At 37.9% G+C, this 72,089-nt stretch overlaps 3 protein-coding genes across 3 annotated transcripts in view; 2 read left to right on the top strand and 1 right to left on the bottom strand.

Annotated features, from left to right (window-relative positions):
• Positions 1-1,542, bottom strand: part of LOC139728879 (pappalysin-1-like) — a 19,905-nt gene extending 18,363 nt beyond the window's left edge. Inside the window, exon 1 of the mRNA XM_071639814.1 lies at positions 1,137-1,542. Coding sequence (XP_071495915.1) covers positions 1,137-1,542 — 406 coding nt within the window. The remainder of the gene's footprint in view (positions 1-1,136) is intronic.
• Positions 1,543-14,224: 12,682 nt separating this feature from the next.
• Positions 14,225-29,438, top strand: LOC139728878 (guanine nucleotide-binding protein-like 1). Its single transcript, XM_071639813.1, has 11 exons — positions 14,225-14,400; positions 14,961-15,114; positions 16,202-16,289; positions 16,745-16,942; positions 17,400-17,676; positions 19,671-19,757; positions 20,386-20,538; positions 26,342-26,520; positions 27,310-27,481; positions 28,413-28,553; positions 29,146-29,438. The coding sequence occupies exons 1-11, from the start codon at positions 14,289-14,291 to the stop codon at positions 29,436-29,438; spliced, it is 1,854 nt and encodes a 617-aa protein (XP_071495914.1). The 5' UTR covers positions 14,225-14,288.
• A 10,352-nt stretch (positions 29,439-39,790) lies between these two features.
• Positions 39,791-62,945, top strand: LOC139728869 (alpha-tubulin N-acetyltransferase 1-like). Its single transcript, XM_071639805.1, has 10 exons — positions 39,791-39,946; positions 41,725-41,788; positions 44,012-44,103; positions 49,209-49,380; positions 52,073-52,174; positions 54,372-54,480; positions 55,314-55,497; positions 60,543-60,682; positions 60,996-61,212; positions 61,936-62,945. The coding sequence occupies exons 1-10, from the start codon at positions 39,855-39,857 to the stop codon at positions 62,237-62,239; spliced, it is 1,476 nt and encodes a 491-aa protein (XP_071495906.1). The 5' UTR covers positions 39,791-39,854; the 3' UTR covers positions 62,240-62,945.
• Positions 62,946-72,089: the final 9,144 nt, after the last annotated feature.

The raw sequence follows: 72,089 nt of genomic DNA, 5'->3' as shown, positions 1-72,089 counted from the left end.
TGTCGTTGTCGGTGAATTTCATGAGTGGACATGGGATAGCAAGTTTCTGTAGAGAAATACGATTCCCCTTACGAAAACAGAACGAAAAAGGGAAATATTTCATGCAGATTGCCTTAGAAGTAGACATTTATTATTCACAGCAATTTGTGACTTGGAGGAATTAGAGCACACGGATGAGGAGATGATCGGAAGAAGATGACGAAAAGAATTTCAGGGAGCAGGATATCAGAAGAAGGTATAAAGAAGAAAAGGATGAGAATAAAAAGAGGAAGAGGAAAACAAGTAACAGAAAAAGAACGAAAAGCAAAAGGACACAGTCTTCCCGTTACACCTGTAACCCTGACAACATCACTGCAGATAGTTTTAAAGAGTCCTAAATACGTACGACGCGTAAGTCTTAGGTCTTGTTCGCTCTTTGGGTTTCAGTGTCGATCGAGGCACTAAAGCTTCTTGTCAAGAATTACAACTGATCAATGGGGACAAAGTAAATCGACATCGCTTTTCATGCTTCAGTGTATGCCAATAAAGGAGCAAATTAGGAAACCCTTCTGTGACGTCAGCAAAATAAGATGGTTGCCAGGTTTGAAAGAACTTCTTACTCGGGAACTAAACTAAATCTGGTGAGAGAAAAGCGCCAAATCAGCTCAAAACATGCGAAGCTGGAAAATGTTTTGAAAATTAATGTATCTCACTTTGAGTGATATAATTATGTCATTCAGCGTGGTTGTGTCAATATATATGATATCAAATATATTTAAATCTTTACCCTCTATCTTTCTTTTAGACATCAGCTTTGTCGCTCCATTTTCGTCTGGAATTGAGCGACCGTTGATATTTCGTTTTGTACATTAATAAATTTCTGACATTTGTCATTACATTCATCCAAAAAGCGTAATGCGAACTATTACCACAAATTTATTAAAAATTACGTGGCTTGGATTCAACAGAGCAAAGAACTTGAGACTGAATTAAGAGATTATTACTGATATATATTTTTTGGCTCTTTTCATACGCTTTGTCAATGAATTTATTTTTGTCTCAGAATAGAATTACTGTTGAATGTTTTTAGGATGTTTATTGTTTATGAAGTTGCTTTTGTTTCTTGCCAGAGGAAGTCAGACCAGGAAGGTTCTTACCTGCTATGACGGCCGGACTGGACTGTCCACCTTCAGGCTTTACCCATAGTTCTAGAGTGAAATTCTGTCGTGGAAACTGAAAGCCATCTTCGTGCATCCTCTTGTAAAGCAAGGAGTCCGACCTGCCTCTGAAATACACCGCCTTCTGGGGACCATTGCTGAGGTCGGTGGTATCCAGGCCGTGGGCGTGGCGCGGAAAACGAGCATGGTCCTTTCCCTGAAATCTATCGGTATCGTGACATTGATTCGATATATCCCGGCGTCCTCCTCCGTCCAGCTCTCTTACAAATCGCCGGAGCGGCTCGTCACCAGCGAGCTGGGCATCCTCAAAGGGGAGTTCAAGACTTCCGTAAGACGGTGGATATAGGGCAAGGCCAAGTAATATCGATATACACAATTGCAACATGATCGCGCAGGGCTGTAGACGAGGTCGTCTGCTTGTCGTGGATGCTGCCGGATTGTGATCGACCTCCTTCGCTGGGCGTAGAAACGCCAACACTCTGATAATCAGTGACAAATCTGCGGTTTCGAGGACCAAATGTAAAGTGACAAAGCCCTTGTCATCGTACAAAAGCGATTTGTTAGCTGTCGGATTCGACCTTACGAGCCTTCTGTACAGTTCCCTGTAACACGGTTACGGCGAATGAACCGCTTCGTGAGAGCCCTGTGGGTTTTGTTTTTGCCTATCCCTTGAGTCCGTAACGAGCGAGTGAGCAAGGGTATCAAATTAAGCGGTGGATTAAGACAGCTATGTGGAGATTCCAGGGTTAAATGCGTGAATGTATTCAGTAATAACGACAAAATCCAAGGTTTAGATTGGTGAGTTGATACAGGGCATGCACTACAGAACTAAGTCAATAACTCTCTATATATCGTGGAGAAATCCAAAATTAATTTTGCTGTTGTGGTCTCAGTTATTGCAAAATTTGAGAATTAAAACTACGACCTCGAGAAGAGAAGTTGAAAATCGTGACTTCCTCAGTGGATGAATACCTGACTAAAACTCCTTTGCAGTGTCCAACTTAAAAGATTGTTTTTTAAGACGACAAGCAAACTTAAAAGACTGTTTTTTAAGACGACAAGCAATTGGTCAATTGCTCCGTCAAAATGCAGTATAATGGTAACAAAAAACGAATTTTAATCTGTAGTTATGGGTGCGCAGGGGAAATTTTTAGAGCAGCTTTTATTCTTCTTCGCTCCTCTTTTATGCATGATAATCTCTAGACTGTAACAGTCTGTAATCCGGCACTAAACTCTAGAGAGTTGAACGCCCTGCTACAGCTCTCTATATACGGTGCTCAAATACACAGTGAGCGCTTTTAGCATCTTAATAATAATAATGATAATAACAATAATCACAACAATAATGATAAGGTCTTATTTATTCAGGGTAGCCTCTTCAGTGTTGCCACTGCTCTACCAGAGGGCCCTGTTATTGTACCCTATAGTAGCGTTGCCAGGTACCTATTTATACACCTGGGTCAAGAGAGACACGGTGGATAAAAACACCTTGTCCAAGGACGTAAGCACTGGGCGGGAATTGAACTCTGATCCTCTGATTAGGAGTCGAGAGTCTTATCCACTATGCCACAGCGCCCCTCAGAGAATAAGAGATGGTACTGAATATCAATAACTACCCAGTATTCGGTCTGGACCGAATCATACTTCATTTAGAATGTCATTGGCATAATGATTTGCCTGTTTGTCACTTGATTTGTTTGTTTGTTTGTTTGTTTGTGTGTGTGTGTGTGTGTGTGTGTGTGTGATAGGGCTTTTATAAAAGATTTCATTCTTGAGTTGTGTAATGTTCTTTTTTGTCTATCATTATCTTACAAGTAGAATATGATTTTATGTTTACGTATTCAAGTGGAATATGGCTCATATATTATGTCAATGTTATTCAAGTGGAATGTAACGCATATATCATAAACAGAATATTGTTCAGTTGGTTTGACTCTTTTTGGTCTGCAATCATTGTCGATGGTTGCGCGAGAGACTACTGCAGTAAATACTGCAAAATTATAATCTTGTTGTCTTAAACTGCATGTATCAAATATTTTTGTTTCTTTGTACCCAGAACGAATCGTTTATTCATGTACGACTTGAATGGAATAGATGAATATCATGAAAAAATTATATGTATATATATGCATGACATTGTATTCAGATACAAACCCACGCACAAAATGTATCGCATACATCAAAATACAAATTATCGAGCTGCAAACACATTCATTTATATACGTTTGTATAGTAAAAATGTAAGGGAAAAGAATAAAAAACATGATGAAATACAAAATGTCATAGTCTGTGTCATTTCTCTTTCATTTTGGTGATGAATGTGTGTGTGTATGTGTGTGTGTGTGTGTGTGTGTGTGTGTGTGTGTGTGTGTGTGTTCATGATGTATACATTAGTGTACACGTACTGACTGTTTCTTAGCCCAGACGACCGCGTGTAAATGGTTGCATTATGGTTCTCCCTGATATACTCAGTAGTCCAGTAGCATACTTCGGTTCACCCTTTTACGTCACTGCTGATTAATGCATCGTAATCATAAACTAAACATCCATCTAGCTTTTTTTATTAGCTTAATAACAAAACTTTAATATCACTTTGCATACTGCTCATGGTAATGGAATGCGTGGCAATGTATGGGCAGTGAACAAGAATCTGGAGCCCTATTCATGAATTTCCCCTGTAGACATTGCTTGAAAGGATCTTTACAAAGGTAGGCACGCACCAACAATGTGACACATTCTTCGCCAATTGCAATGATAAACATTCTCGGACTACGAATACATGAATGGATGTCGTATAACTCGCTTGTGTATGTTCCTTTGCTCCCAGCTGCATGAGTTTGCGTGCATGCATACTGGGACCATGTGTGTATATCATGATCTGTGTGTATATGTCTTCCAAACTATTGTCATATCTACAACTTCTGCTAGAACGGCGTTCCCTCCCCCCTTTTCCCCAAGATCCAACAAGTGATATTTTAACACGGTCTAGTTGTTCAAATACTATCATCACCATCATGGTCACCCTTTAAAATTTTTTCTTCAACACAAGGCAGTCAAAGTGATAATAATGATAAAAATAAAAGATATGCTCGCCACCTTTAAAAGGGTCTATAGTGCAGTCTACATCTCAAACTAGACTATTCTGTCTGTTTGATTTAAAGAGGTTGCTTTGGTTACCATGAATAACGCGGAACGAACGAGTAATTTTTCGTTTAAATCATCAACTAGTCGGGGGGAGAAGGAAGAAAAAGAAAAGGGACTGAAAAGAGGAAAGCCGCAAATCGTCTGTTGGGGTTCTTGCTCTAACCGCCAGACGTACACGTAGAGGTGTTTGTCTGAATGAATTCGATTTGATCTTGGAGGGGTGACAATATCATAGAGAAAATTGTCCTCCAGTTTTTTTCTGTCCCTTATACATATTGATAAAGTCACCGATGCTCTTGTTGACCTGTATTACTGTAACATTTTGAAGCCACGGTGTTTCTGCCGTAGGCCTATACTTGGTTATAAAATCTATTCATACTATTTCCGAGAAGTCAGCTTGACTTATTTCGCGTTACTTTATGGCCTAATTCAACTTTATCAATAGTAAGCAGCCTTTTCAGCACGCATTTATGTGCATCGTATATGTGTGTTTTTAAATAGTCTGGAAGAATCCCTTCATTCACAAAATCCTTTCTTCGGGTGGCGCCTTTCAGGTGAAAGGGGACACTATTCCCGGCTACGACATTCCTACCGGGCGCGTGGGAAATATGAGAAATTGCGTCACTGCTGAATGGTCCTGCCTGTGCTGATATTTACCTCGCTCCGGATGGGTAAGCCCGCCGCTGAGGAGCTTCCGCCGTCGTAGGCTTCGCATTTATAATCTCAGTGTACACACACACACTGAATGCGGAGGTGTGGGGTAATTATGGCTTGTTCAGAGTGCGTGGGATTTCCTTCAACATTGAAACCATCTTCCGAAACCCACGCACCGGTATACAACGCTAAAAAGAGACCAACACCATTCATAAGTATGTGGTGACAATATGGGTAAACTTGCTCTCCGTCCTGCGGTCAACCAGTCGCCCAATATTACTCTAGCGTTTGAAAATCATTGTTAATCTTTAGACATCAAAGTGCAACCAAAATTCCACCTCATGTTATATTGTGATTCCATTTTTCTGAAATGATATCAAATCACGTATCACCGTGAAATCGTTATTGTATTTGCTCCAGGAAAGTAAAAATGACATGCTTTCTGCAGCGCCCTCAATATTTTCCTTGCTTATAACCTCGTCAATGTAACAGTCATATCGTATCGTATGATTTTATTATCATATCATATCATATCATATCATATCATATCATATCATATCGTATCGTATCGTATCGTGTCGTGTCGTATCGTATCGTATCGTATCGTATCGTATCGTATCGTAAAAAGATTCTGATAAATGAATATGATAATGGCATGATATGGTATGGTATGGTATGATATTATCATACCATACCATACCATATCATGCCATTATCATATTCATTTATCAGAATCTTATCAAATAAAGTCATAATATCCTATCCTATCCTATCCTATCCTATCCTGTCCCATCCTTATATCATCACATCAAAACATCATATATGCAGGATATTTAATACATTATTATATTACATACATTGTCATATTAGATAGATGCCGCCGGTATTCAGCTACATGTATCCTTTTTGTGTTAGGGTTTGGAAGTCACGGATATAAAACCCAGCCGCGTCACAACATAGTTAGATAAGAAAACGCGAATATTCCATTCACTTTTTCGGGCTTCTTTTTTTTTTCTGTAACAACCGTTACAGATTTGACCTTTGGAAAGGGAAATGACCCTATCAGACCATTAGAGACAACCCTGAAAAGAGAACGAAGCCGCACAAACGTGGACAAAGACCAAAAGAGCAATGGGTCTTTCTATGCCATCGCTTTTGTTTCCGTTCCTATACTCGGGTCAGCGTCCTTAAAAGTTGTAGGAGATGTGAAGTGTCCAAATATTTGCACCACTTCAATAAAGGCCTTGTTTCATCCACTTCCTTTGTGGATTTTCAATGATATCGTATTTAACGTGTGAGACGCAACGCTACATGTCTAGAAATTTGCCAGTGTATACTTAACACTTTTAGAGGGTGTCTGGAATGCTGTTCTAAATATTCCTTCGTATAAACCTTTGCACTCACTGATGGGGTAAAGGAGAAAGAAAAGGAAATGAAAAACGGGAGCCAGGGGATGTGGCGAGAGAAAAAGCTTGTATAGAGCTAGAGGATTTCTGGAACACAAAAGAATTCCAAGCCATCACTGTTGTGAACAAGACAAAAGATGAACAAAAATTCACAGATAGATCAGAAAGAGAGAGACTGAAAGAGACAGCCAACTAACAGAGAGATAGATAGAGCTGATGTCTCAGATTGATATATACAGATAACATATACGGACGCACTCAGAAAACGAACAGATTGACGAATATACAAACAAGTACAATGAATATTACAACACTGGAAATGGGAAATTTATGAGCAGAAATCAAGAAATTTGGAAAACGACTATATGCAGCAGGTATTCAGACAGGAAGATAGATAGATAGACTGATAAATGAAGAGAAAGTATAGGAGTTTGGTATCTTGATAAAATGTTGAGACATAATATCGAGAGAGAGAGAGAGAGAGCAAACTTTTCGCGTCGTCAAAACAGAGTACACACACACTTCAATGATCCAGGTAAATCGTCTTTGAGCTTATCGGTCTTTTCTTGTTAGATTGGTTATGCAATCATTAGAGAGAATGAGGAATTTAAAGGAGAGACGTTTCATTCGCAAGCCTTTCAAATTTCAAAGATCATCTCCCCAAGATCATCTGCATAATCCCGTCTATAGTGCGTTATGCAATCGTATAGACAGAAAATGTAGAAATTAAGGGAAAGAAACTCTTTTGCGAACCTTCCTATTTTCGGAGAAAAGGGGTCAATAAAGGCATAAATGGATTGCGAACCATCTTTTCGTGCAGAATGTATTTCTCAGAAACTAGCGTAATATTGTCTTCATTCAGAAGGTAGGCGTTATTGTCACTCAGTCAAAATAAAGGACGCTTTGTATACATGTACTTTAAACATGGATATCATTCACAAAGTATTTCCTGCCGTTCTATCTGTCTGTGTATCTCTTTTTATTTTCTTTCTCTCGCCCACGCGTACCCCAAGATTTCCCTCTCTCTCTCTCTCTCTCTCTCTCCCTATCTCATCAACGTATACTCTCTCTCTCTCTCTCTCTAACTATCTCCTATGTCTGCCTGCATGTTTTTCTGTCTGTCTGTCTTCTCTCTCAATGCTATAGTTATTTCCATTCTATTTTTTAATGGATAATGATAATGATAATGATAATGATAATAACGATGATAATAATAATAATGATGATAATAATAATGATAATAATGATAGTAATATGACATATTTATATAGCGCTTAATACATTCATGTTTCGAATCGCTTTACAATTATCAAAAACAAACAACCAAACATATCATCAACTACGAATACAATTACAAATAATCAACTATAGATAATCATCAGTTCTATTCTAGAAATAATTGGGTTTTAAGTTTCTTTAAGTTTCTTAAGTTTCTTTTTGAAAATTCATTTTCCAGGTTTTTCTTAACAGTGCATCATATACATGATGATATCATTAATTGCTCTCTGTATCATGTTTCTGTTATAAGTTCTTTCTATGATATGTAAATAAGCATGTTTGTTTATCATATCAAAATCACAAGTGAAATTATCCTATCATTTGACATTAGTACATGAGTACATTAATCGTATAAGACTAATATATGATATTACGTTCTACTCTAATTTTATGGATCATCACACTAGCTCGTTATATTGCACTACAATGTGGTTGTATAAAATCTCTACCCTTACAATGGATTTTACTCTATCCCTTGATAATAATTACATGACCATTGATAACATTATACATCGGGTGACATATTGATTATCAAGTCCTCATTGATAATGACTCAAGTATAGATTGTCTGGGATTGTTTTTCTGCCCTCCCCCCCCCAAAAAAAAAAAAAATAAATAAAAAATAAAAATAAATAAAAAATAAATAAAAAATAAAAAATAAAAAATCTTGTTCTTAATTGTTTCTCATGAGACTTACATTTGCTACTACAAATGTATTTTGGTTACTACCCATCATGTTTTATTTTCGATATCTTGTGCGGAAACTTTCAGGATTATTTCACAATGGTACGTCATAGATAATTATGCAGATTTCGACTGCGTAATTGCACGTGACGCATCGCGTGCGCCTCCAGGCATCTAACGAACGCAGACACGGGCTTGGGCAAGGTGCGCGTTTGTCGGGCTACTAATCTTGATCTACACTACCGTTCTGTGACGGTAACAGCGATGGAAGCGTCCGACTGTTTGACACAATTTTGAGATCATAAATCCGTCCATCGCTAAAGCTTTACAGGCGATATAAAAGAAAAGAGGATGTTGTAATTACATCCTGATCCTGCGGTTTTTCCCAAAAAAAAGTAGAATAAAGAATAAAAGAAATCCATAAGTAGAACTATGGCAAGGAATTTGGGTCATCGCCGATGACACAAAATCGCGAAGAATATTGGTCATGCAAAAACTAGTTCACCAAAAGGCAGATTTAGAATTTTGAAGGCAAAAATTCCCAACTTGCACGCCACACCAAAACTCCAGGATTGTGATGATATTCGTCACGTAATTATGTTCTCGGACGTACGACCTCAAAACAGCTGTTATACTTCAAAATTTCGGATCAAAACCAAATTAAATGAAAACGTCCTACTTTTAAAAAATAGATTCTTGTTTAAGGAAAGTGTCTATCATTTCCTCGATAGAAAACGGAAGAACTAAATCAAAAATCCACAAAAGCTACAATATAGGCCTAACTGATAATTTATTATCATTATCATTGCACTGTATATCGTCAAATTTGATCTGACATCGATGCCCTGTTTTATAAAGAGTTATGATTAATTATATAGTTGATTTCTATGATAAGTCTATGACAGCCTGTGTAGTAAGGAAATTAATAATCGATTTTATCTTTTGATTTGATTTGAAATACTATCTATCAAATCACTGTCCAAATTTCAATAGTCTAGGGTAAGAATGGAAATTTAAATGCACAATTGCATTTTATATTTTGCACCTATTTCTAAACTGAATAAACATCTAATAATCATCATGTTTTGATGTCAAAATGCCATGATGTCCCCCTGCTATTGACCGATTTAATATCCATTACAGACTACAAGATTATACTTTAAAGGCAGACTGAAATATTTTGGTTTAAGATCACATTTTTCATGAAGATTAACAGGAACGAAACGTTTAGTGAGATTAGTTGCTTTCAGGATCACCGCATCACCGCGTGCAATAAAATTGTACGGTATAGGTTTAAAGGGGAAGGCTAGTAACTGATCAGTGGGAATCAGTGGAAATGCTGGGAGATGATTGTTCCAATCCTTATGGGATTCATTCAAAAGTTCATTGTATATCTATTGTTGTGTGAAAATGATTTGCTTCAGAACGGTCTCATATTCAAGTAATGTGCAGATTAATGCTCCGTCACTGACCAGGGACGCTAACCTGAAAGCATTAAACTGCACATTACTTGAATATGAGACCATTCTGAAGCAAATCATTTTCACACAACAATAGATATACAATGAACTCTTGAATGAATCCCATAAGGATTGGAACAATCATCTCCCAGCATTTCCACTGATTCCCACTGATCAGTTACTAGCCTTCCCCTTTAAGGGTGATGAAAATTAGGTTCGTAGTACTTTATTTCTTTAATCATTTTTTTTATTTATCTGGATAATAAAGCAATAATATCCCATCTAAGTTACATCACCCGACACGTATCGGATGACGTCCGTTATTCCAAAAGTTCCTCAATCAGAAATCGAAATAAGATTCGTAATACTATAACTTCCGAAGGTTCATTAGTATACGTATTTCTTCTTCTTATTTTTCTTCTTTCTTTTTCTTTTTCTTTTTCTTCTTCTTCTTCTTTCTTCTTCTTTTTCTTCTTCTTCATTTTGGGATTAACGAACTTTCGAAATAACGAATATTACTTCATTTTGGAATTGGCGAACCCTCGGAAACTAATGTTTGGACCAGTTGAACCCTGTTTCATATTCGAATTAACGATTCACGTCAATGATAGGTATACAAAGAATTTGTGTGTTTCGAAATAACGAAGTTTCGGAATGACGAACCTATTTGATTTTTGGATTTTAGCGAGCCTTCGGAATGACGTACATCGTCCGATTCGGGCGGTATAATTTTGCAATCTAAGAGGAGATTACCGCTCTAAAACTACCATCCAAAGAATTCCAAGGTTGACGGTTATTTCGCTTTGAAAGTCAAGTCAAATTGTGTGTGTCTGATGCGTGTGTGTATTTATGTATCAGGTAAATGGGAAAGTTGTTTCCGAGATCATTATTAAAGCACACAGTGAGATATTATTAAGCAGGTTATATTGAATGACTGTTAAGTCATGAGATTTGACTGGTATAAACAGCTCTGATATTCAAGATAGTTGTGAAAGTTACGTCGCTGTTCAATTTTGAATTTTCCGATGCTTCATTTTAATTGCGAACAATGTGCAAAACCATTCTGCTTGCAAAGACTAGTACCCCTTTTTATGAATGTGTTGATTGCTTAGTTCAACCAAATACCTCAACGGATTTGAGTCGAACTATGCCTCAAGACATACACCATTTGTTCCTCCATCATGCGTTTCGTCTTAGTTCCAGCTCGAATAACTTCACGCGTTAAACATCCTCGACCTCGTGTTTCAACACGGTCTAATACGTAATGGGCAACCTGCATTATAACTCCTCCCTGATAACTAATCCCGAAAAGTGTATACTACGGTTACATTTTATTCTTGCTCACTAGTATACACTCAACACTACACTGCACTTCTTTACATAACATTAGTAAGCTACTCTATCAAGCACTGTTTTCCCTTATGGTACACCACCTTTTACACTAATTATATTATACACCGTAGAACCTATACACTAATCACTCACGACATGCAAGACATAATAAAGGCTTTCAACCGGAGTCACGGGTTTCAGCGGCGGATCCAGAGCGGGGCGCACCGTCCGGGCGCGCGCCCCCTCTTTATTATTATTATATTTTTAAAACAAAACAAAAGAAATGCAAAGAAAATTCGGGGGCGAGCGCCTCCCCTTTACGGAATTCCTGGATTCGCCCCTGGGTTTGGTTGCTTGCGTTTGATTTTACCAACCATCAGTTGCGATGAGTCGTAAACGTATCCACAACAGACCTTACAACTGTCCTCACGGAAGAACGGATGACCGGGTCTGGAATTTCTGTTACACAAGAGATTATTCGTTGTTGTTTTTTCTTTTATTGCAGCAAAGGCGCAGCGATGAGATTCCTCTATACTATCCGATAGCTTTAAAACGGAATGTTCCCAGACATTATGTATAATATGCAGTGAATGTAGAAAATAATTTCCTTAATGTCATTGTTCTATGGTGACATTATTGTAGATAAGCCTCTAGGCTCTGTCGATTTCTAGAATGAAGTCCATGAACTCATGAAATGATTGTACAATTTTCTTTATACTTTTGCTGATGTGTTAGTTTTTTTGTTTTTTTTTTGCATTTCTTGAGTCGGAACTATAGGCTTGCGTCAATAACTACAACAGACATGACAGAAGAAAAGAAGAAAATGAAGAAAAATGAAAACTGACTGGATGTTCATCAAACTATCTATGATATTCAAGGAGCCTATAAAGGTGATGACAGGAATCAAAATTACAACCATCTTAACATAAAGAGAGACAGCCCTGACTTGTTCAGTTTGAATTTAAGAAAGAAGAGTGAATTGAATTGAGCAAAATTGTGAAAATGGTTCATAATCTGCATGGGGTAAAGTATATTGAGCGATATCAAATGTCAAAGTTTGATGTATGCAGCAGTTATTATGCAAACTAGACGGGCTGATGATGTCATTGTTACACCACCTTCACATTATTTCGTTTGTACGTGGACAATATCGTAAAATTACATTTTGTCGATAATCACGATAATTTTGTAAATATCAACACATCTCCTGGAAAGCAAATCATCACTTTTCTAGAATATTTAGAGGGATGACAAATACACTTTCACGTTGTTCATGTAAAATAACTGAAGTTTAAAAAATCTGTGTGTCAAGCAAGTCAAGGCAAACGAGACAAACTTAATGCGCTGACGTCATCACCTCAATTTGCATAACAGATTATAGTGCTTGCGACCGATGTCACTGCACGTTTCCTTGAATTTTGCCAACCTTTACAATTTTAGATACCATAATTCGTCTGATTTAAGTGCAGTTTGAAATGCTCCTTAGTTTGATTTTACTCTAGTAGCAAAATCTAATAGAAAATACATAGCGGATTAATAAAAGTTAGTCTGAAAAGACAGAGTAAAATTTTATGTGCACAAAATAGAGAAAACTCGTGTAAATCGGGTAAAAACAAGAGAAGTTAGGAAATTGTGAAGATTTGCTGAATTATGTTAAACAGTTCTTAAACAGTGTAAGAAATATGAATATGCAAATGAGTTAGCTAATAATGGCATCACCTCACAATATTCCACTGAACATGACAAAAATAACTTTGACTTGGATGAAAATCTAATTCCCCTGCTTTTGATAGTAAAAATAATCAACGTTATTAATGGCTGAATAAACTTCAAGATAATAATCAGTCAGATGTATAGATAGGATTTGAGACAGGGGCATAACTGCGTTAAAAAAGCAAACGAAAATGTCCAGAGTCTATGCGCAAACTAAATGACAAGTTGTGAGGTGATGACGTCATCAACTAGGCCTAATAACATTTTGTTTTAGAACTTTACAGTCCTGTGAAAATTAGCAAAACTTCACAATTAAACTGAATTCCATAACTTTTACTTGATTGTATAATGAGATTTCACAGTCAGTGCTTGGAATAATCTTTCTTTTCAGACTAACTTATATCTGTATACAACTGGAATTTCCCTTTTGTTATGATTCTAATTATATGATAGGACAATATTGCAATCATCCACTAGGCTCGAACAAGATTGGGGGAAAAACAAAACAAAACCTATAAATACCTTAAAAACGATCCTTTTGGTACAGAGCAAAACCAGTTCGCCCAGATTTGATTGCTGGTATTCTTTATAATATTATTCAAATAAGGCTTAGTGTATAATTCTCATTTTTTTTCTTTTTTTTTAACACAAAATAATTGAGATATGAGTGTATTGCTTGTAGTCGCCTATATCTTGTTATCTATTATAGCCCTTTATTCATGATAACAATCAGTGATTGCCAAACTCCTATTCTTGAAAGAGAGAAAAAATACTCTTTTTTATTTTTTTTTATTTTTAGGAGGGCATAATCTGCTTCGGACATTACAACTGTAATATCCCACAGTAAAACATCTGCAAGTCATTTTAAGTTATAAAGTATTACGTTTGATTTTGATGAAAACTGCAACCTTGTATAGTACATGTATATCAAAGTGAAGTGTTAGTGATTGCATGGACATTTAATTCCTGTAGGCCTATTCAATACTTAATATTACCATCATCATAATTTGCATTGATGCAAGCTATATACACACCCGGGGGACTACTCGACTGAATCTAAAAGCAGAGATTTAGTAGCAAAACCAGACGTTTCCTGCCCCCACATTCTTGTTAGATAGAATGAAAAATTGTTAACACTGAATAAATCCGGATTATTAACATTTTGACACAACTCTTTTACACGTTTCTAACAAAAGGCACTTAAAGCCGTTAACACGGGTGGTTATCTTCTTATTAGTACTGTATATTATTGTATGACTATGTACCGCCAATCTTATGTAGTTGCACTCCCGAATGTGATATCCTGCGGTCGTGGGCATGTAAACACACCCATCAAAATTCATCCTTCCCGTGGTGTTTTACTATATTTTCGAAGTTTTGTTAGCATTAGATCTCCTAGTCGTCTGCCTCTAATCATTGTAGATTATTCACACGAAAAACAGGGTAGGTATTAATCCATAATGCCTCGTAAAAAGCCTTTTAGTGGTAAGCAGAAGAAGAAACAGCTGCAAGAGAAGAGGGATCGCAAGCGGGTCGATGGCCATCACCGACCGGGTCACGGACCCCATGCAGGTAAGAGCGGCTCTCGCTGGTTGGTCCATGTTGTCTACGTGCGATAGCGATACATGACACATGATCTCATTGATGAAAGTCTACTCTAGACTCTAGACAGTCTAATCCAAGGGCATCCTAAGGGACAGAGGTTTTTAGACAACGCTTAAATTTTTTGATCGATTAAGAGATATCTTTTCCGAAAGAAAACATGAATTTGTCTCAGTAAAATTGATGAAATCATTCGTACCCAGGCCAGGCCCAGCTAACACAGTTTCATCACCTGTTTTTTGTGTAATAAAACAAAGTTAAATTCTGTGTTCCATGTGCTCATTGTGCTAAACTCTCAGCTCCCTCTGACCCAAGAAAGGAGTAGACTGTTGTCATAAATTAATTGCTTGCCTATAAATTTCTACAATACAATGTAAAATGATACACTGGTTTTATGATTAAATCTTTTGATACTTTTTTTTTTGGGTGGGAAGATAAGTGCTAAATGCCAGTGCTATATGCAATATTTATGATAAGTTCTAAGAGCAGGATTGGTATTAACATGCTGTTCTGTCTTTAATCATATGCAGCAATGTCCCACAGATCACGGCAGCAATCCCAAGAACTCCTGAGTAGTGAAGACATGAACTCTACATCGGAGGGAGAGATGCCAGAGGTCAATGCCCTCAACCAGCAACCCACCAACCCTGCCAAAGTTCATGACAAGCAGTACGACCCTAACAGGTCAGCTGGGCATTATCCATACCTTAATTTACAGAAAACTTGTATAGTGACACAAACAACATCGTTTGAGTTAATTTGATTTGAATTTGTTTCTGGTTTGTGTTCACATAGAGAAGGAAACAAATACAACTAAATTACAATTATTGTTTCAGTGCAATGAAATTTTGTTTTTGGGTGAAGTTGTAAATGATGAAGCCTACTTAACATAATGAAGTTGGCTCATTGTTGCTGGTAAGATTGCCTTTTTGAAGTGTCAGTGTGTGCAATTGCTGGCATCAAAGACCATTCCCTGCATATGTATCCCAGACGACCAGACTTGTACTGTTTAAGCTGTTATGATGTCAATTGATTTTAGTTGGAAAGCATCCAAGCAATGTCTTTTATGTGAGGACTGCAATGTCAAGTGAAAAATATATCAAAGGATTCAAACAACCCCTCAAGCCATGGCTGAATTTACGAAGTCTGCAGAAAATCAAAAATATTGTAAATTTTCTAAAATCTACCCATGTGAGAGAATAATGGCTCTGGTAATCTTGCAGTAAGTGCCACCAACTAATAGGTATTGGATATAAACAAATTTGAGCAGTTAAAGACTTTTAAACTTTGCAACTGAAGCAATGGTATTCATCTCAGTTCATGTATGAACAACAAAGAGCTAAAATGAAAGAATAATTTTTGTACTTACCCCTAATAATCTTGAGAAACATTTACAGTGATTTGTAGGAATCATCATAGAAAGATACAACAAAGAACCAACAGAAATTTGGTGTCTGGGACTGAATGTTTTTTGAAAATATCAAATCTATAATCAATAAAAGACCCAAAGATCACAAAATTACATCTACAATGATTCCATAATATGCATACAGGTATGTGTCCCACAGTGTACTTTACTATGATCTCTAACTGGCACTAGATAATATGATTACATTTTTATCTACATGTAATGCCAAATGTTACCTGATGCTCTCACACCCAACTTTGCTCTGTTACCTGATCTGTGCATACATCCAACTTGGCACTGTTACCATTTAAGTGTGACCACCATTTCCTGAGTCTGCTTGCCAATTGTCTCTTCCTCTCTCAGGTTCCAGCTTCATTTTCAAAAGGAGTCAAAGGTTGAGTTGGCTCAGCGTAAGAAGCAGGCCATGATGCCGTATGAACCTTTGCCAGAGGTGGGTGATGGGACTAGGGCTTTTACCTCCAGTCATGTGTGCGCATATCAGTAATTTTTACTTCCAGAAACCACCTATGGCAAATCAAAGGCCTCACATTACATGAAAATTTCTCTGCGCTTCTCAGAAAGCTCATGGAGTGCTATGCAGGAAAACAACACTTATCACCTCAAAAATGCTACTTAAGTTTGAATTATGTATGTCATGACTATTATTTTGTAATTCACGGTACAGAGGATATTGATAGAGTAGCTGCACAATATAAATGTCCTTTATTATTTTTGTTATTATCATTAAACTACATGAAAAATGACAACTACGCTCCATTTATTCATTCTTCGGAACTAGTTTTGTCAGAGGTCAAGAACAAAGTCAGATATTATACTCTATCAAAAGTTACACTAAAGCCATATCTCTCTGTCTTCTTCCACCACACGGCCATTCTGTCTCTTCAGACTGCTCTGGAAGTGGACCTAGATGACATCTACCAGCCAGGGTCAGTCCTAGACATGCCAAAGAGACCACCGTGGGACTACAACCTCAGCAAGGAGAAACTGGAGCAGCGAGAAGAGCAAGGATTCCGCAGCTACCTCCAGAATATATATGAGAAGTTCCCCTCTAGACAACTCAGCTACTTTGAAATCAACCTCGAGGTAAAGGCAGTGACGAAGGTTCCCTGTTACCCAGTCTTCCTCGTCCATGTCAGGATGTTGTCCTGGTGTCGTAGGATTTGACACCCTGGGGATTTTATCATTAAATTCTGAGCTCTTGTATGGTTCATGGTATCATGCTGGGCTGGATGGCATAATTTGCCAGTTTGTTTTCTGCCACTGCTAGTAGAAAGGAGTGCAATCTGTAGATTACCATTTATCTGTGCTAGGCAAAAGAAATTCTCAACAGCTTTGTGAACTTGATCTTCTGCATGTCTTGTATGAGTTACTTCAACTCATAAGTGATATCTCCTCACTCTTTATGTGTTTCTATATAAATATTCAATTTTAACCCCAGATTACCTATTCTTGTCACTCTGTTATTCAAAAGCCTAATTGTTTGATACAAATCGTTCTTGTACATGATGAACATGTTTTGCAATCTTCCTGTCTCATGCAGACGTGGAGACAACTCTGGCGAGTTCTGGAGATGTCGGACATCGTTCTTCTCATTGCTGACATCCGACACCCCGCCCTGCATTTTCCCCCAGCTCTGTATGACTACGTCACCAGGGATCTCAAGAAACAGCTGATCCTGGTGCTGAACAAAATTGACCTGGCCCCGCCCTCACTGGTGGTGGCTTGGAGGTCGTACTTCAAGGAGAAGTTTCCTCAGCTCCTGGTCATCTGCTTCACCTCCTTCCCAAAGGAGCTAGAAACCAGTGATAGTGTCTCAGGTAATTACCTGTATCTGCAAACTTAAGTCCTCCTTCCATGCACAACATTAGTGTATAATGCTATTCAAAATATGACAGCAATTGTATGGTCCAGCCCTTTGACTACATTACAATATTTTACTTTATATACCTCATTTAATGAAATCCTCGATTGTGATTGGGTGAAATTGGGGGGGGGGGGGAGGGGGGAGGGGGGGATGAATTTAACAATTTCCTTAAGTCCTGTAGTACCCAAACCACCACATAGTACTAAATCACCCTCTGTTGGTTTGTACCAGTACACATCATATGTATGTATGCATGTCCAATGCAATGGCAATGCAAACATTTTGGGCAGCGCAGATGTGTGAATTGACTAGCACGATCACGATCAACCAAATTAAAATTCTATTTGATTCTATTATATGTAAACAATATGAACTGCTTTTACTTAGGGCATGGTTGATATTATTGCCCCTCGGGATCTCAACTCCGCACTATAACCCTCGGAGCAAGTACCTTGAGTCATAGCATGGAGTCGAGATCCCTCAGGGCAATAATATATCAACAATGCCCCGAAAAGCAGTCCATATATTATGTATACCACAATGGAGATGCCCAACGTGATATATCTGAATTGGGCAAGCCTTCCCATCGCATGGTATCCCAATGATACCGGGTCTTTACAGGCAAAGTTGACTACAGACTTTACCTTTCCTTAAGGCCACTGCACACTACACGATCAGACTGGTCTTAACCCTAAAAAGACTGGGCTATTTTGGTAGCTCAAAAGACTGGGGGGGGGGGCCTAAAGGGCCCCCCCCTTAAGATCTCGGCCGTGGATCGCGCGATCGCCGCGGAAATTTGCACAATGGTAGTGTGCGATGTAATCTACAAGATCGTATATTTAAATTTTCCAAAATAGTCTTCTTTTATTTTATTTTGATTAATTATGCTAATTTATGCGAGAAATCAGACTTTTTTATCTAAATCAGTAAATAAAGCTCCAAAAGTGCTCATTTTTGGTCTAGATATTCTTTGTAGCATTCTTAGCAAATGTACTTGAAAAAAAATTCGGTATCAAAATTAATGTCTTATTTATTTTATTGTTTTATGAATTTCTTATGTATTTCTTTGTTTTTTCGACCTTTTGTTTTTGTTGTTTTTTTCAGCAAAATTTGTGGCAGACCGTTTTTGAAGCATAATACTACTAAAACAAATTGATTTTAGCCATTGAGAGTAAAAATAAGCATATTTATATGAACCATGTGATAAAACTCAATTTGTATTGACTTTGTACACAAAATCACATTTTTGAGCCATTTTCGGTCTCACGTGCATGTACAAAAAGTTATGTAACTTCAGAACCGTACCCCTGGGCGTCACAAATTTGGTGTCAAAATGTGCGGGAAACTCGAAAGAAAAAAGTCATAGAGCATCGCGGCGAAAGCATTGCGTGTTGCTGAGTAATCGCGCGAAATGTCGAGGGGGGGGGCCTTTTAGGCCCCCCCCCCCAGTCTTTTTAGGGTTAAAGTCTTAAGCCAAGCTGGGTCTTAAGACCGAACCTTACGAGTAGGCTTACGACTGTAAAGCGCGTGCGCTTGCATTTTACTGCATTGTGAATGGCTGAAAGCCTACGACCGGTTGTAGAAATTCAACATGTCAAATCTCTACGACTGGTACTAAGACCCAGTCGTACGACTAGAAAATAGCTAGACTGTGATGTCACATGACTAGTCTTAAGGTCTCAAGACCGATGAATCGGGGCAAAATCGTGTAGTGTGCGGCGGGCTTTATTCTTATCTCTCATGTCCTTGCAGACATCTCAAAGCCCAGCTTACTTTTAACATGTGTCTTCAGTACTGATATTTTCATTTACTTTTTATAGTGAAACTTTACAAAATCTATTGAAGAACTTCTGCTTTCACAATTGTAGGGCAACATTAATGCACTTTTCATTTCAGCCTCGCAAACATTGAAGTCTGATATATTTTGGAATGGATATTACTTGGCAGGTTTCAAGCGGAGAAAGCGAGGAACGTACACAGCGGTTGGACCGATGCAGCTTTACAAGGCTTGTGAAGCATCTTGCCAAGGGAAGGGTAAGTTACTAGGGTTAGGATTTATGACTGGTGTTAGAGTTTACGAACTGGTCATCATAAAACAAAGGTCTGAGGTCATAGTCATATGTGCATGGACACTGCAGAAGACGGCAGTCTTGAGTCTTGCTGAAATAATTCCTATAGCAGCTGCGACACAGCTCGACTGGGATGCTATTTGAAGAAATCTCTTCAACCATTTCATGACTTCACAATTAAAGAATTGAGAAGTGATAATGATGGTATTCTGTAAAACTTCCAGGATGAAAAATGAGCATGAAAAAAGTTTTAATTATCAATTCAACCTGTGTAACCAGATAAGCTGATTCCAAAGTTTCCTATGCATTCGATGTACGCAGGGACCATTTTTCCAGTGTCTCTGTCCATCAAGAATAGAACCTATCGTGCTGTTACCCATTTGATACTTCACCAGTAATGTTCATCTGATAGTTATTTGACATGTACATGTATATTCTGTGACATAGTGACATATTCTTAAAATGCCTATATCTCTCACTTGTCAGCGTCTAATGATCAGAAAATTTAAGCATTTGCACAAATAAGGAAGGGAAGATCAATCTCAAAGGGTTTTTAGTATTTTTTTTTTCTGATTACCCCACATTTTTGACAGTTGACCTCAGCAGTTGGAAAGAGAAGATAGAGGCTGAGATGCGTGGTGAGGAGGGCTTGGCCTCGCAGGTCGTGGATTCAAATCCCAGTGAAGCAATGCACTACGTCGAGCACGAAGCCTTCAAGGATGGCATCTTGACAATAGGCTGTGTTGGTGAGTGACAAAGGGCTTCTCCAAGAATTATCCTCAAGTACACATCTTTGATATCCTTTAATCTTTGTTCCCTGAGTTTAGTTTCACTAGCTGTGAACATTGCACTTTGATGTTAATTTAAAACCTTACATACTAGTAGTCCTAATAAAGACCGTCAAGATGTCCTACATGTATGTATGATCTTCTCAGTCAAGCAAACTCATCTCATTATTTTTCTGCTCAAGAAACACATCTATTAGCAAAGTTCAGGTGGGGGGGGGGGGGGAGAGGGAATATTATGGTAACTTCATATTATATGGAAATGTACTTGTTAAAATTCTTATACTAATGTCATTCTTTGTGAGAGATGTGACATGTTTCAATTGCTTTCGATATTGATGTAGTATTAGAATATCCAGTATATGTATGCAATGACTTCATTAATGCCATTTCTTAATCACACTCGGCAGAGAAAAAGGAAAGGAAGAAAAATTTTGCTCTTACATTGTACAAGAAAAGATGGCGCTGTGTAGCTGATGCCACGCAAGATGAAATCGGTGTGTTGATTTCTCTCGTTTTTTCACCTTGTCCTAAATTGTTATCGCAAAGAGACTTGCATGTGATGTCGATTGTACTACCAGGAACTTTACTGAGTAAGTTATTTGAAAAACCGACCAGTTGTTTACTTCTGAAATGCATTTCGCCTGTCTGTGTGCCGTAGTGTTTGCTGTGTGCGGAATGGCGCCAGTAGTGAACGGGCCAGCCCCGGCCGCAAACTCAACCCTTGGAGCTTCTAAAGCTACGCAGCAGGATTCTTTCGCAGCATCCAAAGGGTTCAGGGGTGTATCCAGGATTTTTTCTGGGGGGGTCGTAATCAAAATTTTTGGACCTTTGCCTTTGCGAGGGAGCGGAGCGACCGAGCGGGGGGAGGGTGTGGGAGGGGGGGGTGTCCCCCCTCCCACGGTAGGGAGTTTTTGAATTTTGTATCTTAAAATGGGGCCATTTGGTGCATACAAAAGTGACTTTTTCGGCATGGCAGTGCGGCTTAGAAATAAGGTAAATTATGGCATATTAAAACTAAGTTACGAAATTTACGAGGTTTTTGACAATTTGCTGGAACGCCGGTCACTTTTTTTCCCTGTTGTAGGCCTATATAGAGTAAAAAGCCCTCAAAAAACAAAAATGTCTTTTACAAAAAGTGGACCTTTTGAATATTTTGGGGGGGTCGTACGACCCTCCCGACCCCCCCTTGCATACACCCATGGGGTTAATACATGTACGTACGTATACCAATCACCGACTGACATACAGTGCCCATGAACTCCGTGAGTTACGTAACCCGCCATACAAATTGCCGAACAGAGCCTATTCAGCCATCAAAGAATGTGGTATTCTAAAGAAACCCAGGGGACGACGAGCCGGTAAACACATCCAAAGGAAAATACCAGTTAGAATAACTTCGTCACGCCAAACATCGACCGAAAGTGAAGATAGACAAAAACAGGTCACAAAGATTACGAAAGAAAGAACGAAAGTAACATTGCCCTTAGTGTACATGGTCAATGCACAGTCCTTGAAAAACAAATTCGATGAATTTAGTACCACAGTTCGAGACCAGAGCTTTGACCTAGTTTCAGTGAGCGAAACATGGTTCAATGATGACTATCCGGAGGGAGCTTTTGGAATTCCTGGCTATGTTTTGTTCAAAAAGAACAGAATCGGAAAACGTGGTGGAGGTGTTGCCCTTTACGTAAAAAGCAATATGGAACCAAGGCACATTGATCACGGCCACGTACCACCTGAACTTGAAATTGTTTGGGTGCAACTGCGCCCTCAACGCCTGCCTCGCTCTGTGTCCTCCATCATAGTAGCATCCGTCTACTCGCCGCCTAATAATGCAAATGAAGACTCGCTGATCCAGCACATTATTTGCTCCCTTGATGACATTTTGGCGAGACACCAAGATGCGGGAATCATCATACTGGGTGACGTCAACCGGTTGAACTTGAAGCCGCTTGTCGATAGCCGTAAGTTGAAGCAGGTAGTTGACAGGCCTACGAGGAAAGACGCAATACTCGACAAAATCGTCACCAATCTGCAAGGTCTTTACTCTTCTGTGCAACTGACCACTCCAATTGGCAACAGTGACCACACAGGTGTTGTTTGGCAGCCCAAGGAGTACCACGTCCAGCACATCAATCGAAGCTATCGCAAAACAGTTCGACCGATGAAGGAGTCAGACTTGCGGCAGTTTGGGAATTGGTTAGTCAACCATGATTGGTCATCTGTCACAAATGCCAGCGGAGTGAATGCCAAGTGTGATAATTTCTACAAAGATCTCGTTGATGCAATTCAACAGTACCTCCCAAGCAGAGAATCCAAAACCCACTGCAAAGACAAACCCTGGATTACCCCGAGGATAAAGCAACTTATCAAGAGCAGACAAGTTGCTTTCCGCACCAATAGCAAAGACTGGTCTCGTCTGAGAAACAAAATCCAGAGGGAAATCAAGGTCGCAAAACAGGACTACTACAAGAATCGGATTCAAAGACTCAAGACACAGAATCCGAGCGCGTGGTACAGGTTTGTGAAAATCGCAACGACTAATTGTTCACCGATCAGTGAGATTCGTGTCCCTGGAATCGATGCGGGAGATAGCAAATCGATCGCCGATGCTATCAACAAGCACTTCATCGACATCTCAGCAGACACTCCAACACTTGCCAACCATGAGCTACCGACATTCAGGCCTTTTGATCCCTCTACAATTCCCCAAGTCCAGCCTTGGAATGTGTACTCAGAACTGAAGAAAATAAAAGTTGGTAAAAGCTGTGGCCCTGATGGAGTGCCTGCGAAGCTCATTCGTGAGTTTGCTGTTGAGTTGTCCTCGCCAATTTGTGACATCATCAACACGTCCTTGCAGGAAGGAGAGGTTCCATGTCAGTGGAATAGATCCATTGTTGTGCCAATACCTAAAGAAACCCCGCCTACGATAGAAAGACTCCGGCCAATAGCCTTGACGGATCACTTCGCCAAAGTTGCGGAGTTGTTTGTCTACCGTGTCCTGCTTAACGACATTCGAGCAAGTATCGACACACAGCAGTTTGGAAGTAGACAAGGCATGTCCACGACTCACTATCTAGTGCACCTCCTACATCAGCTGTACAGTCATGTGGATAAACTGAAAACTATCTCCACCTTGGTAGTTACAGACTTTTCGAAAGCTTCGACCTCATCAATCATAACATTGCATTAAACAAACTGTACGTCATGGGTACCCGTCCATCACTCATCCCTTGGATTAGCAGTTTCCTTGACGGAAGACAGCAGATGACCAGATACAATGGTGCCCTATCCGCACCATTGACTCCTTCTGGAGGTGTACCGCAAGGGACAAGACTAGGGCCGCTCGTCTTCCTCGCTATCATCAACGACGCTCTCTTGTCTACCCCGTCTGTCGGTAGGTGGAAATACGTCGACGACCTGACATTTGTTGAGAGCCTTCGCGTGAACGAGGAAAGCGCCATGCAGGGTGTCCTGAACGAGTTCCAAGATTGTTGTTCTGTTAATAGCCTCAGTGTAAACCCATCTAAGTGTAAAGCAATGCGTATCTCATTTACACGAGACGTGCTACCACCAACACCATCGGAGTATAAGCTGAACGATGCCACTCTGGAAGAGGTCGAGGAGCTTAAGCTACTTGGTGTGATACTTCAGAGGGACCTCCGATGGCAGAGTCACATCCAAGACATCACCAAGAGAGCCTCTCGAAAGTTCTACGTCATCCGCACGCTAAAACGTTTCCGTGCCTCCACCGAGGATCTCATGACCATCTACACATGCTATGTTCGCCCCTTGTTGGAGTACTGTGTACCTGTCTGGCATTCTTCCATCACCGCCCAGCAGAGTGCAGAACTTGAGCGGGTACAGAAAAGAGCACTCCGAATCATCCTGGGAGATAGATACCTGAACTATGATTCTGCTCTGCAGCAAAGCGGACTCACAACCCTGTACCAACGACATGAGGATCTATGCTTGAATTTCGCTCTGTCTCTCTTCAAACACTTCAGAGACTGGTTTCCTGAAATGCAGAGCTCTAAAAGACGCCTTAGGCGCAGTGAGAGATTGAGGGAATACAGATGTAGAACTGAAAGACTGAAAAACAGTGCGATGCCTTACTTTGTGAGAACGATCAATGCACGATTTATGTGAATCAATAACAAAGGTTATCATGATCATCAAACTCATACCAGATATGATGCCGGATAAGTTTGAATAATGTTGAATATGGGTGCGGTCCGACAAGGTCAACAGTTTAACGTTCATGTATTTTCTCTTATAAGCACTACACACAAAGTATTGCGGTGTACTCTTCCTCTCCATCTCTCTCTCTCTCCCCTCACCCCTATCTCTTCCTCTTTCTCCTTCCTTCTCTTTCCCCCTCTCTCTTTCTTGCTTTCCCACCCCTCTCCCCTCCTCTCCTTCTCTACCGCCTGCAACATTGTGAGACTCTTTGATAGAGAATTATATACTTACATTACCTGGAAGACTTATACCAATGCAATATTTTTGATATGTTGAGAATGACTAATATATAATTATTTCTGTAATTTTACAGTATATGTATACATTTTTTACTGAAAATGTTTTTTTTTCCCCTCTTTTTACTTTCCCTGGCAGCCACAATTTTTTTTATAGCAATATTCTACGAATATCTGTTTACTTGGAAAACGCACAACTCTGTCTCTTCCTCTTTCTCTGTATTTCTCTCCCCATCTCTCTTTCTTGCTTTCCCACCCCTCTCCCCTCCTCTCTTTCTGTACCGCCTGTAACATTATGAGGCTCTTTGATAGAGAATACTTACAATACTTGGAAGATTTACAGCAGTGCAATATTTTTGTTATGTTGAGAATGACCAATATATTACTATTTTTGTAATTTTATAATATACGTATACATTTTTATTGGTAATGTTTTCTTCTTTTCCTTTTCACTTACCCCGCCAGCCACAATTTTCTTTTTGCTAAGTAATATCCAACCAATATTACCTTACTTGGAGAACATACAACCTTTCAACAGGTTTGCGCAGCCTTTTTTTTTCAGTGGTAACTGTTGATAATTTGAATTTGTTCATTTGATACTGTTTTTAATTCCTGGAGATATATTATGAGAGTATATGAGAGTACAGTGTATATTAGGCATATTTTATGATATCACACCGCATCAGATTATCTTATGATGCAGAATCTATACTTTTGTTGTACTCTCATCAATATTTGTAAACATTCATTATATTGTACATTTGACTGTTTGTAAACATTGTGTGATCAAAACGCAGTTTAAGTGTGACGAATGTACACTTATAATTAGTAATGCCGTGTGGTGGGAGAATGAGAATTTGTAGTGTCTGTATGTGTTTATGTGTGTGAGAGTCACTTATTGGATGTGATGAAGAGATGATTGTGTGTATGTGTTTATGAGTGTACCTGTGTTTGCGCGTGCGTGTGTGTTTGTGAGAGGGAGGGAGGGGAAAGATGTGAATACAATGTAAGAAAAGGAAGTAACCGCATGGGTCCCTTTTGATCAGTTTATGTTTATTCGTCACGTACAGTGTGTTGAATGTAGTGAATGTAATATTTTTTATAATGAATAATGTTGTAAATGATGTTAATTGTTATTTTTTAAATAGTGATGAATGATTTGAAAATTGTAAATACTTTCTTTTTTTAATCAACCATGTATTGTGTGAACAAATGTTGCAATTCAGCCTTTTGGCTGCGAGAACATTTCATTTAATAAACCATACCACATTTATTTGTCACAGGGCACCCCAATGTTGGCAAGTCATCCCTCATGAATGGTCTGTGTGGTCACAAGGTGGTCAGTGCCTCAAGAACCCCTGGACACACAAAACACTTTCAGACCATATTCCTCACACCGACGGTCAAGCTGTGTGACTCGCCTGGTCTGGTGTTTCCTTCCCTGGTGGACAAACAACTTCAGGTATTGAAAGACTTTTCTCTGGGCAGAATTGTTTTTTTGACTGATCAAGAGGGTAATGTGCATGAAGTCCGTTGAAAATGTTGATGGTTAAATGATGGTGATGATAATGATGTTCATGAGTCGTTTATCTGTTGTTGTTGTTTTTATATTTGAAAAAATGGACGGGGTAACCCATTCACGTATGTGGTATTCCACAGAGCCCTGTGATATAAAATACAGAGTATTTCAATCATAAGAAATTGTGCAACAAAATCTACACAAACATAGAACATAAAAAGTACAAGGAAATTGCATTCTTCTTCTTCTTCTTCTGATGATGATGATAGTGATGATAGCGATGATTGTAATGATATTGATAATGATAGATAATGCCAAAATATTAACAAATATGAAATGATGATTAATGTCATGTCTCGAGAATATTAAGTTTATTTCTTGTCATTTTGACTGACTTCTTTATGTAACAACTCGATAATTTCCTATATGGAACTTGACACGTTACATTTGTCTCTATCCCCTCATGTAATGTGTTTGCCTATTGGCAGAGATATCCTGAAATTGTTGTCCATTGATAGGGATTAACTAATCCTCCAAATCAGTAAATCCCTAGAGCATCGTTGTTTCACCTGAGTAAATTTACCTATCCCATTGATACATTACAACTTTGGGAGGGAATTAGCCAAATGCCAGGGCAAATCCCTACAGCATGTGTAGGTTGAAGAGCAGATGAATATGTTTTCAAAGAAGCAGAAATTATAGTCACATTTTGCAATGTTTTGTTTCTACCAGATTTTGTCAGGCATCTACCCAGTAGCCCAAGTCCAAGAACCCTACACAGCCATTGGCTACCTGGCCCAGAGGATACCCCTCACACAGATCCTGAGGATAAAACACCCTGACGCTGGCGGCTCACCAGAGGGCGCTTCAGGATCTCAGTGGTCAGCGTATGATGTGTGTGAAGGTTAGTTTCACAAGGAAATGACAACCTGTAGAATTTTTTTGTGCACTGGGCTTATGGAGGTATGGTTGTTTCATAGACATTTAAAGGAGACCTCCAAATGATTTTCAGATTTTTACATTTGAACAACTATGAATTAGTTGTACCAAGTACAGAGTTTCAGAATTTATAGTGATTGGGATGAGGAATAAGAATGTTTTCAAAATTTATAACAAATTGCAATGAACAAGGATGATGACATGGCAGCCTCACTACAAAAATGTATGAGTTGGGGCTCAAGGAAGCAAAACAAAAGAAGAAGGTATGCATAGATTCTACACAGGTGAACTTGTTATCCAAGCTGTATTGTAATGGAATTACACTGCTACATTTATGATATATGTGAGGCTCCTATGACATCAACACTGTTAAGTGTAATTTGTTTAAGATTTTAAAAGTATTGGTTTCTCTGCTCAAGGACCACAATAAATTTCACAAATCTATACATGGAATTGTCGATTTTATATGTACTACATGATGTGAAATTTTGAAAATCGTCTGGAATGTCCCTTTAAATCCAATGCCAAGATGTTGTTAGTGTAGGAGATTAAAGAAGGAGTTGATGCTGGTTCCCTGTTGGTGTTGAATATTTTTCCTAAATTAATTTTATTGATAAGTATTCTGTGTCTGTCTCTTTTCTGTCTTCTTCTTTTTGTTTTTGTTTTGTTTATTGTAGTCCCTAAATGGTGTTAGCCATGTTCATTCATTACATCTCATTGACTTAGAAATCAAGCTCGATTGAGTTGATCATTTGTCTAACAGCTGTAACAGGTTAGCAGTACATATTTCATGGAATTCAATCACTGTTGATAACTGAGGTTCATTAGAGCGTTATACTTCATATTCCATCTTTGTTTCTGTGTTTGTCTCATTGGGGATCCCGTTGTGTTTCCAGCCTGGGCCGAGAAACGTGGATTCTTGACCGCCAAGGCCGCTCGTAAGGACGTTTACCGGGCAGCAAACCACCTCTTGCGCATGGCTGTGGATGGAAGACTGTGTCTGTGTATGAGGCCACCAAGCTACACGGGTCAAAAAGGTATGCTGAGTGGGTTGAAACTTGGTCTTTGTGGCTGTAAGCTTACAAATATTGATGACTCAAAGAAGTAAATAGATAAAATAGACATTGTCAGTTTGGTTAACCCTTTGAGTGCTCTGAGTGCTGATTGGCTCAGAAAACCCCATAGCATTGTACACACTGTCCAAAGTCCCTGACACAGAAAGGGTTTACCTAGAATGTATAAACCATTCTCTCTTTCATGCATTTGATACTTTCAAGAGTTAGTTAAAGACTGTAAGTGCAGTGTGCTAGATCCTTGTTTGAATATTGTGGTCTACGTCTGAACCAAGCGCACAATTCCAAGCAACATGCCATTCTGTTAATGCGATGATGGTAATAGATGTAGGAAAATTACTTTTTCACAGGGACAGGGGATGAATATTGTACAAAAAAATATAAGAATAAAAACATTGAATAGTGTGTCAGATATAAAGGGACTATGTTCATGGACATTTGGGATTAAAATATTCTGTCCACACTGCATTGGATTTTTTGTGGCAGAGTTCAGTTTCTTCAACTTTCATTATCTCATGTTGTCTGGTTTGTCTCTTTATTTTTAATCTCCTGGCAGAGTTCTGGGAGCAGCACATAGAGACACAAGAGATCAGCCGTCTCCAGGACCAGCATCGTCGTGTCCGGGAGGACGAGGCGGAGGATGAGCGCGATGACGATCTCTCGGACCAGTTCACCAGCAGCGAGGAGGAGAGCGATGCCGATGTGGAGAGCAATGATGTCGACAGGGAGTCCGACATCAGGAGAGGCGGTAGGAAGAAGAAGGGACATCGGAGTGATGGAGAGGACCGGTCCTCCGGCACCGGTCTCCTAGCAACAAGTAACAAATTTGACATGCTGGTGGATTCGTGATGGTTCTCTGCATTTCTTCTGTTTTCTGTTTTCACCTTCTGTGTGGGAGTAGGATCCTTGTTGAAAGACATCGTGAAGAGTATGAGAGAAGTAGGGGTTAGAATTTGAGTTTGAAATGGAAAGTCGGTGAGAAGCATATGACTTGGGAGTCTATAGAAGGAAAAGGATGAAGGAAAATATGAAAGAATGGCATTTGAGGATTGGGATAGGGTGTAAAGTGAGAAAATGTGAAGAAAAGAATGAAAAAAGAAAGGTTTATGGTGGTATGAAAGCATGATAGTTTTCCTCTTTTGGAGTAGGAAATAAAGAAAAAGGAGGTATGAACAGCATTAGTATGATTGATGACTTGTTTGTCAGCATACAGCTAGAAATGAGTGCAGATAACAGGTGAGGCTGTATAAGTGTGCTTACTATTAAACCACATAATATCTTCATCAACCATACCTTATGGATGATAAAAGCATTACACACAGACACCCAACACACACATCAACAGATGCAATATAGAGATAGATGCTCACTCTAACTGTTGGGTTTTTTTTTTCTGTGTGGTCATAAGGCCTTGTTTGCGAAAGGTTGGGGAGATGGAATTTATGTCAAGATGACAGGAATTAGAAAGGAATTGATTCTGAAAGAGAAGTTTTTTCATCCTCTTTGATAGCTGTTGCGTAAGCAGAGAGATGATTTTCAAAAGTTGATATGAAGTCAGCTCTGCTCAGCTATGGTTGGATTTATAATGATGTGGTGTGAGCCTAAACTTGAATGGTGTGATTGAATCCAACGATTTATCAATGCAAAATTTGACAAGGTGAGAAATGAATTGACTCGTACCTTAATCATGAACAGTAGTTGATGGAAAATAAGTGGCTGTCTTGAAGAAATGATGTAATGTCTTGTGCTTGTGAAAAACCAAAGCAGTATTTATCTCTTTAGCCCAAGTTTTGTATGCCTTTATTGGTGTTTAAAGTCAAACTCACAATTTCTACTACAGTAAGTTTGTTTTATTTCTTGTCTTGCCTGAAATATGTTTTCTTTATGTGTCTTTGATGTACTCTCAAATCAGAGAAGAAGATAAGTGTTCTCAATCAATGCATTAGCAGTAGGATAGAACAGAAATGTCGCATGATTTCTTGTGTCTACGGTGAATTCTTGCCTGAGTATGTTCATAATCTCTTGTTCTTTGCTGGCTTTTACTTTGTTTTCCATATGTCTTCCACTAATTGTACATACATAACCAGCATGTCATGTGATTTACTGCCAATGCCTCAAAAAGTGTCTTAGTGCATAGCAGTGCATGAGTCATACAGAATTTATTGATACTACTGGATTTTCCTCGTCATCAAAGGCATATCAGATGCAAAAAATGGTACTGTTGTGCAAAAAAAATATATATATATAAATTTCAAATTTTATAGCAGCGAACATATTGTGCCAAAAAGAATATAGGCTTGCCTTTTCACAGTGGGGCTTTGTAAGTTTCAAAAGATTTTTTCATAATTTTTTTTTCTCCTTGAGGGAAAAATGCGAGGCAAACAAAGCAGAAAGCACAATGCATTTCTAAAAGAGATTTGGAGCTCTCCTTGAGAAAGTGATTTGCTCTAGAAAGCTTAATTCATTTTACAGGGTAATATCAATATCATAGTTTGTCATATTAATGACACCTTGTTTGAGAAAGATTTCTTTTAGAGTTTCATTGTGTTGTTGTTGCTTTTTTTTGTGTTCAGAGATATCCAAAGATGCTGAAGAAAGTACACTGTAGTGCAGTATTGCCTGAGTCTTTTGTCATGGCAAATCTTTGCTATACAACCATTCACTTTTGGCCATTTGATGATGTTTATCAGCAAAATAAGCAGCCTAGATTTGCACACGTCACTTTGTTTCCCAAAGTGATGCCACCTCATTGAAGCTCTTGTTATTGCTGATGACAATCTCACAAATTTAGATTAGAAAGGATCACAAGAATTTTATAGCAGTGTTTAGGAAAAGTGCAAAGGAAATAGATGACCTCTTCTGTTTGTTTGTTTTTTTCCTGAGAAGTATACATTTATTTCATTTTTCTGAAAATATTTCACGCTAGAAATGCATGTTCTTTGTAATTACAACAGTGTTTTATGCATTTGTGCCTTTGTGTTGGTGCAGTATAACTATATGAAGCTTCAGTTCAGCAGAATTTGGTTTAAAAACTGTCTGAAAATGGTCACTCTTATGTTCTAAACACTTCTGGATATATACAAACAAGTCTATTTCAAATGAATATAATTCAAAATGATGTGTTAACCACTTTTGTGAAATGATTAATGTGATATGAAACCTTTTTTTGGTAATCTTATTCTTAGGTAGACTTTATTTTGTTATTTTGTGGTTCTCTTGTCTTTTAAGACATCTCAGAAGGCAAATAATTGTATATTGTGGTACTTTTGATTATTTCTTAAAATTTCACAACACTACCATCTATCTCTCAATGTTGATATTCGTCTCTCTTGAAATTTGTCTCTTCAATGAAAGTACATGTATTATCATTGTGAATTATGGATGGTTGAGGGTAGTATGGTTATAGACTCCTGTAATCTCTTGACTCTGTGGATTTTGCAACATGCCATGAAATCTGTGATAGAAGTGAATGAAGATGAGAAGAGAAAAAGATGTGATTTTGGTATTTTTCCTTCTTTTTTTTGCAGCCTCTGAAAATGTTAGCAGCTTCGTATCAGGTGGGCACAGACCCAAGGGTAGAAATTCAAAGATTTTTGTTCGGAAGTGAAGGAGAACTTTTAGCTTCACTGTTGTAAGACTTTTAGAATATTTAGAGCTTTTGGTGCAGTCAGAATGCTTGATATTGACTTGCTTTGTTACAAGAGAAAGATAACTGTTTTTCTACAATATATTTTACAGCAAGTATTTCTATGTTCCTGAATTTTGATATAAGTGTTTTTTTTTTTTTTTGCAATGTCTGTCAATGCCTGTAAACTGTTGACTGAATAATGTACCGGTAGTTGAAAGCATAGATATCAAGTTTTAATGTGCCAATTTAGATAGTATTACTCTGAGCTTGTTTTAATTGTCAAGTTGTTGGCATCATTGCTGAGTTTGTACCACACAGTTGTTCCACTTCACTTCTCTACCAAGCAATATTTGCCAAAGAATATTGTTTTCTGTCTTTCTTTCAAAACTATTATATTGTCCTAGAACCCTTCCTAGGTACGCATGTACATACTGAATATTTCTCAAGCATGCTCTCACTCATTTTGTTATTCTCAATAATGAGGGAAAGCACTTATCATTGGTTGTTTCAATTTCTTTGTTTCCCTTTGCGTCCTTGTTTGATACAGACATCAGGTGCATGGTATCCATGGTTACTGAAGAAACTTGTCTGTAGATATGCAATGGTCACAGTCAGATCTTCAGGCAAACACTTATCAGAAAAGCTTGTGAATAGAAACCTCGTATCAGGATCTGCACCCACTCACAGTGGAAAATTTGATTTGCTACGGTGCCTAGGCTTTCGGCATTGTACGTTTCTAGGAATGACCGAGATGACCTAATTTATTTGACAATGAGGACACTGTCATGATCAGAAAAATGCTCACTCTTTGCTTTGATCCTGTGTTATTTCAAGAGAGATGTTCACTAAGAGGACTGTGATACTGCATATCAACCACCTTTGCAAAGTATTTGTTGGCAGGGAAACCAAGTATTACCTTGTACACCAGGTGAACAACGAGTACATACAAATCTATGCCTCTTGTCAAATGGTGCATGAATGTTGTTATAGTGACTGCTTGCCTTTGAAAGTAACTACCATTTCTATGAAAAGAAAAATAGTATGCTATTATAAAAAACATCAGGTAAGGTAAGTTTGCAGAGCTATGTACAAGTGATAGGTTACAGCTGTGAATTCCACTGTACTGTATGTCTTTATGATTTATAATGTGCTATGTTGACCTGCTGCCCTCTTCTTTAAAGGTATGAAATGAATTAACGTACATGTACCTCATTCACGCAGTTAGTATCAGTGTAGATAGGACAGGGTATCTTCATCTTCTGAAACAATGAAGAGGCAGCAGATGTGTGTATGTTTTTTGTTTAAATTTTTGAGCTTTTACATGATGATTTTATAAAAGATGCATTTAAAGATGTAAGAGTGTGTGCGAGTTGGCAGTTAAAAGAACATCTTTGAAATAATTGTCATATTGGGATTATTAGCAAATATTTCAATAATGAATTGATTTCACAGCATAGTAATAGTATCAGTGATGGAGATTAAAATAATGATGAAATAATGATGACATCAATAATTATGATGATGATAATAATGATGATAAGGACAATGATAATGATAGTTAAATCTTTATACGTTTTCTGAAAGACACAAGTTTGAACTGAGCCTGAACAGGTACTTGATATAGTACATTGTGTTTCAATGAATTCATTTTGTAGTTCTATTGAAAACTGCCCAGGGGATTCCCGTGGGGAGCCTAATTTTTTTTTCCCCACTCAAAATCTGTGTTCATAGTTTGTTCAAGAGATGAATTACACAATCACCGCCTGTGAATTCAAATGCTTGTCCTAGTGCACGAGTTCAAATGACATTTTTCTCCACTATGCATTGTCCTCTGCATCATGTGAACTTGTTTGCTGAATGTGATTTTGTCTTCGGCTGAATGTGACCTTCTTGTGGTGAAAGTCACCTTCAGACATTATCACATGTTCACACCACACAGAGAGCTGTTGTCAAACATTGAGTTGATTGAAACATGAATTTTTGTTGTCATGATGACTACATACAAATGAGTGACTTGAAGCCGGAATTTTTTGACATGAGTGATTGCAGATGAGTGAACCTGCTTTTGATTTCTTGGATAAAAGTGTCAATTATTAAGTTAATTCAGATGGTAAGCACATAAAGGCACGCTGTGTACTTATTGCTTGACATTACTTGTTGCAGGTAGATACTAACTCATGTTACCTTTATTTGTTGCATATTGAATTACATTATTGTTACGCCTCATTATTTTGATGGTTATCAGTACTTCTAGATAAATGTGAAATCAGGAAAAAAGGAGAGATTAAACTAGAATAGTGTTGTGCATAGTTTTTTTCTTTTTTTTCAGTAATCATTTGTAAACTTCTCTGATGCAAACTTGTAATATGTATGGTGACTAATGAATTTTATGTGACAGTGATGTACACTTTGGATGCAGTTTGTGCAGACTTTGTTTTGTAGAAAGCATTGATAATCACATGAAATGGACTTGCCTAAATGTGTTTGGTTGTTTTCAGAGCCATCAGAAGTTTTATTGTGTGAACAATGGCTGACTGCACTGTTTGAAAATGTAAACGCTGAGTGATCAGTGTTTATTCATGCCGATGAAGGGCAATTTGTCAATCAGTTGCTTTAAAAACAACTCGATGCATGTATCACTAATTTGAGTAGAAATTCTTGATGTTACATCCTCCTGCTGTGGTGTTACTTACAGTTGTAGCAACAAACTTTCAACTACACTACATTAAAGTACTAAGGTTGTGTACAATTGGATTGTTCCTCAGATGGAGAATGCATGCATGATGTCGTAGTAAATATGAATTTTGTGTCACTCAGTTCAATTGATTGAACATTACAATCGCGTACTGTAATGGTACATGATCATCCTCCAGTTTCAAATATCTGTAACTGGCATAGATTCCCTGACCTATAATACTGTATCTGACAAATAGTATTGCAGCCAGAATGGCATGGGGATCATATGCTCTTACCTTTTTGTGTATGCATTGTAGTCCACACTGTAAAAAACAATTATTTTTAATATGCTGAGTGTACATAAGCATGACACTTCCATATGTCCAATATGCAAGATTGCGAACGGTTGAAGTAGCAGTATGTGTTGCATCGGAAGGTTATCCAAAGGTCATGCTACTCACACACTAATCTCTTGTTATGGACATTTTCAGATACTGGTAACACAGAGTGAGGGGACTAGGGGCCCTTTCATACACAGGTTTATTGCAAGTTAAGATCGTAGCAGTTACCACGGGAACAACTTACACACTCCCATCTGATGTGTTATATGGGTACCTACATAGCTGTGGAAGCTAGATGTGCATAATGTAAGAAAATTCAAAACATCCCTGTGCAGTGGGCTAAAGGACAGTTGAGCAAAAATAGTAATAGTTGCTTTATGAAGAACCGTGTAACCCAGAGCAGGAACACCAGACAGATTTAGCAAGTGAGCATCACACAAAAAAAATGTGTTGGGTGTTTTCACATTACATTGTATATTAATTTTTGATGTATTTAGCCGCAGAATAATTTTTATGAACAGCTGCAGCTCTGCTTTGTTATGTGAATAAGATACATGTGGTACATCATCACGAAAGCCATGTAATTTCAGGAAAATAAGCTTTTAACTGATATATATTTGGCATTCTTTGCAAGGAAAAAAAAAAGAAATGAAATTTACAAAACTGTAAAGGCTATATTGTCAAAGTTGGCTTTATGTGCATTTTTCTTCCTTTTATGATCTCTGACTTTATACAGGTAATGTGATGGCGCACCACATATAAGAAAATTAGAATCCAAACTACAGCTTGTTTATGAATCCTGGTGGATATTACTTCAGAGGTTTTGTTTTTGTTGGTCACAAATTTCCAGCTAGTGCTATTTTTGTAGACTAACACTGCGCAATCATCTGCTTGGTGGTAGAAGAAATGAGCTATCCTTTTAGTCACATAATCCTTGCCTTTTTTTCTGAGTAGGTATTACTGGTTGATTTTGTTTTGTCTTTACCCATCAGCATTCAAGCCATGTCATTTCTTCAGTGCCACAATAGCCTTGAAATCAAAATATGATTATACAGAAACATTTCTTTGGACAGAAAATAACTCAATGCATCAGCCCCGTATGGCTTTGTTTTGTCATTTTGTTTTTCACATCAACTGGTGAAGGAGCAGTGAAATACTAAAAACATATTTCATTTTCTTACTTTCATGTTTGAATCAATGGCAGTTCACTTAGGACAAGTGTAAATCCATGTTGATGATAAAGAGCCAATACTGGAGCAGTTGTTTCTGTTACCATGGATACAGAACTTATAGTGGAACGCTGCTACCTTTCATCCAAAGTATAAAAAAAAAAGTGTGATAAAAAGCTGCTGCCAAACTATATGTGTTCTATTAAGTTTGCCATCCTTTGTATGCAGAACAAAACTAAGCTATGCAGATGTACATTCAGCATGTTCTAGGCATCATCGTGAAATATGACCTCACTGCCAAAAGGCCATTGAGGCAATGTGCTGAAAATACCAACAACAGCCTTCTTGTCTTGAATCTGCAAGGAACATTTTCCTTCTCAAACCAGAAAGGTTTTGGTTTTATACAGTGGTGGGAGTTTATGCCTCTCTACTGTGTAACCTGTTGAAGACTAGTCCCGAGTAAACAAGGGCGGGTGTCTACGGGAAATGCATGTTATAGCGGAATCAGCTCATCCTCAAGCCAGGGATGCCAAGTTCAAAAAAAGTTTATGAGTGAGATTTTCATGAGTGCATCTCGGCGAGCGAATGTGCGTGCAAGCGAGGGTGTGGGAGGGGTTTCTCCCCCCCCCCCCCCCTGTGGCCTCCCACGGTAGGGAGCTTTTTCAATTTTTGGCAATCAGGTGCATACGTAAGTGACTATTTTTTACTTATTTTGAAAGACAAAAGGAAAATATACCTTCAATTGTAACTAACACTTTAATCCTTTCAGCTATGCTCCGCATTATGGGCCCAAATTGCAGACTTTGCTCGATGCGTGAGAAAATGGGTGCCATGCATGAGATCGTGAGACGACCCCTAAATGCTCAAGTCTCACTCAGAATGCGTGAGACTTGGTAGTTCTGTCAAGGGGTTAATGTTAATGACACTAACAATTATCACTAAACAAAGATCAAGTTAATCCTGTCCTATATTATGCTAACAGAGATACAAGTATCAATGGGAATTTTCCAAAGTCAAATTTGTCACAGGGATTTTAGAATTATAAATCTTCCTGAAAAATGCTCTGATCCTGTTATTTTAGATTGTGAAAGCAGTCAGGAATATGCTCAATTATCTTATTTTTGTTTTGTTTCTGTTTTGTTTTAAAGACGAATGAAATTTAAAATAAGATCAGATTGTCATTTGTTCTTTTAGTGCCAAAGCAAGACATAACACAGTTCAGGCAGTCAAAGTTGTTTCTCTGTTATAATCCTATGCTTACATTATTATTCTGGGTGACTAGAATTGGATTTGCTAAGTTGTTTGTGACTCTGGAAGTGATGATAGGCCCAAACATGCTTTCTATCTGAATGGTGTTATTTTTCAAATGTGAATGATGGGGTAGTGAAATGTTCAGAAATTGCAGCAAGGTGATCCATGCTTGTTGTATGATGTCTATAGGTCATGTCTGACATGCAAAGATGTTTAGCTTATCATATATGACTTAATGTTTTCATTACGTGCATGATACTTTTGTGATGCATTATTTGTCTATTACAGTTGCTGAATTACAGTTGCTATCTTGGTGAGTTGTATGGTTGCAATTTGATTGATTTGTTGCTCAGCAAAACCCTTTATGTAGTTTTAAGAAGTGCAATCAGTGTGTGTTGATTTGTCATTTCAGGTGAAGCAATAAATACACCTTATGCCAGTACTGTAAAAACAACAGTCTTTTTGCTGTCTCTGTGCACAGTGGTATTACACTCTGTGGGAGCTCTAACATGTTATGAGAATGCCTAGGTGGGAAGAGATGAAGAGTTTGTTTGCAAAATCCGATAAGTCCATTTTTGAAGATTTTGAAGTACGGTCTCTGTCATAAAGTACAAAATAATACCTTTTAAATGATATATTGGTTACTACATAATAAAGGTACATTTTTGAAGTTATGGTCAAAAGAAGCCAAAATTTTCTTATTATTCTCTGTATTTTTCTTGACCTTTAATCGCAAATATCTCCGTTTGGCAAATATGGACTTATCGGTTTTTGCAAACAAACTCTTTAGATTCCCACCTCCCAGCAAGCACCATCCTTAGGACAAAAGTTGAGAAGGGGACTTATTAAAATTAAGCTAGGCACTTGTGCAGTTTCATGAAAGTTGTAGCTAAGTTGTCAGTCACTGATAATTGCCATAGCAACAGTCAGTGACCAGACCTTCTCAGCAAAACAAAACCACGGATTTTCCTGATATTTTCAGAGATTTACAATTTTCATGAAACGGTGTCAGGTGGTTTGACATAGGACACTGCCTTGTGTTATTATATGCATATATGCAAATTCATGTATATATTCGTGAAATGGAACAAAGAAACCCACCTTCATGGAAAATTTGCTGGAAAGAGAGAGAGATTGAGAAAGAGAGGTCAAGAGAGAGAGAGAGAGAGAGATCAAACACATGGCGCTTGAGAAATGAAGTTGTATCTTCGATTCGTCCTATATCAAAACGTTCAGTGGTGATGCAGCCTTATTGGTTTAGTTGTCACAGAAATGGTGTGTGTGCTGTTGAATGCCACCATCTGCGCCTTGAGGTCATCACACTTGGCACCATTGTCCTTTTTTTGTTGTCACACGATGGTCACAGGATTGTAGTACATGTTGTAGTACAACTACTAAATAAAGTGGACTCTCCTTAAAGGGGAACTTAAACACAATCACATACAAAAAGAGATGCAGTTTTATAGATAGGTGCACGTAACATGAAGTACATAATATTAAAGTATGATGAAATGATACTGGGAATTGGTACAAATTTACAGTAGGAATCAGCCTTTCAAGCTCTGTTGGAGCATGTAATGATGAGAAAATGCAAATTGTATGGAATTCACTTCCATGCATGGGCAACATAAACATGTTCCATCACAACTTACCCTCCCACTCCCCCCCCCCCCCCCAAAAAAAAAAAAAAAAAAAAAAAAAAAATGTTGCTATCAAATCTGCCTGATAGCATCACTGTACATGATGAAGATGACGTTTGATGCTTAGCATATCTGAAAAATCAAGAACAACAATCAATGGGAGCTGCAGTTGCTGACAATAGGCGCCATTGCAAAAAAATTGCCGATGTCCTCTTCCCCAGTCAGTGGATAATAAATTAATATTTGCACCAGGGAGGTGCTGTTTGCACCATGCACCATAGAGATTATTTGCACTCAAAATTATCTAACAGGTTTAATGTGGCTGTGCCATCTCTGCTACCATCCGCGGCCGCGCGCGGAAAACACGGCGCGGTGAGTGTAATCCAAAGTGCACTTTCGTTACTGTGTGTGATTGTTTCTTCACGACGAAAATTCTTCTGAGACAGCCGATGGTGAGACGCAAAGTGGCCGTCTGTGCCACCATTATAAGGGGACATTTTCTCTACATCTGCCTTACATTCGAATGCTGAATATCTCTTGGTTCTCTGGGAGCAGGGAGGATGAATTTCCCCTTCAATATAAACCATCTTTTTGGTGAGAGAATAACGGTGGTGGACAGGAATCTACGTCCGTATCGCACACATTCACACGGGTGAGTGCAGCCAGATACGCTCGGGCAATCGCCGGGCCGCCGGGCCGGGCGGGCCGGGAAGGTGTCAAAATCGTAGTGACAAGTGTTTGTTGGTAGGCTGCAGCTGCAGCGGCTACTTTATAATTATAGCTAAAACCGGCGCCGCCTACCACTGACTGTGACTTTGGTTGACACTGACTAGTGACAGCTTAGCCTTTATACTATAGTCTATAGGTCTATTTGCAGCCAGTACAGTAATCTGTACTACTGTAGTAAATTTTCATGTACTTTTCAGTGTCTGCTTTGGAAAGAGTTCTATGTGTGACCTTCCATGCATGTTCCATAAAACATGCCCTTTCTTATCGATTTCATTTTCAAGTTTTAGCAAAATATTAGACCTAGTAACCCCCTACTGAGAGTTGGGGCACTAGTTTGCTGCAGGGGTCCAGTTTGAGGCACCCCTAGGAATATCTAACCATATCTTCAAAAGTAGAAGGGTATTTTTTTTTTCTAAATTGTTTTATTTGAAGAGCAACTGAAGAGCTTTCTTTTGATACCAGAATCATGAAATAACTCGGATGATGGCCTTCATAATTTTGATTTAAACCGTCTGTGTCACGCTGTTTTTAAAAAAGTATGACTTTTTTAACAAAACGTTAAGATTTTGTTCTGTTGCTAGGCAACCACTATCATCCCTTGTTTGTATCTTTATACAAAATCTTATTATGAAAAGAGGCCTGGCATGGTGGGATTCCTCGTGTAATAAACTGTGTTAAATATTCTAAAATTCATTTCCTTTGTCAGTTTTGAGGATTGCAACAGTGACCAAAATGTCGGTGATGGGTCCGGTTTGCAGCACCCCTTATATGGGATTTACACACATAGCGCTGTTTTACATGTCCAAATGGGTGGAAATTGATGAAATACATGCGATCTTGAAAAACTATTAAATCGTGAAGGATCGAGATAATGATGAATCCAAATAATGTGTTCTAACAAGCTGAAAACTAGTTGGACCATCAAAAAATATTTGGTTTTTGCAAAATTTAATGTTTGAAGAAATCAGGGGACATTTTTGTGTGGGGTGCTGCAAACTTGACCCCCCCCCCCCCCCCTCTTGGTCCTCTCGGTGGTTGCAAATTTTCTGCATAAAATTGATTATTATGACGAGGGTAGTTGTCCATCATACAAAATTGTGATGCAGTGTCAAGAGGCCTTTGGTACCTCTTCCAGTTAAAAAAAAAAAAAAAATTTCTGTTGCCCGTTTTACCAGACTACTACTAAATAACCTTTGGGTCTGCTACTCTAGTACTACTTGTAACTAACTGTTAGTAGTAGACCTATTTAGTGTCTAGTAAGTAGTAGTCGTAGTATTAACTAACTGATGTAGATCTCCTCTTAACTAAGTTAAAGCAACTGCACCAAGTAAGGTTCAACCTCCCATGCCCTAGGTTCTACGCAAAAGCACATCTCATTGTATAGACGATATGTTTGTATATGTAGCAGGTGGGCAAATTTTAGATGGCGTTAACTTGGTTGAATCATGGGCAGCCTGCTTTAGCTTTTAGTCTACTAAAAATTAGTAAACTTAATGTTAATTCTGAACTTCAGTAAGACACTCAATGTAGAAATAAGAGTAAAGACCATAATTTACTGATAAAAACCTGGTTCTAGAATCAAAATCTAAACACCACTCACACCAGAAATGAATATGTGCAGAAAAATCAGTCTGATGTCAACTTGCATGTGGCTTGGCGTTGTTTCTATTAATGTTTTTCTCCGACCCTTCCTTGATGCAGCCATGTAGACCACCAGGCTAATCTGCAGAGAGTCATTGATGAGATGGGCAAAGCATCATCAAAGGTAAGCATGTAACCAGTTAATGCACTTGTCACTTCTTGGTATCGCCAATGGGCAGAAAACTTCTGTGCACGCTGAGGAGCCCTGTCACAGATGAACTGGGGGATTCCTCGGTGCCATTGTTGCTTCCGGTTGTCTCATGTGCGTTGCATTTCACATACAGTATGATTCAATGCAGTTTTTTGTCTGCTTTTCCGTTATTCCTTCTTTCTTGGCTATAATTCAGCTTTAAAAAGAGTTGAAAGTTCCTAAATTTTACTGATGTGCAGTCACTAGAGTCATGGTTCACTACTGCAAGGCTTCAATGTGCTGCTCACATGATGGAAAGCGTAGAAATCTTCAACAAAAAATGCCCCATGATAAAGACAGACCTTGATCTAAGTGCATGTGCAGCCAAAACTGGGGCAAGTTTGTCCCCTGAGCTATCCCATAATGCATCTAAAACGCTGCTCTGCGTACGGCATCAAGGTATTGGTGATACCAAGAATGGTAGTCCCAACCCCTTGGTACTCGGGGATGGCTGGAACTTTCGTCCAAGTTGGTGGGGGATTTCTACTCAACTATTGGCCTGCCTGTTGGGGACTTGGCCAAAAATTTCTATGCAAATATTGCCTGGCCTTTTGGGGACTTGACTGCGACTTGTTTAACATCCTAAAAATTAATCTCGGTGCAAGTCCCGGCCATTCCTGGGTACACGGGGGTTGGGACTACAGGTGTACAATTGACAAGTGCATTTATAAAGGAAATTCAAGCCATCCAATGTGTTCTCTCGCTTGGTTGCCTCTTTCTTGGAGAATTCCTCCAAGAAGCAAGGATGATTCTGACAAAAATTTGCAATATCAGCTGATCTTATTTTTTTTTCTTGAATGAACTTACAATAGACAGACATTGAAATAGTGTGTTGGTACAGAATGCTTTAATAGAGTCACCCCATTTTACTTTTTTTTTTCATTAATCATCTCAAAATTGCCCTATGGATCACTTTGATGTAAAATCGGCCTTGATTGAAGAAGAAAATGGGCCTTACATTCTATACAGCATACAAATTTGACCTTTGCATTTGTTCTTTGATTTTTTACCTTCATACAAAACTTTTGTACTTTTTGTTAAGCCATGCGTACATTACACATTTAAAGCAGACAGTGTCATATCAAATTCTGTTATGTTATACTGTTTTAAATATTTTTTTTTTTGTTCATAGATTTCTTCTCTTATAGATGACAACTGTTAGATGAGTTGCTAAAAATATAAATGAAAATGTCAAAATGTAATAATTTCAACTTTGTAACAGCAGGACATCACAGGAATAAAAGTCAACAAAGCTGACATTTTAGTACTCATTGGTATTAAACTGGTATGCCAGTCTTTAACACTGAATACCATGCTATTGCACTAGTGTATTAAAGTACAGTACATCACACTAAATTATGAAGAACAGTTTAGTATTGAAAGGCCTGCCATCCAAAGAGACTGTTAATCTGTAAATCTGCTAAATTGGAGAGAGTGTTCCATTGGGTGTCATTACCCATAGATTGCACTGTCGGTGGTAAATGATGTTGTCAAATGACATACAATGTTCTCTTAATTTAGAACATAGTACATTGTAGGGGACTATAATGTGACATTAAATGAGACTCATTAATTAAAGACTCCATTGATGAGGCCATTTCCAAATCCAGGGTGTTCTATAGAAATGGGTAGCAAAGATTGACTATAATAAGATTTGCTTTCCAGTCTTCAAAAACCCTTGATTTTTGTTTTATAAACTACACTGTATTATAAAAATATACATTGTAGATGTGTGACATTTTTCACACAATTCTATACCCAAATTCTATAAGATTCTGAGTAACGAAGTATAAATTTTGTAGGATCCTGTTCAAATGAATTATTGTGTAGGTGCCTGAGTTATTATTATTTTTCTTGGAAGCATTTTATAGCAATATTCGTGTATGAGAAATATGGACTTAAATGTTACTGTAAAAGTGGATATTTTCGCGCGACTAATTTTTCGCGCTTGGCCGGGTAAGAAGAGTTTCGCGTGATTTTAATTCCGCGGAATCAAGACATCACGCGCAGGAATGTATGGCAAGCAAAAATATTTGCCTGCTTTTATTTTTGTGCTAGTTTCTGGTTGCACGAAATGTGCGAAAATTTCAACACCGCGAAAATTTCAACTGTGAGAGATGAAACACTATGAATAAATCATTTGCTTTCCATGGGCAGGCCCAGGGTCTCAATCATGTCATCACCACATCCCACAGACTTCGCTTCTCAGACAACCGGCTCTACGTCATGAAAGATTCAGAGGCTAATGGGTAAGTTACACACTACGTAGTCTTCTTCTCAACTTTGACTTCAATCTCGGGTCCATTGCAAAATTAACTTTCATAGAATGAACTTCCATCGGGAGTTCATACCCTGTCATGTACACTGTACAATGTGTACAGTATGTTAAAACAAAATAGATGAAAACATGTCCCATTGATTTGTTTGTGTGCTGCATAAACTCGTAGAACAATCATGCTCTTTCTTATCCACTGCACCTGCCTACTCTGTACCATCATCCTCATTGTAAATAAAATGAAGAAACACACAGACACACAGACACACACACACACACACACACACACAGACACACACACACACACACACAACTTTTAAATTTTCTGAGATGGTTTGTTTCTGGCTTTCTTCTGTGAGTGGAATCCATAGAGTAGAAGCCTATCTAAGGATATTTTGTTAATTTTAGGGAATATTTTACATGTAGGTGTTGGACATATTAGTGAGGTACATTGACACTATGATGTCTCTCTTTCTCTGTTTATAACTCTTTCATTACCTCCCTCTCAAGTTTATTTCTGCCCCATTCTTTGCATATAAAATTTCATATTTTGTATAGTTTGCACTAGATTGTATCACCTTTCCTTTGTAATGCAAAAGGGGTTAGCATCAATCCAGTTTGCAAATTCCTGACATTTTCAGCAGTCAATAAGTTGTGAGTTTATTAAAGGCACAGAGAGCTGGTTTGTTCATTTCCTTGTACCTCTCAGAATTTCCCTTCAATGGTATTGTTACTTTGATGCTTTCATTCTCCTATTCAGCCATGCATGCGGTTCATTGTAGAATGGTACCAGACTGCATTAGGCTCTTCAAGCTTTCTTTGCCCTAATATTCACATGTACATGTACACAGCCAAAAAAGAAAGATCCAACTTGCAGCGGTTTACATAGAGAAATCGCAACCCTAATTGCACCAGTTCAAGTGAGACCAAACTACACTCACGTGAGTCTTGGAGTTTAGTCTGGCTTTGACTTTTCTCCTGTGCATGCCTTGCATTATGGGATATAAGATACGGGTATAATTTTGCAGAATGTTCATACACACTTTGCACAGCAAGTAATGGTAACTATTCTGTAATGGTCACACTTTACAGGGGCTGCAGAACCTGTTTTTTTTTTTTTTTTTTTTTTTTTTTTTTTTGGGGGGGGGTCATAAAAAAGGGGTTCAATGAACCTTGAACCCCCCCCCCCCCCCACACCTTCCAGCCCCCTTGCCCTAAAAAATTGTGCCACGTCCCATCATTTTAGTGATGCACAGATCATGATTTGAATCTCACTAATTAGTTGTGATTTTTATGTCCACACACATGATGTTCTGACCAAAGTAAATTGAGTGAAATCCCCACCTTTATCCTGTTTGGATAACTGTATGTGATATCTTGAGAGGAAAATCTCTATGCAAATACTTGTACTCATTGCATGCTTTACCACTAGGGATTACTAAAAAAAGTGTCCGAAATATATGATGCCAAAATAGAAGTACAGTGTACCATGCCCCTTATACTACAACTGTAGTGCTCCTGACCTGAGGTCTTTAACATCAGCAATATTATATGGTACAGTTTGTACATTGACATTTCTAGGAGAAGAGGGTTTGGGGTTACGTCACTCGATCATCCCGTTTTACATAGTAAGTTATTAATTACCATATATGACAAGGCAGCCTTTTTCGCTGAATGCATAATGATAGCTCAATATAACTCACTTTTTCCCTTTCAGTTGTCTGAGCTTTCCCTCTCCGGCCCCATCCCCTTTCCCTTGGTCCAGCCTTGATTATGCTTGGTCACTCATGGTCAGTGTGGCATAGACTCATTAGGAGCCTTGCTCACGTACATTGCACTGGCTAGCTGGCAGGGTGTGAATAATCAGAAATTAGTCTGAAGTTTCAGACTCTCGTACCATTCCATACCTCCTAGAAGTCTATAGAAGTGGGTACATCTTACAGTGTACAACGCTTTAGTGTATACAAATTGCAGTCTTTAAAATTAATGGTAAATGTACATTGTACAAATGCACATGTGTCCTCCTGCAAACTGTGTACTCTGTTACCACTGTTTATGTGGTAAGTGTGAAAATTGTGACTTTCATGCCCATTCGGACTAGAACAAAAATAAGAAAGTACAATACATTGTATGTTCAGGAAGTATGGAAATACATCTAAACACAGAGCTATATGTACAGAAATATTCTCATCTTTGAAATATAAAACAACAACAACAAAAATCCTGGATTTAAACTGAAATTAGCTTATAGTGTAAAAATACTGTCGCAAGGAAGTATCCACTTTGACATTTTCTCTGAATTGTAATCTTGGTTTTATAGCTTGCAAGTTGTATCTCAAAATGATGATTTGTTAAGTTCATTTGTACCACATACATGTACATATGTTGGGCCTACACGTACTGTACATACGTTGTAGTGTGTGTGTGTTTAGAGAGTAAAAGAAAGGTACATTGTACATGATGTACACATGTACAGTATACCCATGACTATACAGTAGTGGACTTTTATGGAATTTGAATCGAATTATTCATATTGATTAAATTTAATTACCAATAAACATTGGTCATACAATTTGAATGAATGCTAGCATTGAAAGAAAAAAAAAAAAAAAACCAATGGACCAAAACACTGATAGATTTGAAAAGATTTTTTTGCCATACAAGATCCTCGTTTATATAACAGTGTTGGAAATATAAACTTTCTTTAATATCATATATGTACAACATCATGATTTCTTCGTATTCAAATAGCTGATGTTGGCTGATAGAAATGTAAGCTGACAAAATAAAATTTGGTCTGGAATGTAGACTAAGAAGAGAAAGTGAGAATTCAGCTGCACTTTTATAGGGTCAATCCGCTCTACCTCTTTTCAGTTTTCTTCACAGTATATATATAAAAAAAAATCCAATGCGATGTTGGTTTTGCGTGCAGAATCGTGAGATTTGTTTAATGCATGAGCATGCCAAGAGAACTACAGTATCAGGCTGCTGTTCTAAAATCTCAGGTTAGGCGAAGATTGACAGTCAGACACACAGTATGTGTGCAGTGACATGTTTGAAGATGACCACAAATCAAATATTCCACTCAGAACATAATCTCATTATGCTAAACATACTGCTCTGGGATTGTTACAGAGTCAGAAATACGTACATTTGGTAGTGTAGGTCCCCAGACCACCTTCTGTGTGTTGACATTAAAATGCTGCTTGATTTTTCAGAATGGATATTTATGATGTTTCCTGTGAATTGTGGTGGATCTACAGTGACTGTGCATTTCAGAGTCAAATCTACATTTCATGCATTATGACACTGTGTAACTCAACAGACTAGCTTTAGATGCCGGCCAGTGGACAGTGAAAATATATTGTTTATTACTGTATTGTTTTAAGCAGTTATTTTTGCGTACAGATATTTTCACTATAGATGTTGTTTTTGTGAATTGATGCTGAGGCTCTTGTAAGCTGCACTAAATTACCCCAGTGTATTGTGACATTTTCGTGTGTTGTTGAATTTGCGGTCCAACAATGATTCACTGAATTCATGAAAATTAAACCCTTGTGAAAATAACGGCTTATACAGTACAAGAATATTTTACTAAACATGGGGAAAAGGGTGATAGAGTCTGTCAGTGCAGAGTGATCGATTTGTATGCGTGACATGGGTGTAGTCAGATGGTGTTCTAATGATGCATTAGTCATGGAAGATCAACGATGGTCTTGTAATTTGGGTAAATTGCTGTCTAATGGTGAGACTTTCATTCTGGAATTACTCAGAATTTGTTGTAATGCCAACAGTGAGTGATACAGTTTGTACAGTAGGTCATAGTAAAGACTTGTACTATAGGTAGTACCATGTACAGATATGTATTGCAATGTGTTACTCTTCTATTTCATATTTGGGGTCCTTTAAAATGTGGTTTACTATTAAATGGAAAAAATAAGAAAGCAAAACAAATATTAAAAGTACATTTGGGAAAGTATTCTGTTTGAATAGTAGACAATGACTGCACTGTACGTTGAGTCACCACTATAATGTTGATTTGCAAACACTGCATGCTCATGAAAAAACAAACAAACACAGCAAAACGCCCAAACAAACAGTGGCTGGAGTGAAAATCAATTTCACCTGGTGCATTATTAGAGACTCATATACCACAATTGCTCTAGGATGCCAAGAATACAATGCTAATTACACTGGATTAGCGATACATTATACAACATTTTATGATCATATTATTCAGTTCTGTGCATACTTTGTACATTGCACTGATACAGCATCATGAGTTTCAGTGGCTACCCATGGAACTGATTGTTACCAAGTGACAGACCACATTTCACGCATGATACATACTGTATTTAAAGTGTAGAATGTACTCATAGAACATGGTTAAATCCATGGCAACACAAATGTTCGCCTAATCTAGCAAGAGTTACATGTATTAATGTATCATACAACCAGAGCTGGCATGTTTTCCTGGTCATTGGGCAGGCTGATCCCTCAAAAATGAACTCTCCAAGTCCAGACAGTGAAATATTAAAGCCATCTTGATTTGGAAACTACAACTGCTGAGATGCATGTAACACACATACACATGTACCCCTAGTATATGTATCTACTCTCTCCATTATATTTTAATGTGAATGTTGGCTGCACTGATACAAGGCCATCTCCATAGGCAGGAATGAATCCAAAGCTATTTTTGGGGTACATAATCAGAAACATGAAAAGGTTTTCAGAAACCAAGAACATCAGTCTTGAAATTTAAGAAAACACTAAACAAATCCACACTTAAACTCAGTTTTCACTGCACGCTGTAACACCACATTTAGCATGCATGAAAGTGAATTTTGCGAGGAGCCAAGATTCGTGGAAGTAAAATGCATGCAAAAGTTGTCCATACAATGCACTAAATGCCAGTGACAATTCTTGAAAGTTTCATGCCGTGAATATTTCTGGTTTTTAGTATACATTGTAATAGTAAGATAGACCTAGAGTGATTTCCATGAATTTAAGAGCTGCACAAGGCTGTATTTTTGTGATCTGCTGTAATTATGCCCCTATCTCCCATCTGTTCTACAGCGGCAATGGTTTAGTGGTTGGGATACTGAAGACAGGGAAGAAGAACTTGTTTGTCCTGGATCGTCATGGCAACCAGACAGAGATGCAGCCCATCTGTGTCCTTGATTTTTACGTCCATGAATCGTGCCAAAGAAAAGGATACGGGAAGACGCTATTCACTCACATGCTTCAGGTGAGTACTGTTATGAACAACAACAATGCTTTGAAAAGTAATAATGATAATAATAATAATAGTAATAGTAATAATAATAATAATAATAATAATAATAATAATAATAATAATAATAATAATAATAATAATAATAATGATAATAACTATTATCATTACTATTATTATTATTATTATTATTATTATTATTATTATTATTATTATTATTATTATCATTATTATTATTATTATTATCATTCATTCAGCATTTGGAATACAATACAAGTAATAACAGATAAACAGAAAAAACAAGCAAAATACAAGGATACGATGCCATGCTTTTCGTGGTGCGCCTCCCTAAAGTTACCGGGTTGGAAAAAAGCAATCAAAATCACTATGGCCCTAAGATATGTTGAGATGGTTCTTGGAAGTAACCACTCTCTGTATTAATCTCATTTAAAAATAAAATGTTATTATCAGAGAGATAATACTGTCTGATAGAGCTTTAACAGCTTAACAATGTGAAAAAATGAGCCAGAGGAGCATTCATTACTTTTAAACATTCAATATATCACGGGGTGGACATTTTCATGAATTTTGCCCCCAACTGAACCATTGTACAAATAACAGGTGAATACTTTATCTTTTGAGAAATTGAATTATGCACAAACACTATCATCAGTGGCTTTAATAGAAACAGGCAAATGCATTGAGATTGTCCCAGCTACAAAAAAATTGTTGTGCCAAAGTCTCCAGTTTTGTACAGTATTTTGTTTTCTGCAAACTCATTGTAAGTAATAGTTCAGAGTTTTACCACATGATGGGTGTCTCCCATACCATTTAGATTGTGAATCTGTCCAAGCCCTGAGGGTAGACATTCATTTGTGACAGACCCTTTCTGGGATGGGCCATTTGTATTGTGCATGTTTTGTTTGCGTATAGTCACTGGCTTCATGCATCCCTGCCACCTCCTGCTATAGATTCTTACTAATAGTGGATGAAGGTCAGTGAGTTTGGTTCGGTCCATGGAAGTTAAAAAAGAAAATGGTTTTGTTTGTGTATAGTCAGTGGCGTCAGGCATCACCCTATCACTTGCTTTGCTTATAAATTCTTACAATGGATGAAGGTCAACAAGTGTGATTGAGTCCATGTACATTGTAAGTTTAACCCGTTGAGGACGAGTCCCGAGTATACTCGGGCAGGTGTCTATGAGAAATGCGTCTTGTAGCAAAATCAGTTTGTCCTCAACGAGTTAAAAAGCAAAAAACAGATTTATCAACAGTGAGTGAGAGTGAACTACTGTATACGGTGAATATTTCATGAGGTTTTAATTTTTTCGCGAATTTCGCAAGTCAGGTGCCATTCGTGAAATCAAAGACACATGAAAATATCGACTCTGATTCCGATGTGAATGTGACATATACACGTATACATACACTTCTCCGTTCAGTGCAGTACCTCATGATCACAAATTTAACCACTCGCGAAATCTTCGGGAAGTCCCGATTCGGGAAAATTTAGACTCGCTAAATATTTGGCATATACAGTGTCTGCTTCAGCTTAATGTTTTTTCAATTTGAATACTAGTAGTACAAGTCAGTATTTACATGGATAAAGCCAGGATAATCAGGCATTTCTTTCTTCCTCATATCAAGGAATTGAATCAGTGAAACAAAAACCACAGATCAGTATGAATTTGCACAAAATGACACATGTAATTAAAGTTCTGACCATATGAATATTACTGGGCTATTTTGTAGTCCAGTGGTTGCCTTGAAAAACAAAAACAAAAACGGAAACAAACCTTGCCAGTGAGGCATCTTTCTAAATAACATAGGTCTTCATTTATTTGTAACTTCGGATTTCAATGTCATGTGCAATGTACCATGGAAAATGTATTTGAAATGGTTTTTTTTTGAGTTATGAGTTGATCATGACACTATCTCATTGACACATACATGTAGGGTAGGTGAGGTGATCAAACCCATCCGTCCTTTTAACTCTTAGCTTGCCAAAGTTGCAGCTTTGCACCATAATTATGATACACACAAATCCCATAGAGCAGCAATATGTCTAGCATGCAAAGAGGTAAGATCAGAGACAAGGCAAATAAACCAACCCCCACCTCCCCCCCCCCCAAAAAAAAGTATGAAATACCTACAACACCAGTCAATTATAAATGCCACAAGATGGAAATAGCTATATTTCTTTATTTTTCACTAAGCTATAATATGCCATGAAATATTGAAGGATGCAGGTGCCATAGTCCCTGGGAGCTATTCCCACAGTGCTTGGTTGGGTCTGGCTTTGTGCACAACTTGTCTGGAACTACAAATGTAGGGCAGATTTAGGATGTACTGGGTATACATGTGTATGTAAGAAGGACTATAGTTTGTCCCATCAATGTTTAAATATGGTAGGACTTGAATTGACGCCCATACAGAGTGTATGTGAGATGAGTGATTACCAAATTCCTTCATGATTCTGAAAGCCATAGATTGTGCACAGGGCCAACCTTGTTGCAGTAGGCAATGGGGTATTGAAATCTTCCATATAGTGGAATACTGCTTTCACAATTATTTGCATGATGTCATTTTCTTTTTGTGATTGATCTATTTCATTTATGACCGTAATCCACATTGCTTTAAAACACTTTTCTGTTCACTGATTAATGTGTATGACTAAATTGTGTATTTATCTATATTTTTGCTCACAGGCAGAGGGTGTGAAACCCCAACACCTTGCAATTGACCGTCCATCACATAAATTCCTGTCATTCCTCACCAAGCACTACAATCTGAGGGCAACCATAGCTCAGGTTAGTATGACTACTTTTGATTACATCACTGTGGATTGGGAGGTTAAATCAACCTTTTCATCAGTAAAGTGATGAAACAGTTAGTCCATTTCTAATGCAGAGTCTGCTCTAAAGACACCCTCTCAATCAGCATGAAGAAGTAGACTTGTTTCTATTCAATTTGTGATATGTATAACACGGGGAAGGTACAAGCCTTGTATCTGTGAATGAGGTCTTTGAAGAACCTTTTTCATATGGAATATGATTTGTTTCATGGAATCCAGCTACATTAATTAGATGTAAAGCGAGCGTATGAAAGTCTTTCTGGTTTTCAAGAACAAATTTTACTTTTTGAAGGTATGCCTATTTTTTAATACATCAATAAAGTGATTAAATTTGCTGAATAACAGGGAAACCAAGCAAAACCTTAAAATTGCAGCTTTGTGTAAACCATAGAGATGTATACTAAGAACACTAGAGGGCGGACTCCGTAAAATCCCTGTGACCGATAGAAGGAGGCGTTCGCCATTTTGGTCCGGGCAAATTTCGACTAGCGACCGTACCGATAACGTGTAGCGCTACGGAGCATGCAGGGAGATCGACGACGGGATGCAACGGCAGTAGGCTGGCATCTATGCCAAGGTCTCCATCGGAGTTTGGAAATCGAAAAATGTTCTTAAATTCGCAAATTCTACTTAAAGTAGCATAGATCTATGTTGCAAAATGCCTGGTTCATGTGCTGCTTTTGGATGTAGAAACAGGAGAAAAGAAGGGGAGCGGAGATTCCTTTCACAAGTAACTAAAATTACATTTATAGTGTGTGTTAAACAGATTGATTCAAGGCAAAAAAAAAAGAAGGAAAAAGAAAAGGTCTTGCAAAATTCGTCAGGGGCACTCCGCCCTCCCTCAGCTATTCTCGATCTATTGCTACTATAATATAGATAGCTAATACAGTACATAACTATATGCAAGGTCGGCGGAACGGGGGAGGGGGCATTTGCCCCATTTAAAACAAAAACAAAAACAAAAACTCCCCTTTTTAAGTTAAAAAAGTGCTCATTTCTAAGTGTCCTATTTGGCCCTTGAGCCCCCCCCCCCCCCAAAAAAAAAAAAAAAAAAAAAAAAATCGTTCCTCCACCCTTTGCTATACCAGCAGTTAATTTCACTAAGATAGTGTGAGAAAAGCTCAGAATACGTAATATATGCCTGGTGACAGGACATATGCTCCGGCATTGATATCTTTCTGAAAGTAGAATTACCATCATGGGTCTGATTGGGCTTTTGGTTCTTGTAAGAAAGGCAGGGTGAGGATTAGGATTAGGGTCACCGTGGGTGTTATGATTTGGGTTAGGGTTTATGTAAGCTTCAACATTAGCATTTCGAGCTTGAACATCAATATGTCATGGAACCAATATGCCTACACGTACTTATAAAAATGATTTATTTCATTTCCACCACCACCAGAAAAAAAAAATAGAAATACAATGAAACACTCGTATACACAGATAGGACTATAGAATGCAGTCCCCTCATACAGAAAAAAAAAATATAACTGCAAAAAAAAAAAAAAATACAAAAATTGACGCAGTATACTGTATCACAAGGGGCATCCGGCAGTCTAGAGACCAAGAGAACCCTTTGTATTGCATGGACCATGGTCGTGTTGGTCGGCTTGAAAGTATTACCTCGTTGAGAATAAAGTAATTTTTTTTTTATTTTCATTTTCTTTACCACTCATAATAAGAGATTGCTAGCAACTTAATTTTTTGAGTTGTTTCCTTCTCTCATCTCCGACCCCCTCATCTTTTTGCTGAAAGGCAATACGTGTTTGAGCGCTTGTTGTATACGTGTTCACGTGTCCACCACTACTGCGCTGCCCGGACCGATGCTTGTTTTTGCCCGGACAAAGATGGCGCGCGGCCTCTTCATCTCGGCACACGAGCACTGCGTACGCGCCACACGCAGTCCGCGCTCTAGTATATTATTAGTATACATCTCTATGGTGTAAACCCATTTTTTTAATGAGCTGTCTGAAAAAAAATACAATGAATAAAAGTAGCATTATGGTTTACAGAGCCTACATCAAAATATAGTCAAAATGATTGCCATTTTGCGACCCATTTTCTGTGTGTGTGCATCATCACTTTGTCACATTAAGCCTGGAAAAAAAAAAGAGAGGAATTTTAAAGGTTAGATGTTTTCTTGTTCTTTCTTGAAGGTGAACAACTTTGTCATCTTTGAGGGATTCTTCACCAACCAGCCAGACTCCAGCTACTGTAGGAGGCGTGGCATGGGGAAGCCCCCAGTCCCACCGAACCACAAAATGGGTGAGAATCCAATTGTACAAAACATCGGCTGAGAACCAGAAGATCACAATATTGGGGGTATTGAGTTATTGGTATCACATTGTAGAGCTCAGTCTCCTCTATATCATGCTGTCAGTTTTAGATTATTTTCATTTTCAGTAAAGTTTTAAAAATCAAACCACAAGAGCACTATTTAATGCGGTATTTGGTACAATGCTTATAAATCTACCCACTTTTGATTAACTCAACTTCTCATTTCATGAAAATTGATTGTTTTGTTTTTATTCATGCTCAAATCTTAGAACGCGGTAGCACCCTTCTGGTTCTTAGCTGACGATATAAATGTGTAGTCCAAAGCTGCTACATGAAGATGAGTGTATCAATGAAAACAAAAATGAATAACTGATTGACAAATTGCCCTACATCGACGTAAATAAGCACTGAATTGCTCAGTGTTTTAGTAGTAGCCATGATAAAAGAAATCATGGGCAGACATACTCGAGCAGGATTCGAACCTACGACCTCCTGATCACCGGACAGGCGTCATCTCCACTAGACCACCGAGCTTCCACCCGACAGCAAGTGTTGCTTCTAATCCTTATAGCATGCAGCGGGTACTGCGTAATTATTCGAATTCATGAAATTCTTCTGCTGAAATAGTTTTAATTGAAACTGATTGAGAAATTGCCCTATATCGACGTAAAGTTTGTAAGCACTGAATTGATCAGTGTTTTAGTAGTAGCCATGATAAAAGAAATCATCATTAATGAAATGAACCTGTGCTGCAGTTGAAGTTTTTGACTATGGTTTTAACAACAATCATCTTTTTCCCCCCCATCTTTCTGCACTCTCAGTCCAACCATCTCCACCTCAGCCACACCGGAATGCAACGACAGCCGGTGTCTGGGCCACTGGTTCCTCCCCTACCACCAGGAGGAAGGAACGAGAGGTGTTAAGGGAGGTCAGACCAGGCTCCAGGGGGTCCCTGTCGTCGGGTGGATCCAACGATGGAGTAGGTCTGGAGCTGACTGGACTAGAGTGAGTCAGGCGTGATGTATATTTTAAGACCGAGTCTTTAAAATACTTGTGACATGATGGATGAACTTGCAAGATATGGAGTTATTTCCAACTTCAATAATCTTTTTTATAAAGTGAATTTTATGATAGGAAATCAAGTACTTGAGCTATTGAATCAATGTTACTTGCATGTTTCACATATTCATTGGTGTGATTGCTTGATATCTCATCATCATGTTGCCCGTCTTGAAGATCCATTCATATTCGTAAGTTGATCTCCCAATTCATTTTTTCTACATAATTTTGATTAATCATTATTGATTATGTAGAAAATTGCTTTTTTGCATTCCTCCCCATTTCCCACATTTCCATATACTTTCATTATTTTGCAAGCTTATACATTTCTTTGATTATACTTTGTGATGTACTTTATGCATTCAACTCCTGTAAAATATTATAATTATGTTTCTGCTGGAAATGGGAAAAATGAACGAATGAATGAATGAATTATGTTAACTGGACCAGTGTATTGTGTTCATGTATGCAATGGCTGAAAGCAATTAAGTTGCATATTCTTGAACACTTACACTCATTTGCTGTTCCAACAGAGATAGTAGTGTCTCATATTTCACACATTTAGGTTCCAGCAATGCAAAAATGGTGACATGTTTGGAAATATTAGGCTGAATAGCAACAGTGGAACATAGAAGAAACATGACAGTATGTGTGAAATTGATGTTAAAGTTTTATTCTCAATAGAAGACATTTACCTCTGGTGTTTTCAACTGCAACACTCTGGAGGTAAATATATTGTATTAAAGGACAAGTTCACCTTCACAGACATGTGGGTTGAGTGTATGCAGCAACATTAGTAGAGCACATCATTGAAAGTTTGAGGAAAATCGGACAATCCGTTCAAAAGTTATGCATTTTTGAAGTTTCTGCTCACTCAAGGCTGGATGAGAAGACTACTATGGGCTATTCCACAGGTTGGTGGACATGAGCTTAAAAATTCAAATTCAATATTTTTCTGTGTTATTTTCATTTTTAGTCCTTCATACATGATATTTTCAGGAACCAAAAATAAAAAGTTAATTTTCATACGTTTACTTTGGGGAAAAATGGTTGAAAGTTGTGACTTCTATTCCGTACCAAAATACAAGAAAAATAGAGAAAAATGGAATATGGCATATTACCATTTCATTATTGCAACATCATACCAGTTTATTCATTTCTGAATTTTAGAAGACTCAAATTACCTAAAATACACAACAGCTTTTCAAGTAATTTTGTAGAACTCGTTCAAAAATAAATATTGTAACCCACTTAGGCGATGTAACGTGAGTAACCAAAAAAACTGACTTTGTTTTCTGAGAGAAAAATTCGTCACATTAAATTGGTGGTATTTGAAATTCTCTTCCTTCAAACAAACTCTGACAAGGTGATGACGATCAAAATCACAACAAAGTACTAATCTTTATAAAAATGATGAAGAAAAACTGTAACGTGAGTAACCTTGTAACGTGAGTAACCATTTTGTAACGTGAGTAACCAGCAAAAATAATGAATTTACATATGTAGGTAACATTTACTGTGGGATGGCAAATTTTAAGTCTCATGGTAAGCTCTGAAGTTATTTTTGGTTAATTAAAAGTGAAATGAGAGTACCCCTCTCTGATGTGACTCTTTCCTCATAAAAAATAAACAAATAGATAAAAAAATATGAGCTTGGTACATGACATTGTCAATTTTGGAAACGCATGCTCTTTTCTACAAGGTGTTCCCAGATGTCAAAGTGGGAAAGTATAAGTAAAATTTACTGAACTTTGTCTCGATCATGTCCAACTTTCAAACAAGCTTCCCCACAATGTTTGTTTTTAAGATACGTACAGTAAATATCACAAGAACTTCATCATGGAAATTAGTGCTCTTCACAAAGTATCATCACCATGTCCCATTCTGCATGAGCTCCCAGAGATCTAGAGATTCTTGTGTACATAGTGAACCTACACGTAAGTGAGCACGCTGGATGAATGAGTGCAATTTGTGCAAGGATGGTGGAGATTCATAAGAATCATGAACTCTGACAGTGCTGGTACCCAGTGTATCACCCCTAAATGTAATATCAAGGCTAAATGTAATATCGACCCTAAATGTAATACACCTTAACCCTAAATGTGATAACAACCCTAAATGTAATACATTTTAACGAGATCTCAAAATGCAGCAAGTCAAGTTTAACCAGAGTCAGAGGAGGCACAAGAGAACCCATCTATCTATTAGAGACTGGTATACAGTGGAGTAAGACAGAAAAATGTATCCTGGAGAAGTAATTTCAAAGTTCTACATATCAAGTATATTTTACACTGTATCTGTAATGGAGCAAGTTGGGATGTATTGGAAATGGCCCAACCCTTGTAATCTTTTACATGAAATAGAAGATGTTTAAAGAAAAAAACTACCGTAGATGCACCAGCTATCAATATTGACAATAACTGTGGACACTTTAACTTTCAATACAAACACATATCAGCTGGATAGTCAAAATGCAGGTTAAATGACATGGACAGTATCAAGAAAGGAGAGCTCAATGTGAACATTTGATTTGGATTTTGAGTCTATGTCTAGGTTCTATTGTATAGCCAATCTGAATAGTATTTAATTATGTTTGTCTATTTTTTTATACTTACTGCTGTTCTTTTTTACACTTTGTAATTGATGCTGAGGCGAGAAATTAAATTGAATGCATTTGTTTTCGAGTTTTTCCATTTGCAAAGCCCATGCCAGATCTCATACAGTATAGTAAATACATAAATAGCATATATACTGTCCAATTTTAAAGTAAAAGAGAAAAGGAAACCTACTCAGAATGTTATCTTTAAACATAAACTGGTCTCTGATATCCTACACACATTATTTCAGAAAAAGAAACTTGAATGCTACACACATTATTAATTTTTTTGTGACATTTATATTGAGGACCATACATGGACAAAATGTAACGTGAGTAACCGTAACGTGAGTAACCACCTTATCTGCACCCCAAGAAAAAACCATGCGTTTGTTATTTTTCATACTATAAACAAAGTTTGTCTCCCTACTGTACTTCTTTGAAATGGATATAATTAACTTTCATAAAGGCTTGGTATGAGGACACTTTTCACTTTTGTCGACTTTTCATTTTATGCATGTCCAAATCGTGTAACGTGAGTAACCGACACATTTTAAAGATTTGCCAGGAGCATATCAAAATTTCTCAAGTTTTGTTTTTATACAAAGGATAGTCAGACTATATACTTTGTTGTGATAAAAAGTTGTTTGGTTCATATCTATAATAAGGGAGTTACAGCTCCAGGAATGAGTGAAGGTTTCTCCAAGTGTAACGTGAGTAACCGTGGAATAGCCCCTATAGCTTGTGATGTCACATGAGTACAACGATATAAAGAAAGAATAAAGAAAATTCAACATATTTTCACTTTTCTCGCATAACAAAAGAACACTTGACTTACCTCTTTCAGAAGGCAGGGGAAATAATATTACCCTTAACCATATGTCAGTAACAAGTCGAAAAAATGTGCACTTTATTCAAAAAGTAAAGTTTTGTGAAATTCTGTTTTTATGCCTCCGCCACGAAGTGGTGCCGGAGGCATTATGTTTTCGGGTTGTCCGTCTGTCCGTCCTTCCGTCCGTCCGTCCGTCCGTCCTTCCGTCCGTCTGTAATGAATTTTGTGGACAGGGTAACTATCAAAACCTTTTGAGGTATCCTAATGAAACTTGGCATGTATGTGTATTAGGGGGTGAAGTTGTGCCTATCAACTTTTGGGTGCACATGCTCAAGGTCAAAGGTCAAAAGGTCAAGGTCAAATACTTAAAATTTCACTATTTCCCCCATATCTATGCAATGCCTGAAGATATTTTCTTGAAACGTAGTGTATACATGTATTACCCAATTAAGATTCTCTGGTGAAAGTTCGGGGTCATGAGGTCAAAACATCAAAGGTCAAAAGGTCAAGTAAAATGTTAAAATTTCACTTTTTTCTCTTTATCTTGGAAATTGTTCAAGGTACAATTTGTATTTTTATGGAACAAAGTATATATGCATGTACTGACTGGCAGTGGTTATCTAGGGAATTTGGGGTTCATGGGGTCAAAGGTCAGGGGTCAAAGGTCAAGGGCAATACTTCAAAATTTTACTAGTTTCCTTATATTTATGCAATGCCAGCAGGATTAATTTTTTCTTTAACTTGATGTATGCATGTATAACCCACTAGAGATTCTCTTGGATTTTTTTTTTGCCAAGAAGGTCAAAGGTCAAAAGGTCAAAGATCAAGTGAAAGTGCTGAACTTACTTCTTTCTCCATATCTCGGAAGTGGCTCAAGTTATCTTTAAACTTAGTATATATTTATGTATGTTCTGCCTGACAGTGATTCTCTTATGAATCAAAGGCCAGATGAAAATGATAACAATTTACTGTTCAATACAGAAATTGCACTTTTTTTCCATACCTTGAAAATTACTCAAGTGCGTAAACTTATGAAAGGGTCAAAGTCGAAGTTAAAGTTCTTAAATCCCCAAATACATGCTCTCCTATTCATCCAATTAAACATAGGTCAAGGAAGGTGAACATTCAATACATTTGTGACAAACATGTCATTTTAATATTTTGCCAATTTTGTGAAAATGTAATCACACATTGTCCACATGTACTATAGACCTATTAGGAGAATCATGCATTATGGCGGAGGCATACCAGTCGCCATAGCGACATTTCTAGTTATTTTCTTTATATGGTTGTACGCATATGACATCATACACTGTAGTAGTCTTCTCATCCAGCAGTGACTACGCAGATACTTTAAAAATTCATAACTTTTGAAGGGATTGTCCGATTTTCCCCAAACTTTCACTGATGTGTTCTACTAATATAGGTGCATTCACTCAATCCACATGTATATGAAGGTGGACTTGTCCTTTAAGATCAAAAAATTAACACCAATTTCAGTTCAATTTCCAATACAGATGAGCTTCTACTGTAGTAATGACAATGTGTGTGTAAACTCACCAGGATATCTTCTCGAGGCATGGGTGCCCAGGCCAACAGCTACAGCCGCTACGCACAATCCAACACACCACCAGGGAGGGCTGGTGGCGGAGGAAGACGAGGTTCGCTGAATCGCTCTCCCATCGTAGGCAGCCCAGCACAAGGTATAACATGGTCCCATCAATAATACAAATGTAAGTGGGGACACTGTAGTATAGTGGATTTAACACTCTTGCCTTTGAAATGGAGGACATCCTGCCAAGTGCTTGTGTCCTAGGACAAGATCTTTTTACCCACCATGTCCCTCTTGACCCGGGGGGAGGTATATGGTAATGTTATGAAAGGGCCTAAAGTCAAACATAGAGAGATGCCACAATTTATTCATTGTCATGTAAATTTGATTTGTTAAGCAGATAGAGATAAGTGATGATGATAAGTACTGACCTGAGTGTGTTTTCTGTTTGTGTCACCACCCAGGGTTGGTGTTTGGTGAACAGTACCGGCGAAACTCCTGGGACTCTCCACAGAGGGAGACGGCCCCCGGCACCCAAACCAAGACCACCGGGGGTAATGCCACGCCCCCCTTCGGACACATTGGTGCCTTCTCATCCTACAACACCCACCTACAGACCCAGGACAGGCATGGTCATCTGAAGGTCTCACCAAATAGTACTAGGGTTGCTGACAATAACAGGTTAGCCTTATGGGAAAGTGTCTTTAATCTCTTTGTATTCTAAATCACTTTTTTTCTGATATATATTTTTCAAATTTTGATCTTTTATTTGTCTCCACTAGTACAATTTCTTTAACTTCCAGCTCACACGACCTGCCCCTTAATTGTCACTTCTTGCCTTTCATACACTCTCCCTTTGTTGCTTACCTCTGTAGCTCTCCTATTTCTAGACTCTTCTTCTGCCAAGCAAGGGTCCCTACAAGGACTATGTACACATGGTGTTACCGCAAACTTCTCTTCCTTAATTAAGTAAAAATCGTTTAAGATGACATCCATTACTTTGAAGCAAATTCTCTTGACGTCAGCAGTTTTTAGTTTCAAAGGATATTCTGCTACTTCATTCTTGTACACATCTTGCATATCATCACTCAAGAAGTTCAGAAAATGACATGTTTTTTTCCAGCATAGCTTTTAAACATCAGATTTTGATGAGGTAATGTATTTTTATTAGCTTTGTTTGGTAATTTTGATATGATATTCATTTTGAACGTATATTCTGTATTCATTCTTTCATTTTAGTAGAATTTCTTGATACAACTCCCTGGAAATACATCAACAAATCATTACAGATACCATGATTAATTTGTACCAAGTGGTTAATGGTATGTATCTCAAAACGACACATTTGAAATAATCTTTTGAATCATAGGTTAAGACAGGAGGCATTTCAATGTTTCTTTGCAGACAAAACAGAGAAATAGCAAACAATGCAGCATCAACCACCATCTCCAATGGACAGCAGGCAGGGCCCTCTGGTACCACATCGCTGGACCCATCGGGTAACTATGTCATCAGCTACACCTCTCCCCAGAGCAAAGTGATGCATTCCTCCTGGAATGTGATGGGGATTCCCCCTGGAGGACAGACCAGGGGAAGTCCCACCAGTCAGAACAGTCCCCTCACTGGGGGCTCCGCCTACCAGAGCCCTTCCAAACAGGGGCAGTCACCGTACCGGAACCAGCACTGGAGCTCACATGGCATCTTCTGACGAAGAGAGCAGGTGGGCTAGGGATGGGGAATTCCCTTCTGAGAGACACCAACCAGGACTCAGCGCATCCAATGGCTTCCAGTGTGCTCCGAGATCTCTGTCGGCCTCAGCATATGTTACATGGCGACTTTGCAGTGTGCTAACAGTCTTCACTTGCACAACACAAGGCGCATAGTTCTGGAAATTTCACATTGTTTCACTCCGTGTCAGTGCAATTTGGTCTGTGTGTACAAGAGTCTCAAATCAAGCTGTGCTCTATAAAGATTACTCAAATTAGTGATGAAACGAACGAATCGCCTGATTGAGTTTGCATGCATGGATGAGAGTGAGCAGTATGAGTGTGCAAGTCTTCAGTAGTGAAGAAAACCTTCATCTGTTTTTCTTGATGTAGCACTTTACACATGGACACTCATGGCCTTTAATACAGCGTTCATGATGGTATTCACCACATTTCCTCAAGAAATATTGGAGTGATCAATAATACTGATTTTAGACACCTGAATTTGTGTCCATTAATACTGGACAGAGAGAGGGAGAAAGGCAGTGTCTGTACAGTAATTATTGAACATTGTCCAGCTGATAGGTGGAGACTGAGATTATATCACAAATATTTCCATTTCCACATCCTGCAGTATTCATACTGAGTTAACTTGTCTCATTATTCGTTGCAGAGAATCCATCAAATTGCAAAAGAGTTGATGCTGATGAAAAAGGATATCAATATAATATGTTTCTTAAAGGATTTGAAAAGATCACAGGTGTGCAATGTTCTGACTGAATCAAATTGATTGATTAGAAGATTAACGTCTAATAAAAGGCACAAAAATGTGCCCTCAACTGGCATACATAATACTAGTATCATCTACAGCTTTAGTATGACATAAATGGAGCATAAAGATTTTTAAAAATATGCATATAAATGTATACATTCATTATTTAACAATACATGTATAATAATGATAATAATAACTGCACCATTTGTAATGTGCCGTCGATCTAGTGGCGTACTCTGAGGCGCAGAGGGATAATTGTATAAAGAGAATAACATACATAACATACATGTAAAAATAGATATTGATTAAATTCTTCATATACCTTCTTCAAGTCATTGAATGACATGGTAAGGTCAAAGAAACTCACTGTTAGCCCCCTTCTCATTAAGAGTCTCCATTCCCACAGACTTTGACTGAAGTGGTCTGCTTGGCAGTACCCCCACAGGAGTGCATTATTTTTTTAGTGTGAATGGGGCCACAGATTGAATGCTGTTAACACAAAGAGGTTTTAGCAGGAAAGATGGTGAGAATATTCTGCTCTGTGGTCATGTATGGTAGGTGACATACAAATTGTATGCTTACAATGTCCAGTGTGTGATGAATATTGAATGTGAAACAGATGTGTTCTGTTAATTTTACTCGGCAAAGTGAGAAATGAGGTGATCTCATATGTATATCAAATGTTATGTTTTGTTATCGACAATCATGTATAGTATGGTGTGTAGAATCTGGTGAAATGTACGAAGCATCTGAATATTGCTGCCAACAATTTTAGTGGAAGTCATTCCTGCATGTGTCTCTGTAATATGCCTTTAAAATCAGCTTTATCATAGATATTTTTGTGGTGAGCGACTTTGCTGCCATAGAAAAATTACTGTAAGAATTGTGTCTGTAATAGACTTTGAGATAATAGGTCATGAATGTATTTTGCAGAATGTATTTCATATTGATAAGCTCATCTGTGAATTTGGTGGAAAACAGGAATTGAATAGTGTACAAAAAACAACAAATGAAAGTATACAGACTGAGCCTGTTCACATGTATTCAAAATTCTGGATATTTCATGTTGGGATGTGCCAAGTTGATCTGACAAATTTTATTGGCCTATGCATGAAGTCATTCTTAAGAATCCAGATGTTTGCTCATTCATTGAATGGTCATTGAATGCAAATGTTGTGTTTGTGAAACAAAAAATAGTACCGCCATGAATTTTTAGCTTTGGGAAACTGTACTGCAATGGTCATTATGTGTGTGTACATGGTGTATATTGCTGAATGTTTAACTACAGATACATCAATAGATACTGTGTTAGTAAGCCTAGGATTATCCACAGTGCTCTTTAATAGAAATCAGGGATGTGTACATGAAATGATGTCTATTTCTTCTATCGATCGTCTTCTCTTAGTATGTGTAGCGTAAGAATCATCTTGTCTTCATTTTTTTGTGATTTACTTAAAGGACAAGTTCACCTTCATAAACATAAGGATTGAGAGAATGTAGCAATATTAGTAGAACACATCATTGAAAGTTTGAGGAAAATCGGACAATCCCTTCAAAAGTTATGAATTTTTGAAGTTTTTGTGTAGTAACCGCTGGATGAGAAGACTACTGCAGTGTATGAATAACTTAGATGTCACATGCGTACAACAATACAAGGAAAATATAAAGAGAATTTCACAAAATTTCATCTTTTGAAAAAAAGTACACATTCCCTTGGCTCGTTACCGACATATGTTATGGGTAATATTATTCCCCCTGCCTTTAGAAAGAGGCAAGTCAAGTGGTCTTTTATCATACGAAAAAAATGAAAATATTTTGAATTTTCTTTATATTTTCTTTATACTGTTGTACGCATATGACTCACAAGCTGTAGTAGTCTCCTCATCCAGCGGTTCCAACACAAAAATTTTAAAAATTCATAACTTTTGCATCGATTGTCCAATTTTCCTCAAACTTTCACTGATGTGCTCTACTTATAGTGCTGCATTTTCTCAACCCTTATGTTTATGAAGGTGAACTTGTCCTTTAATGATGCTGTTGACATTGGGTGATCCACCTGACTGGCATTTTGGTCACAGGTTGTACACTGCAAACTGTACAAGATATGAATGGCTGTGGAATATTTGAATACTCTGAGGAAACTTCATTCAAGAACACCCTTTTCTCGTGTCACCATGGCTTCTGGCCAAAATAATCTGCCCTAAATTTGCAAAATGTGCCAACATTGTCTGTCTTGATGTATCAAAGGACATTTTTAACATTGCAAGAGGAATCCTATCAGCTTCTTGCCTGCTATATTAACTCTTTATGTGCCTTGGTGGAAACCCCCTGTATGCCACATTACTCTAGGACACCAAAGTAGTCATGCTTATAGAAAACATTCTGTTTTTCAAATCTATGTTGCTGCTACATAGATTTCTGTTATGCTGAACACGTAGTGAGCAAAGTTGTAGAGAAAATACCAAGCTATGCTTTGATGAAAACTGTATTACAAATCGCTGATTGCTTTTCTTTGAAATGACCAGTAGCTACATTATGTAAAGGCATGACTTTTGAACACAAAACAGTGACAGGAACTTAGAATTTACACGCAAATCTATTAGTATTAGGGAGTACCGCTTGATAGTCAATCACCACATAAAATGCAAGCTATATGTGAGACAAACGGAATCGCAAGAAAAGCTTTGATTGTACTGCGGCATTTGGTGATTTATCAATTGGTTTGGGCGGTTTGTGGGTTTGAGCAGGATATGCGAAGTTGGCACGCCGTCGACTGAGTCGGACGTGCGAACGTGGCACATAAAGAGTTAATAAAGTCAGAGTTTGAGTTGAAACTCAGGTTCCCATTTCTATGCTATGAGAAACATCTTGACTCCGCCAAATTTTTCAATGATGACTTTTCGATACAGATGACTACCTCTTCCAGTATCTTTTTCTACTTCTGAAAGAAAAGCATAAATTGTCACAAATTTCCCTTTAAAAATGAAGCTAATTTATCTCCACATTATCAAGCAAATATTGGGCTGTGAATGTCTTGCTTTTTGTAAAAAGGCCAACATTCAACCCTCTCAAGATTGTGTCTAATACTTAAGTCACTGAATGTTATATATCCATAGTTATTTCAGAGCATGAATGATATAAACAGAAAAAGGCATAACCGTGTAATGGATAGATTGTTCATTTCCGTCAGTCTGTGTGAAAATATATACTGTGATGGCAAATTTTGCAGTAACATCATATGTATGTAATTTATCGTAGGTTAATTACCTGGTATCAAAAACAACTTGCTTGGCCAAAACTCAATGCGATAAAAATCCTGACTCAAAACTTAATTCACTGCTACCATTGTTTGTGCAGAAAGCCATCAGAATAGTTTGCTGAAAGGAGAGTGAAGGTAAATACAGAAGGTTGTATTAAAGGGACTGGGGAGGAGTGTTCGGTTGTGCAAAACATGCGAAAGAGAAGGTGTTTTGGGTATAAAATGAAAGGTAGATATGTAACTTAACATGTGTCAAAATATCTTGGAAATCGGAGTCCTCTAACATGTTTTAAAAAGTGAAAAACAAAACATTCTTCTGGAAAAAGATCCTTCGATTCGATGACGAGTCGTATGTGAATTACCTTTTTGACATAGCGCCCCCTGTAGTGTAGTGCTTGTTGACTGCGAACATCAAGCGAACTTATCAAGCCAACATGCCGAGTTTTGCATACTAATGACATTCTGTACGCGTGAGACTTCGTAGATTATCCTCACAGAACTTTAGGTGGACTGAAAATGCAAAAAAAGCGACATAAAAATGTAAAAACACACGAAGAAATTCACATTCTACCTCAAATTTATATAGTTATGTCCAATTCTGCGAAAAACTTTTCATTTATAAATGATATCAATCCGACAATAATGATATTGGAAGCGAAAAACTGACCAAGCCAATGTCATTATTATAAGTGAGAAGTTTTTCGAGGAATTAGACATAGAAAAAAACTAGGCCTCCTGGGGGGCTTAGATCTAGATGTCTACTAGTAACTAGGCCTACTTGTCGCTCAAAGTGACCCGCATCTCGTCATAGTTAATATTTATGCATGTTTGAATCACATTTCGTGACTGAAATTCTATGCAATCCCACTCACGTGATATAGCAAAAATGCTAAAGATTACAATAGAACCAAAATTTCACTCATTGAAAAAGTAAGTTTGTAGCTATCGTCCTCAAATGCGAACAATGCGTAATAGTTGTGCGCTAGTATTAAGGGGCCAGCAACTGGTCACCCGCCCCGCGTGCAGCTGCAATAGAAAAATCACTTTGTCTTAAGAAGAAGGGGTCTAACCGTTGTCGTTAGACTTAGAGTCCAGTACCAGTTGTTGATTTCTCACAAGGTTTAATTGCATGAAATGTTCGAAATGTTCAAGACAAGATATTTTACTGTAAATTACGAAATTTGAGCCTCATTTGACAATTTTTCTTTGTCATCCACTCTGTGAAAATGTGCTGTACGATGATTTGTGGGATAGATCATGATTGTGGTGAAACTGCAAGGACTAACGTTTTGTTACGTGCAAAAGCTGTTGATTATTTCATTGCAAAAATTGTGTTGGGTGATTACGAATTTTGTGATTTTGCACTGCACAAAAAGGCAACTTTTTCTCGAGGGATAGGCCTGAGGCTAACTGTAAACAGTTAGACGTCTATGTTTGAAGCATATTCTAAGAAGTTGAGCGTATGATTGACATACGTTGGCTGAATTCGTAATTTCCAGGAGTCTGTGAATACCATAAGTTACTGTTATCTCTAGCCAAAATTTCATTGTCTGTACGGAATTCAAAGCCACACACACAAAAAAAAAGCGTCCAGCAATTGGATCTATCGAGTATCATCCTATTCCTATCCTAAGTACTATCGCCTTACACTTACTTGAAGATGTCTAGTCTTGTAAATTATACTAAATCTACAATAAAAATTACTAATAGAATTTACTGAAGTATTATTAAATGTTAGTGTTTAAGAAGTTTAACCAAACTATAAATTAGGGAGAACATTCTAACGCTAACGGTGTGTTAGTATTGTTCAATGTTAGGCCTAACGTTAGGCCCTAGTATAGGCCTAACGTAAACCTTACTTAAGATACCTAGAGTTTCTAACTGTTAACAGATTTCTAACGTTAACAGTTAGAAGTCTAGGCCTAACGTAGACAGAAAGATCCGTCTGGAGGACTCTTTTTATATTTTGCCATTGACGCTGTCCTCCGTGAAGCCAGATGTAGTCTCCGCGGAACATTCCCCGACGGACAGATACAGACCGATCTTTCGGTCAAGGCCTAACGTTACTAGTAGTAGTTCTATAAAGTTATAACGTTACTGACTATTACTGTTATCGTTTTATTAACGTTAGACGCACATGCAGAACAAGAACTTAGATTCCATAGATGTGATTGTTAGAAGGTAACGGTTTGGGATATTGCGATTTAGCTCTATTTAACACTCAGTTACAGCCGTACCGGTACCTAACACAGGTTAATAAAGTCTAACGTTACGTAACGTAGACTCTAGCTAACGGTTACACTAAATTTAACTGCTTAATGTAAGAAGATCTAACATTACCTTAGATTAGATCTACTAGTGCTAATCTAGAGTCTAGTATTACAGTATTAATTAGTAATGTATTAAACACTACCAATTATGGCCTAACTAGTTAGAGTCTATATAACTGAATGAAATTTTCTGAGTTCATCGCAAATTTAAATAATGGATAAGTGATGATATCCGGCCTTCTTGATTGTAACTGTTTGCCTGACCAGACGCCGTGCGAAGCAAGCAACTGGGCTGTGTAGATGTAGTCATTTTCTGGTCGAGTGTTTATACATATGTTGGTATAACTGTTGGATATAATTATAGATCTACACGTTACACGTCGTTAGATAACTGCGACCAGCCCCAACGTGCAGCGTTGCCCGCTGCATAGCGGCGCGGTCTCTGGGGCTACACGTTAGAGAGAGTCTAGAGTAGATTAACATTATAGTTACCGTTCCAACAGGAGCGAAATGACATCTCTGTCATTGAGCCCCTCCTTCTGCCCAACTCTTCTCAATCCCTGGAGGGTCTTGAGGGGAATTTCGATAGTTCTCATTCTATTTCTCGATCTCCATCTCCAAACTCTTTCTCTCCCGATTCGCCTCTTCTTTTCCTGATCCCGCGGCTCCATTGCTGTGTTGTGCGTGGCATGGATTGTATGAGGTGGTACGTCATGTCGATATCTACTCTACAGTACTAGCGCAGCGCGGTAGCGCAGACGATCGAGCGGCGGACCCATCGCGCTATAATACAGTACAGTAGCCAGTGAACAGGCACCCGCGTGGCATTCACATGGTACTTTGGTACCCTACTAGTATTTCGTCTCGCGATCGCGGAATCTTGGGCTTGCTTTTCGCCGAGGAGAAGGCAGTACATCGACACTGTGCCAAAATCGGACAAAAGAGGGAGGCAAATAACAACTCATTTGAACGGAGAGCCATTAAGCCGACCCCCTGTGATTTTGACAAGCGTTACATGTAACGCTCTTCAACAAAATCATAGATATCTTCATAATGCCGTATTTTTCATCGATTCTTTTTCATTGCTTGGTCCTTTCTTAGGCATTGGTCCTTGTTTTTGCCTGTTTCACTTCATGAAATAGTACTTTTGCATTTTGGGTTCCAACACTCCTCACCAGTCCCTTTAAATATGAACTGTAGAGGGCAATGTTCGTAAATATTGACATCTGTGTACCAGTTGTGTCAACATTCCAGAGCGCTGCATGCTTATTATATACTTGCAAAGCCTGCATGTGTCGCTTCCTGATGTCTGTATTAGCATGAGTTGGTCAAATTACAATTTGGAGCCTTGTTTATGTACTACAAGTCAGTATTCAGATTCTAAATAAAAAAATGTAAAGTCAGTATTAGCTAGTTTATGCATTGTTTATGCCTGTCAAGTCTATTACCCACTATTTAATATATGAGCACATATCAAGAAATCTAATTCAGCACTCAAATATTCTTTACAGCCCTTTGTAGTATATGGGGACGGGGATGAAACAAGTATGTATACCCTGATAAATAAACTCTCCTCTTTATCCTAGATTATTATGTGATGATGCTTGCAAAACACTTTCATGTGCATGTTGGTACATTTACTGTGTAAGGTTTTGAACATAATAGTTCTCTGTAGTAATGGCAGTCAGCACAATAAAGGAGATATGGATGTTTTAATGCTTTATGTTTTTGGCCGAAATCAAGCTACATGTACATGTAGTTCTACTACTTGGAATGAATTTCCATTACCAAAACAGCTCTATGTAGCTCTGTACATTTCTCTGTCATATTAGGCAGTATCTGTTATTTAACCCATTCCGTGTCAGGGACTATGGACTGTGTGTTCAATGCTATGGGGTTTTCTCTGCCATTCAGTATGCAAAGCATACAAAGGGTTAATCACATTGCAATGTATTTCATGTCTGCGTCAGAAGTGTGTGCTAAAAGAGCCTTTTTCTGAAATGATATACACACATTAATGATTGATGGCTTGTAATAGTGCGGAGTGGTAAAGAGATATGGGCAGATTGTATGTAGGGTAAACAGCCTCTTTCAACAATGCTGCTGATTCCAGTTGAAATGTGAACAAACAAAAAACCCCAAAACAAAACTAAAAAAAACTCCACCTGATTTTTAATACATTCCTGCCTAATGGAAGCTGCTCAAGTGTACCCAAGTTCCCTGAGTGTAAATCATAGAAGTTTAGCAACCGACCAGTGTTAACCTGTTGAGGATGAGTCCTGGGTGTACTCGGGCAGGTGTCTATGGTAAATGCATGTTGTAGCAAAGTGAGTCCGTCCTCAACGGGTTATAGTCTCGTGAGGTGTACTTTTCATTGAACTAGTCAATGAGTATCTATTGGCAGCAAATGTTCCCGAGCCACATTTATACAATTGTACATATGTAGATCCTACACACACCAGGAAACATTGTTTACAGTGAAAGAAATAATAAGTAAAATCATAATTGCATTGATGATGGAAATAATAATAATGATAATATAAAATCTACATATTATCTCAGTTCAGAATAAACAAGTGTATAGTTTTATAATGAAAATCAACTATGATAATGATAACTGTAATAAAAATAGTCTCTTTTGGGAAATTAATCACATTTTATTATGGTTATGATAATTGTACTCAATAAATGAGATGAAATCACCTTTCAGTGAGCAAAGGTTTGGAGGGCCAGATTATTCGACATTTGCTCAAGATTAATCCTCTTCAGCAATGTAAAGATTAACATTACTCTCATTATCATTATCATTAGCCCCAAATTGAACGATAGCATACAAGGAAAAAGGCTCATTACCACATCTATAATGGGTTGATACAATGTGTTTTAATAGTTGAAGTGACACTTGATTCAAATGGCATTTATTTTAGGCAGTTGAGATCACGGAAGCTTTTCAGTGTGTATACAATGGACTTGATTGGCCATGACTCGTATCAAAGCAACACAAGTTTGAGGATAATGCTTTTATCCTTTTTTTTTTCCTCTACCATTTTCATTGTACTGAAAAAAATGATTTACAGCATGTGCTGTTGCAAACATTGATATGTTTTATTGAATGTTCGTGCTGTCTGTGTGTTGATTTTTTTTTTGCATGCAATTCTAGAGATTTATTTAAGATTTTGCAAGAATATGTGCAAGCAGTGAATGAATTTTGCTGAGCATGGAGTGCTTAAATCAAGTGATTGAGTATTCTTTCTTTTCATGGTTTTATGTTCATATTGCTATATCTCTTCCCTGCGTACAGATGTACAATTTGGATCGCTTTCTTACAAGCTGTTTATTCAAGCCACTGTATATGCTAGCCATCCATTTAGATATGGCATAGTTTAGATTTTTTACTTGTCAAAAAACAAATGATTTTTATTTGTATATTTGCGTATTTCATTTTATACATGTGTGTAAATACAAAAGTCTACAAAAATATTTGTTAATGTCATGCCCTTGTTACAGTACTGCTAAACTATGCTATGGTAGTGTGTTCACTGCAGTGG

Source organism: Diadema antillarum, unplaced genomic scaffold (genome assembly GCF_040938485.1).
Source record: "Diadema antillarum isolate AM-2024a unplaced genomic scaffold, OU_Dant_1.0 seq00000204_RagTag, whole genome shotgun sequence".
Lineage (NCBI taxonomy): Eukaryota > Metazoa > Echinodermata > Echinoidea > Diadematoida > Diadematidae > Diadema > Diadema antillarum.
The sequence above is the reverse complement of the archived record's forward strand: the minus strand, read 5'-3'. Positions and strand labels throughout refer to the sequence as shown.

Bases quoted from the DNA above. Each gene is read 5' to 3' on its own strand.
- LOC139728878 (XM_071639813.1), top strand. From the start codon at position 14,289: ATGCCTCGTAAAAAGCCTTTTAGTGGTAAGCAGAAGAAGAAACAGCTG. The intron at 16,290-16,744 runs GTGGGTGATGGG...CTGTCTCTTCAG, and splicing joins CGTATGAACCTTTGCCAGAG to ACTGCTCTGGAAGTGGACCT. The intron at 19,758-20,385 runs GTAAGTTACTAG...CATTTTTGACAG, and splicing joins AGCATCTTGCCAAGGGAAGG to TTGACCTCAGCAGTTGGAAA.
- LOC139728869 (XM_071639805.1), top strand. From the start codon at position 39,855: ATGAATTTCCCCTTCAATATAAACCATCTTTTTGGTGAGAGAATAACG. The intron at 44,104-49,208 runs GTAAGTTACACA...TCTGTTCTACAG, and splicing joins AAAGATTCAGAGGCTAATGG to CGGCAATGGTTTAGTGGTTG. The intron at 54,481-55,313 runs GTGAGAATCCAA...CTGCACTCTCAG, and splicing joins CCCACCGAACCACAAAATGG to TCCAACCATCTCCACCTCAG.